Source organism: Nothobranchius furzeri, chromosome 2, assembly GCF_043380555.1.
Source record: "Nothobranchius furzeri strain GRZ-AD chromosome 2, NfurGRZ-RIMD1, whole genome shotgun sequence".
Lineage (NCBI taxonomy): Eukaryota > Metazoa > Chordata > Actinopteri > Cyprinodontiformes > Nothobranchiidae > Nothobranchius > Nothobranchius furzeri.
Window position 1 is genome coordinate 91,791,395 of NC_091742.1, and position 60,948 is coordinate 91,852,342.

Here is a 60,948-nt window from a genome sequence, read left to right on the forward strand (position 1 = left end):
GGACTGCTGATGCACGCCGCCAAGCCTCCTTCGCCGCCTGTCCTTGTTACTCCAAAACCGCTGAGGAGGGGCATGATCTCGCAGGCTCATGACTCTCCGTCCGCCGGTCACAAAGGCGTCAAGGCCACGTTCGGTGCCCTGTGCCAGGTTGCTTATTGGCCGGGGATGCGTCGTGACATCTCGGACCACGTCGAGCGTTGCTTGGGCTGTTGTCAGTTTCAGCCGTCCAACCCTACGCACAGAGCTCCCCTACAAGAAAAAGGGCCGACCACTCCATGGTCGGACTTGCAATTCGATTGGGTGGGGCCTCTGACCAAATCCACCAGAGGAAGTAAGAACATACTGACTGTCACCTGCGCATTCACCAAATGGGTTGAATGTTTGCCAGCACCTGATGACACGGCTAAGACTACAGCGATCCTCTTGCTGAATCACGTTTTTGCCCGCTTCGGTTTGCCCACAAGGGTCGACTCGGACAGGGGTACCCATTTCACCTCTGAAGTGATGAAACATCTTTGGGAACTGTTGGGTGTCAAGGCTAAGTTCCACATTAGCCACCGGCCCCAGTCCTCTGGACAGGTCGAAAGGGTGAACCGCACGGTTATCAGCATGCTAAAAAAATACGTGAAAGCTAACCACCGAGATTGGGATGTGAAACTTCCGTTGGTCCTTATGGCCATACGCGCTACCCCTCACGAGTCTACAGGTGTCTCCCCGTTTGAAATGATGACGGGCAGACAGATGACCCTACCGCTTCACCTGCTGTATCAACAACCGGTTCGGTCCGACACAGCCCCGGCGTGTACGAGCGGCCAATACTTGCAGGACCTGAGAACTCACCTGCTTGCAGCATTCTCGTTCGCACAGGCATCTCTGGAAAAGTCAGCTGAAGGCAGAAAAACTTATTACGATAAGAAAGCCTCACATTCCGAACTCGATATAGGTGATCAGGCCTGGTACTACATTTTCGCTCCCAAAACGGGTAACAATAATGCGACCTCGGGGAAGCTGGCTAAGAAACTTTTGCCCAGATGGTCGGGTCCATACCTGATTACAGATAAGATCTCTCCGGTCGTGTATCAGATCAAGATCGCTGACAAAAACAAGGCGCCCGTCTACAAATGGGTACACAAGGACCATATCAAACTGCACAAGGGTCCCACAGATTTGGCCGATACCAACAACAACAATCCACTGACTTCAAAAGGGGGGTGATAAATACGTCCCGTTGGTTCCACAGATTTCTATCTCTGATAACACAAATTTGTTTGTTTGTGAGAGTGCACGGTTGTCTTCCATGTTATACGTCACGTGCAGACTTAAGGTGTGTTGAGACGGACGTGCTGTGGGCTCCTGGAGTCAGGTAAACGGCCAGGTAACAGTGAGTGGGTTAGGCCACATAGTACTGTTGTCCAAAATTTTGTTTTTTTCATCTTTACTAATCACAATTCCTTAGGGGTACATTAACATGAACATGATTACTAACCACTGATTTACATTTTAGTACTGATTTACATTTCAGTTTTTTATAGTACCTTTGACCAGTTGATTTTTACAGTGAATATTATGTTTGTGATTATCAATTCTTTGGTTTATCCTACGGGGCTATAACCAATTTTGCCCCTGTCCTGACAGCGTGTGTTTACAGTGAGGATTCACTGATACCAGTTAGGGTTCTTTCATTTTTCTGCTTCTCGCATCATCCCTTTTTGCATCTAACACAGACAGGGCTGCATCCATTTCTTCACTTAATGGGTAATTACACTTAAAACTAACACATAGTACATAAGGCACTCATAGAGTTAGGTTTTTATTATTTTTTATTTCTTTGATGACATGAAATGCACTTTTGTCGTGTCTACATTGAAGTGCCTACACTGTGCTCTCTCTCCTCTGCTGAGCTTGTGAGGATCCTGCTTCCTGGGGGTGGATCCATGACTCGTCATCTGCATCGACTACTCCTGGGTGGTGCTCCGGCTCGTTGGCCTTGGACGACTGTGGTTCCGGCATGGCTGATGGGACACCTCATTCGTTGGGATTACTGTCAACTGCTCTTCCCTTTTTGTGGATTACGATAAGTACTCTTTCAAAGTTCGATTTTTATTTGGAATATTACCCTGCCTGCGGATACAACAATCGATTTTTAATTGGAATACTACCCTGTTCGTGGATACGTACAAGACTTGCTCCTGCTTTGCTTTATTGCCCGTGAGGATATAAAGTTGCTGTTGCTTCGTTTATGGCTTCCATGGGGAATAATTATTAACCTGCTGACTTGTGTTCTTCCTGAGGAGTATGCGAGACTGTTCTCCGGCGTGGGGTTCGTACCTCACCACAGATGGCTGTTCCCTTGGGATCGCATCCGGTTCTGTTGTCAAGATTCTTCATAACTTGGGTTTGTTCAATGACCAAGTGGTCTCTTGAAGGACCACATTGACCTTGAAAAGGGGGGATATGTAAGGTTATGAAGTTCATCGTTTTCAGCTCCACACAGCTGCCCCCTGTGCACAGTAACACCCGTGTATAAAAGCCAAGGTCGGGTGTTCCTCAGACTGTTTACATTCCAGGAGAAGAGTCCGAAGGAGAAGAAGAACACTTTTACTTAATCAAAATACTTTATTTGTGATTAAAAGAATTAAGCAAAACAGATGTTGATCAATAATAATCAAGTGAATGAACTGTGAAATAAATATGTCATGATTTATGTTTAATGAGAAACAGGACTATTGCACAGACAGACTGATCCTCATCTCCATAGAAACGCATGACACATTGCTCTAACCAATCAGAGCCTTCGGCTGCCGCAAGAGAATCTGGTGTTGACTTAAAGTGTCCGAATCCCGTTAACTGAAACTTAAAACAATTCAGAGATATAAAACAAGGCAACGCCATTTTAAAGTCAGTTCCATTTTGACTTCAGTTCTATTCACCGTCATCCTAAAGAAAAGCACAGCCTGGCCAGATGTGTTTTCTTCTTTAAACTAAGAACTGTGAAGTTGGAGATTTTCGTCATTTAACAACCAGACGACATCCTTTCAAAATAAGAGCACCTGCTGACGCCGCCGATTGGTACCGGGGTCGACCCTTCAGACGGGCTTTGAAACGCTGCGACCGCTGCTCCGACAGCTCCAGCGCACATCCGAGGTCTCCAGACCTGGCATTTTCTGATCTACCTGGGAGGCCCCCCACTGGGTACGTACACGGCAAAATAGCGGCTCATGTCATCACTTTATAAGCCTCGTGATATCTAGTCATAACAAACACTACCAGATTCAATGACGTCAGCCTAGAGAGTCTGAACCAGACACACACACACACACACACAACATCCAAATCCATTTTCATCCATCACAGAGTTAGTCCTGGTAGATTGTTTAGAATTTATAATTAAGAAATTAAAGATTCTCAAACGATCCCATCTCTCTCTCTTTTCTTGTCTCAAAGTCAATACAGAGTGTTTAATTAAACTCCCTGATGATAAAAACAGCCTATTCTTCTGATTATAAAAAGTGATCTACTTCCAGTGTATTAAAATACAACTCTAGATAGTTACATCACTCTATTCCGTTACACATATTTAGAAGAGACTAAATCACTGAAGTCTATTAATTCCTGCATCAATGACCTTTCTCTCTGTCTCTGTCCAGCAGCTTATTATTTGACTGGCAATATGCATGGCTGCATGGTGGCGCAGTGGTTAGCACTGTCGCCTTGCAGCACGAAGGTTGCAGGTTGGAAACTCGGCTGCGGCCTTTCTGCATGGAGTTGCGTGTTCTCCCCATGCATGCGTGGGTTTCCTCCGGGTACTCGGGTTTCCCCCACAGATCACAACATGCCCTATAGGTTATAAATTGTAAGTCGCTTTGGATAAAAGCGTCTGCCAAATAAATAAACATAAACATAAACATGTGTCTGAGGCAATGTTTGTTTGCTTGTTCATTGTCTTTTTTGTATGTTATAAGGCAGGGATTCCCAAAGTGTGGTGCGCGCACCCTTGGGGGTGCGTGAGCTGCCACTAGGGGGTGCGCGAGGTGAAAAGTGTAATGGCTGCAGAGCTCAGAGAAGTCTGTCATATGTCACCATTAGCGTAGCCAGAAACTCATTTGTGGGTGGGCCACAGAAAAAGTAAGTGGGCCCAATAAATGTAATTGAAAACAAGTATATTTTTGCGCGCGCGGGTGTCCTCCACATGTGCCCTAGCGTCATAATAACAATGCGCCGAGCTTCAGCACTCTGGCCTGCGCACGCCGATATGTTCTGTATTTGATCATTTTTAACGGTGCTGGAGGAATCTGAAGGTGGCGAGTCATTCTGGCAGATTGTAATTAACACCTGTCTCATGCAGGTGTTCTGACATTGTAAACCTCACACACAGAACATTATAGATGTAACAAAATAACAAGAAATGATTCCCATTCAGGCTATTGACAGCGCGCTGAAGATCTGAAGTTCAGAGTGCGTCTGTCAGAGGTCAGACGCGTTCCGGCTGAACCACGGCTCACGGGTGCACAAGTGAGCACATCTGGGCTGGGCAGAAGTCATTTTACAACATTGGTTTAAATAGCGCGAGACGCGGTGACTTGAGCGGCAGTGCCGCGCGCGCGCACACACACACACACACACACACAGATTCAATAAGCGCACACGCTGCTTTAACTCCGGCCCGCTGTCAGACTGAAGGCAGAAATGAACGCTGCCTCCACCGTGATAAAAACTTTTAAGAGGTTATTTTTCATTCAAGGTCAAATTAAGATATTAGCTTCTGGGATGAGTCGGGTCCGCTCCAGCCAGTGACTCCTCATGAACCTGACCACAAGTCCTGTTACTGCAGCATTTGTTATTCCAGTCCGCGTGGCAGCGGATCACAGATTCAGCCACACCATAAAACAGCAATAAGTCGGTCTGAGGTAAAAGTGAACATCATGGCTATATCTTGTCCCCTATAGACATTTGATTACGCACAAGTAGGTGACCAGCTCAGGTTTACGCAGAGCAGAAGGAAGGAGAGCGCTCTGGCCGCACAGGTTAAACGTTCCTACTTTAAGAAAACCGTTAAATTGCATTGTTGATGTGCTACCTGGACACTCTAAATATTTATTTAAAATGAAATCAAAGGAAATTGTAATGGTATATATATATATATATAGAGAGAGAGAGAGAGCCATGCCCCGATGTGGGGGCTGGGGGGGGGGGGGTGCGTCGACATGGTCGGGACATAGAAGGGGGTGCGCGGCTAAATAAGTTTGGGAACCACTGTTATAAGGAAAATCCTAAGTAAATAAAATATTTAAAAAAAATACAAATTGGACTGCCCATGTGCCTGAAATGTGCTGCTTTAAAAGTCCCTGTATCACAATAAGGTAACATAACACAGGACCCCCCCCTCCACACACACACACACCCTCACCTGTGGACCCTGGAGCAGCAGCAGCTCTGAACTCGGCCTCAGGAAACGGTGACAAAAGGAGCTGGTGTCTGTCTGGTTCTGGTCCATGGTGGTCTCTGTCCTCATCAGCAGGAGTCACAAGGGAGGTAACCGTCTCCTGCTTCAGTACAAGCTGCTCTTCATCCTGACTCATGCAGAGCTCCTCTTGTTCTAGAACCTGCAAAGGTTCTGACTCATCCTGCTCCACTTTCATCTGTGGAGGTTCTGGTCCCTCCTGTAAAGGTTCTGGTTGTTCCTGGTCCAAACTGGAGGTCCTCTCCTGGTTCCAGAGCTGCTGGTCAGTCAGAACCTCCTCATCTTTGCTGACATCATGCAGCGGGAGTTCTGGACAGACAGACCAAACAAAAAGATGAATCATGTGACAATAAGAGAGCACACTTCACTTTAATCATCTGATGCATCTGAAGATGTTTTAGAACATAATGAACTCTTAACCTGACAAACAACCACACACAGTTCTACAGTCAGAGATGAGAACAGCAGGTGTGTGTGTGTGTGTGTGTGTGTGTGTGTGTGTGTGTGTGTGTGTGTGTGTGTGTGTGTGTGTGTGTGTGTGTGTGTGTGTGTGTGTGTGACTGACCCACAGCAGAACTGGACTCAGTATCTCTCAGATTCATTGATTTAGATTCTTACTGACTTCTGGGATGGACACACAGGTACTACAGGTGAGTTTATAGAGACATAAACATCCAGATGTTCCTCAGATGCATCAGTCTCTGATGAAAACGGGACTGAGATGTTTTCATGGAATCATCTCCACTTTGAAGCTGCTGACAGCTTTACTTGGTAATGTCCACAAACAGATCAGACTAACAGAAACTTCTAAACAAGTCTCTGATTGTAGAACATCAGCTGGAAACGTTCACCAAGTCTTTAAAGTTTGTCTCTTTTAAACGGATTTAGTGGAGTTCCTGAAAATGAAAAAACTTCCTAAAACCCCTGAAATGTTATTGATTTATTTCTCTAAAGTGGAACAAAGTTTACCACCTGATTTCAGCTCAGTTGTGTCAAAAAGCTTCAGAACAGCAAACGGACCCAAGCAGACTGTCCTGAGATTGTGTCCTCAGTAAAACCTCATGAGTCCCGCTGCTGTTTCATACCTATTCTGTGTAAGTTGATCTGTGGTTTCCAGCTGATCTCCAGCAGTCTGCGCTGACGATCGATCTCTTCCTCGTAGCGGACGATGGTTTGTTCAAACTCGGAGAATATTTCTGCTGCAGCAGCAGTTAGCCGCTCTCTGATAAACTCTCTCAGAGACCGAGCTGAAGACATTGTTGCTGCAGAGCCTCAGAGGTTCACCTCACACACCCACACAACAAGCTAACGCTGCTAACCAGCAACAAGCTAACGCTGCTAGCAACTTCCGGATAATGTGCCGGCTGGTGACCAGCGTAAAATGACATTACCGCCACCTGCTGGACTGGAGTTGGAACAGCATGAACAGCAACACTAAGAAAGAGATGCAGGTGAGGACCACAGCTTCAGTTCAAAAGGTGACAGAATGAGACTATTAATAGTGGAAAGAGACACAGTTGAAGATCTAGAAATGATCGACAGAGTAGATTTTACTGGAATCACACAGTTGAAGGTTTTTGAGGAACAAGAGGAAACTGATTTTCTTAGTTTGCTAGAAATGAAAAGAAATTATCACAAGCTTTTATGCTGCTTTCATCTGAATGGAGAAAAACTAAAATCATCTAGAAGTCCAGAAGTCAAAGTTTAGCTGTTTGATACTGATGAATCATCTGAACATTGTCTAGTTAGTAATAAGTAATATTGATTTTCTCCAGATCATTCTATTTTAATTTTAAAATTACACGCACAATACTATCAAAGTGGTTACGTAGCTATTAATAACAGACAACATTATGTACAGTTTGCTGGTAAGATATCTGATTGTATGAAGACTGAATGTGGAGTCCCACAACAAGGGTCTGTGTTGGGACCAAAACATTTTGGTTTGTATATTAAATATATTGTGAATGTGTCAAAGTTATTACAGTTTTTTTTAATTTGCTGATGATATAGAAGTTTTCATTTTGGGAGATGATTTAAAAGCTTCATCAGAAAGTATAACGAATTAAATAGCTGAAGTTAAAACATGGTTTGATACAAACAGATTATCAATAAATTTAAATTTTCTATCTGCTCCCTTTCATTCAAATATATATTGTGTTTTTATGAACATTGTTTAGTATCTGTTGTGTTATTTTTTTATTAAATGAAATAAAGATAATAAAAAAAAGAAAACTACGTTTATGGGTTTCACGAAAAGGAAAAGAGATATAAAAGTTCATTTGTATATCGATGTGGTAAATATTGAAAGTTTCTTAGATTTTTGAGAGTAGTAATAGATGAAAAACTGACATGGAAATCTCATATTTGAAGAAGCCTCACAGTAGAAGAAGTAGAAGAAGAAGAAGAAGAAGAAGAAGAAGAAGAAAAGAGCTTTTCTATAGCGCCTCTCAAGATAAAAATCACAAGGCACTTCACAAAAACAAAAAATGTAAAAATATAAAAAACAGTACAGGCTGGAAGACCAGTTAGAAGGGCATTGCAGTAGTCGAGGCGGGAGATGAATGTAGATTGGTTGAGTGTGTATAAAAATAGAATACTACAAATTAATGAACTTGCTGAATAATGGACATCATATACGTTCTCATGACACCTCTGTTGTGCCTATGGTGCAATACCCGTTTTTAAGACAGACCATTACCACAAAAGTACTACCAAACGGCGGAATGAATTCCACAATTGTTAGCCTGAGCTGCCAACAGTCTTGCTGAATGAGAGGAAAAGAAACAATCACATTCCAGGATGTACTTTTTATCTATTGGCTCAAGCATTGAGAAATGCAGGAATGTCCTAGAACAGCTTACATTTCCAGTTTTTGCCTCCTGGGTAGATGTAACACAGGTGAATGATTCCAAGTCAAAATACAGCTGCTGGAGCTGATGGTCACCAATCAATACACACATGAACACATTTCCCACAGGTTCTGTAATGTTATATTTTATGATGACGCAGCAAACCACTAATAATAAACACCAATATTGGTACTCTGAAATTCACAGTGATGATACTTTCTTAGAAATTCCTCAACCTTACAAAGCCTGGTTAGACGGCTGCTGTCTTAATATGCCTAAAACATAACAGAGAATCCATAACACCACTTCAGTTGAGGTGGATGTTACAACCAAAGGTTGTAAGTTGTTTTGTATTCGTAATGTTTCTTAGTGCAGGTGCCCACATCTGATTGGTGAACCAGTGGCCTGGAAAGAGTCCTGATTGGATAATTGATGGGAGCAGACCTTTAAGAGGGATGTCAACACCACCTGCAGCTGATCCTCATTCTCTGCTCATCCCAACCTGCCACCATCCAGCTGTGTTAAGACCTGTCGTTAACCTGGGGAAAGTAGGGGTGAACCTGCCATTTTATTTGTTCATTCAGTTTTCCCTTGTTTTTGTATTCAGGGAGGTAAGTTTGGTTGTATTTCTTTTTCTATTTTATTTTGTAGGTAAGATGATTATTTAAGTTAGGGGTGTTTTGTTTGTTGTTTTGGCCTTTGGTTCACCCTGAGTTATAGTTATGCTCCCTCGCTTTCAGTTATTTTAAAACTTGTAAATAAAAATCCTTGTATACAAGTCGAACTGTGGTGTGGTACTTGGGATCTGTGGAAAATGGGAATCCACCTTCATGTTGTGGCCTGGCCCCTCCTAGACAGGCTGTAACAGTGGAGAAAAATATTCAGACCAAAATAATATCCACCTGTGTGCATGCAAGTCCGGTCTACTAAAAACAAAAAGGAGATGTCACTGTTTTCTTACATCATTGTTACTCTGTGACAAAGATGGTCTTAAAGGGACACTCCATCATTACGTCTGTTACAGTAGCATGTATTAAAAGAACAAGAGTAGAAAAATTACACTGCAGCAGCAGTCCACACAAGTAAGATTCACTACATAGTCTTATCAGAGTTCATAGACTTGTATAAGTTCGGGACAAGCTATCACCATCATCATCATCAAAAAACACCTGAATCACGCTCAAATGTCCATGTGGTTCTTGAGTAGACGAGCTGTCGATGCAACGTGAATGTCCAACAGAAACATGAAATTAATTATGTGTGTGTCAGAGTGCTTGATGGTGATAATGAACAGTGGTGAAGGAGTGAGGAAGAGGCATGCTGGCCTCGTCAACTCCCTAACCAACCAGTAGTAAGCCTGTGTGCTACACCCACTCTTGTCATTGGCTCGACCATCCTGTCAGGGTGTCATGGTCTGCGTCCCCCTCATGTGTTCTCCAGCCCCCCCCTCTAGGTTCCCCTTATGTGTCTCCTTGTGTTCCTCATGTGCCTCCTTGTGTTTCCCAGCCCACTCCAGGTTCTCCCCTTAGGTTTCTGTGCCCCTTGAGGTCTCCAACCCCTCCAGGTGTCCCTCTAGGATCCCCCCTCATGTGTACCTAAGCTTCCCGTGCCCCTTCTTGTCTCCAGCTCCCACCAGGTTTCCCAGGTTCACTTATTCTTTAGTTTTCTTTGTAATTATATAGCTAGTTTTTCCCTGTAGTTTTCATTGGTTCAGGTTCCTTCCTTGGTCCTTCCCCACCAGTTTATTAGTTCTCCTTTCCTCCTTAGATCATTAGTTGTCTTGTTTTTCTAGTCTTTAGGTTTGGTTGTTATTCATAGGTCATGTTTTATTTCCCTCTCCTCAGCTTAGTTTCCTCTCCCTGATTAGTAGATTGATTTCACCAGGTTTCTCTCTCCCCACACACCTGCAGCTCATCTCCCAATCATCCTGCCCCTGTGTACATAACCCTGTCTTTGTCTCAATGTTTTCTTGGTCCATTGTCCTTGTCAGCTTTGCTTTGTCGAACTCGCCTCTATCTGCGGAAGGGGATGTGTTCCTAATAATCCTTTAGGTGAGTGTATGTTTATCTATTCAAAATAAGGGTAAAATCAGACAGAGGAACTTATTTGACTCCTAATGGAGCTAATTTATTAACAATGAAATGTAAAACAGAATTTTCGAACAAATCTATAATACTATAACAATCATCATAAATAAATAACATTTGAACAGGAGGAAACAGCTGTGTTAAAAATGCAAAAAAAAAAAAAAAAAAAAAAAAAAAACAATACCAAAGACCTATTCTCTATTATTTAAACAATACCAATAACACTGTTGCTCTAATTTAAATTCATTAATTAATATTTATATTAAATTAATACTTAATGACATATTGTTGGAATTTAGTGTTTTTTGAGGTAGAAAACATCCATCATTATTTAAACAAGCTTCTTCTCATTATGTACATGTGCAGTTCGCAATTCATAATTATTAGTAATTATTAAGCATATATGTGGAACGACTTTGTTGCTGGAAGTGCTAGCGTACCTGGTACCAGGAACCCTCAGATTCAAGATGTTAATGTTTTGGAAGATTACAAAAACTGCCTTTCAAGTTACTGTCCAAATGAAAAACTGGGAGTCCACAGTTGTTACATATGTCTTTGAGGCTGTTTCTTTATTTTGCCAGTGCTTATCCCGAAAATATTGTTTGTGTCAAACTAGGCAAGTGTACTCTTAAAGAAACAATGGCAAATCTGTAAAACAAGTTAGCTTTAAACCTTTTTCCAAGCTTTTTTTTTTCTTTTTTTTCTACAATGTTCTAACATAATGTAGCTACAAATATGTTGTGGATATTAAAAAGAAAATAAACAAACCAGTTGTTCTCTTGCATTTGTCTAAAAACCTCAGCCAATAGCATGGCTTCATCCAAAACCAGTTTTCTAGTTTCGCCTTAACTGCATGAGTTCTCATTTTTTTGTGTCAGGTTAATTATGTGAGGAAAAACACTAAACAAAAATATTGAAGAATAAAATATCAAGTGTGAACTTTTACATGAGAAGTAAAAAAAATGTTTGGTTGAGTGGCTCTCTCTACAGATCAAACACGGAAAAGACTTCTCACCCGTGTTGAGTTTTCATGTGTTTAGTCAAGTTACCTTTCTGAGAGAAACATTTACCACAAACTTTACATGCATGTGGTTTTTCACCTGTGTGAGTTTTTATATGTTTAGCCAAAACACTAGTCTGAGAGAAACATTTACCACAAGTTTTACATGCATATGGTTTCTCACCTGTGTGAATTCTGATATGATTTGTCAAGTTACTACTGTTAGTAAAACATTTACCACATGCCTCGCATATAAATGGTTTCTCACCTGTGTGGGTTCTCATGTGTTTAGTCAAGTTACTATTGTCTGTAAAACATTTATCACAAGACTCACAGGCAAATGGTTTCTCACCTGTGTGAGTTCTTATATGTTTAGTCAAAGCACTAGTCTGAGAGAAACATTTACCACAAGTTTGACATGCATATGGTTTCTCGCCTGTGTGAATTCTCATGTGACTACTCAATATACTACTATTAGTAAAGCATTTACCACAAGACTCACATATAAATGGTTTATCACCTGTGTGAGTTCTTATATGTTTAGTCAAATCATTAGGCTGAGAGAAACATTTCCCACAAGTTTTACAGGCATATGGTTTCTCGCCTGTGTGAGTCCTCATGTGAGTAGTCAAGATACTACTGTTAGTAAAACATTTACCACAACACTCACATGTAAATGGTTTCTCACCTGTGTGAGTTCTTATATGTTTAGTCAAATCACTAGCCTTGTAAAAGTATTTGCCACAAGTTTTACATGTAAACTGTTTCTCATCTGTGTGAGTTCTCATTTGAACAGTTATAAAAGACTTGTTACTGAAAGAATTTCCATAGAGTTGATACGAAAATTGTCTTTCATATCTGTGAGCCCTCTTGGGCCTTTTTAGTTTCTGACTGTCTACACTGCCTCTGTGATCTTTGGTTTGTTGACGTCTTTTACTTTGTGTCAGTTCTTCATTGGTGCTTGGTTCGGAGGTTTCATTCCTGCATCCATCCTGATTTTGGTTCTCAGCTTCAGTAGAATTCTGACAAAAGGGCCGGCTCCTGTCTGTTTCTTCACAAGGTGAAGTCCCCATGACGGTAACATTCTCCTGCTTCAGAAAGAACTGCCCTTCATGCTGATGGATACAGAGTTCCTGCTGTTCCTCCTGGTCCAAACTAGAGGTGGTCTTTGGGTTAGAGAGCTTGTCGTAAGTCAGAACCTCCTCTTTTTTCCAAACATGATGATGTGGACGTTCTGGACAGGATAAAAGACAAAAGAAAGCATTGATTAATGTAACAATTAGGACCATCAATCGACAAAACTTTTTTTATCCATTATTAATCGCACAAATTTATTAGTTAACTATTGATTAACCAAAATTTAATTTCTAATTATAAATGTACTGTAGCATGACGTTTGTCATGTTTCTAATGCGTTTAAACTACAGGAGCAGGAAATTATACCTCCTTTATGCAAATGTAGAAGCCTGTTGTGATCATTTGGATCAAAGATGTAAGAGAGAGAACAAGGCATAATTTAAATGGCTATTTGTGTTTCGTCAACATGTTCTCCCTCCCGATATGTTCTAAATGGACACTTGGTCAGACTCCCTCTGCATCACATAACAACATGCCGGGTACATCCTCCTCATCACTAATCAACGCACAGTGCTCTCTCATTTAAAAGCCTCCTTTAGAAAACAATTTCGACAATTTGCCGCAATGCCGAGCTGGCAGTTTGGAGCTTTAGGTCATTGAAAAAGTGCTCATACCATGGCGGTAATGTGGCATAATCGTGTTCTTTTTACAAAAGATTATGCAATGGCGGTATAAAGGGGGTATGGGGGCAGTCCCTGCGCAGCTGTGGACTTTATTTAATTTGGACACAATTAGCTTTTTACCCCGGTTTCACACTGAAAGCATCCGCGGGCGGAACAGCAGCGGAACGTCACTGCTTCAAATAGAATCCATTAAAGTCTATGGAGTGTTTCATACCAGCCACGCTGCAGGAATTTCCAAATGTGTCCCAGAAGTGGCACGCCTTGCCGCGTCGCACCGCACCGTGAAAGATGGGATCGGGTTCTAGTTTTGCAATGAGCTTCTTCTGGAATACGTCAATTTCTGAAGTTAACATAGGGCTAGACAGGAAATCACATATGGTTTTGGTGTAAAATCCCCAGTAATTTTCAAAATAATGTACTGCAGCAATGCCATTTCCTTATTTTTGGTTTAATGGCGAATTGCATAAATAAGCCGTGACCTTTGGAGTCTTGAGGGATCTTGTGATTCTGCGAGTCAAACGAAGAGGACGGCGGAAGTCAGGCTAGCCGAATGTAATATGTAGCCTCCAGAAATGGTCAGTTTTCCACCTACAGTCTGACCTCTTCAGTATCTGGTCATATGGAGACATATGTCTTAACTGGTGCCTTTAATCTCCAAGAAAGATACTGTTGTTTGCCCAAGTTCCTCGCAAGCTCCCTCTTATCTAAAACTGCTTTGCTTCACAGAACAAGAAGGATGAGCTTGCATAATTAAATCATATAATGAAATGAACAATATGAGTTAAGGGGACCCTAAGGAAGTTTGACAGTCAAAACATGTATAGGAATAATAAATTTCTTCTTCATACATTCTACTGCAAGGCCCTGGTACTGTAGAATGAGCCCTGGCATTTTTACTGTGATTGCCTTTTTTTCTGTAAAATCACAGAAAAAGAGATGCTCGGGTCGAGCAGGCTGCTTCATGCGCGTTCACGCTCAGGCATAGCCCGTAGCATTTGCTATCCGTAGCTTTAGAAGCAGAGAGAGAGGCAGTGCCAACTCAGCGACTTTGTTGCTGTTCCTAACGCCTAGTGACAAACCTAGCAACATTTCTAAGGACCCTTAGCTACTTTCTGTCGAACTTTCTTCTAGATCTTTCCTGCAAATTAGCTACAAAATAGCCATTTTTGCTACAAACCGTTCTTTGGATTCACGTTGTTTCACCTGTCATCAAGGATATAAATGTTACAGATAGAATGTCACTGGCCCTTTACACTGGCCCTTTAGCTCACCTAGTAAGATGTCTGACTTTCATGCAGAAGACCTGGGTTTGATTCCAGGTGTGCACATAATTTGTTATTTGGAATTTCTTTCTTACATTAATGATATATATTTTTTACAATAAACGCCCAAATTTTTATGAGACTCACCGAAAGGCATTGAATTCACGGATGAAAAAGATGTTTGGTTCATCTTTCATTTTGGAACTATTTTTCAAGCAAGGGAAGGGAATGATCTGAGCATGCAGGAGGACTGACCCAGCATTAACCTTTGTCGGCTGTGCTGAAGAGAAAGGTACAGACCCAAATTATTTAATTAATTAGTTGCGTGTTCTCCTGTCCTCTGTCCTCCAGGCCACACACACACACACACACACACACACTGCACGTTCGGCCGGCCGACAAGAAAGTGCAGCTGCAGAGACAGAGGCACATTATTTTTAGCAATTTGCTGTGTTCTTCTGTCCTCCGGGCCACACACACACACACACACACACACACACACACACACACACACACACACACACACACACACACACACACACACGGGACTGTCTCAGCTGTTATTTTCGTTAAGGTGCGTGCACGTACAGCATGTGCACCTCATGCACGAGCTTACTTTTGAAGCTGCAGTGACGCGTTAGGCCTGAGTGGCAATCTCGGGCATAAAATCTTCAAACTTCCTTAGAGTCCCTTTAATTAAATCATATAATGAAATGGACAATATGGTTAAATGAAATGTTTTGATTAATCTGTGCTTAAATTACTGAAGTTGAAATGAATGTTATTATTACATTGAAAGATTAATAAGGACGAAATGAAATATATGACCCATACATTTAATCAGCACACTGACTGGACAAGACACACTCACCATATCTCCATGACGCAAGTTAAAGTTAACGTCACTGCACATAGATTTTTCTTATCCACAAAATCAGCATCTTCATATCTGAGGGAGGTGTATCTGAGTTTGTTGACAAAACCCCTTTACAGGGCAAGTTCTGATTTGTCATTAAACCAAAATATGGCCATTATTAAAACAGCATCACTTCCTGAGTGATTCAGTTGAGCCCAACTCTGACTGGCCATCAGAGGAAGCCTCTGCTCACATTGCATCTTTGGCAAGCTGTCAAACCTGTTGTACGCTACAGATGATACAGTGAACGGTTAATTCAGAACAAAGCTGACACAGCTCCTACTCCCAAAGAGTCCTTCCATAGACGCACACAAGTCCACCTGTTTGTCATGACCTGGAGATTACTCTGGTCTGACCTGATCATACTGCGGTTTCTCAACAGACTTCGGTACCGTGGGGTCCACGGACTCCCCGACATCTCGGATCCAAAAGAGAGTCTCCGATAAGGGTACGTAGACTCGACAGATTGCGTCTGATGGGGTTATATAAACTATCAACTATAGTTTATAGCAGACCAAATTCACTCCCACTCAGAACTCAGTTTTCTCCAGATACGAAGACGGCACGGCTTTGGCTACGTCTGCCTCTGCATCTCCATCTCCTATCTCTTGCTCTCGGTGTCAGATGCTTAGTTACTCCTCTGCCTCCTTTAGTGATAATGGTACATGTAGTAAATGTAGCATTTTTGTAGCTTTGGAGGCAAGGGTGTCAGAATTGGAGGCCCGGCTCACCGCTGTTGAAAAGCCTGTAAACAGCCGTAGCTACTTAGCTAGCGCGGGGCTAACGAGCTCAGAACCACCCCGTAGCAATCCTCCAGCAGAACCCAAACAGCTGGGACCTCAGGCCAGCTGGGTGACCATACGCAGGAAGCATAGAACCCAGCCCGTGGGCCACCACCAACCTGTCCACGTTTCAAACAGATTTTCCCCACTCAGTGATGCACCCACTGACAAGCAAACTGTGATCATTGGCAGCTCCATAGTCAGAAACGTGGCATTAGAGACTCCAGCCCCCATAGTTAAATGTTTACCTGGGGCCAGAACGGGCAACATTAAATCTTATCTGAAACTGCTGGCTAAGGGTAAGCATGAATACAGTAAAATTGTTATTCACGCTGGTGGTAACGACACCCGGTTACGCCAATCGGAGGTCACTAAAATTAATGTTGCTTCAGTGTGTAAGTTTGCCAAAACAATGTCGGACTCCGTAATTTTCTCTGGCCCCCTGCTTGATCGGACCAGTGACAACATGTTTAGCCGCATGCTGTCCTTCAACTGCTGGTTGTCTAGTTGGTGTCCCGAAAACAACATGGGCTACATTGATAATTGGGAAACGTTTTGGGGAAAACCTGGTCTGATGCGAAGAGACGGCATCCATCCCTCTTTGGATGGAGCAGCTCTTCTTTCTAGGAACATGGCCAGTTTTATTAGTCCTCCATGACAACCCAGAGTCCAGACCAGGAAGCAGAGTCGTAGTTTAACACACCCCTCTGCAGCTTCTGTACTGTTACCCACCCACTACCCCATACAGACAGTGTCCTGCCACAGCCAAAATCACACAGATTAAATATCAGGCTTAATAAAGCAAATCATGGAAATCTCATAAATATTAGAACAAGTTCAACTGAGCAGAAAACTAGAAAAATTAAATGTGGGTTGTTGAACATTAGATCCATTTTTCTAAGACTTTGTTAGTTAATGACTTGATTTGTGATAATCAGATCTCTTTGCTCTCTCTCACAGAATCCTGGCTGCAGCAAGAGGACTATGTTAGCTTAAACGAGTCGACTTCTTCAAATGATTTAAATCATCATATTGCTCGAAGTACAGGGCGAGGAGGAGGAGTAGCAACCATTTTTCATTCGGACTTATTAATCAGTCCCTTACAGATTAATAGTTACAGTTCGTTTGAACATCTTATTCTTAGTTTTCCTAATCCAGATTGCAAAACTGTAAAACCACTCTTGTTTATAGTTTTATATCATCCACCAGGCCCTTACTCAGAGTTTTTGGATCAGATCTCTGATTTTTTATCTGATTTGGTGCTAAATGCTGATAAGGTCATTGTAGTGGGGGATTTCAACATTCATGTGGACATTGAAAATGATAGCCTCAATGTAGCCTTTAGTAATATCTAGAGCTGCAACTAACGATTATTTTCATAATCGATTTAATCTGTCGATTATTTTTTCGATTAATCGATTAATCGGTTTGTTATTGTTTAGCTATTTAACCTATACAAGTGATGAATACATTTCAGTTAAGAAAAAGAAAAACATACAATAATTGTGCAGTTGGCTGCAATCTATTTTATTGCACTTGAACACAGTATAAAATGAGGTAAACAGTGCAAAATAGTGCTTACTAACAATTGTGCATTTCACATTTTTATGACTAAACCTGAACACAAACACAGTGTAACAGTGCAAACTTAGGTTAAGTGCAAATGTTCTTCAAAACAACTTGGTTAAAGTGCAATTTTTAATTCCCCTTATCCACGGTCTACTTAAGTGTGAAGCTTTTAAACAAAATAAATTTGCAATAGAGAACCTACTAGGGATGAACAGGCAAAAAAAAAACATCTAGTAGAAAGAATAATGCAGGTTCATGCTTATTCAAGAAAGAACTTGGCATTACAGTGCAAAAATGTCAACATGTCAAGATGCTCAGGGCTTAGGCTTGCTCTTTTTTTAGTGCATATGTTGCCTGCTGCAGAAAACAGTCGCTCAGATGGTGTTGAAGTGCTTGGAATGCATAGATATGATTTAGCTAATCTTGACAAAGAGGGAAATCTTGGCTCATTTTTCTTCCACCACTGTAAAGGATTTTCTTTTTTGGGGATGGGCTTCTCTCCAAAGTAAGCAAGTATTTCCTTCCTGATTTTCACACCAGGTTCCTCTGCATCCCTGTCCTCATCTTCACTGCTGGTGTCAGAGTCTATAAGGGAGTGAACGCGAAGTTGTGAAGCACCAGGTTTGTCGCTAGGAGAAGGGCTTTCAGTTGTCTCACGCTCAGCAACAAGAGGCTTCAGCTGTAGTGCTTCAACTGCTTTCATCCTCAACTTTACTTGCACAGCTGTCCTCAGCAGACAGAAACTTGAGCTTTTTGAAACGCGGATCCAGGGATGAACTAACTATGACAGTGTTTTGTGAAGTCTCAGAAAAACTGGTCGCATTGCTCCACCGCTGTTCGAGTTGCTCTTTAGCTGTTTTTTGGAAGACTTGTGCACCAACTGTTTCAAAATCCATATTTTCGACTGACTTAACTAACCCTTTAATTAAAGGTGGCACTGAGGAAATTGTGGTGTATTTCTCACCGCTCATGTATTCAGTTGCAGCATCAAAGGGCTCTAGAGCTGTGGAAAGCTCTCCTAACAAGCTCCATTGTTCTGGTTTAAGGTCCAAGTACTGTTTGGAGGATTTTGTCACATGTGGATCTGACAGCGTTGCCGTTACAGGCCACCGTTGTTCCAGCAGACGACTAATCATGTGATATGTACTGTTCCATCTAGTACTTACGTCCTGGATAAGTGTGTGTGCAGGTGTCCCCATTTGTTGTTGTTTTTCTTTCAGTTTGGTTGATGCAAGTTCACTTTTTTTTAAATGTTCTACAAGGCATCTTGCAGCTCCAACTGCTTTGGCAATGACTGGATGACTGAGAGCTGGGATGAGAACTAGCTGCAGCGTGTGGCCTGTGCATCTAATGGAGGCCCAGCCGAATTGCGCCTCCAGTAGTTTTGCAGCAGCTACAATGTTTGCACCATTATCATGAACAATTGCAGATACTTTTTCTGGATTAATTTCAAATTTTTCTAGTGTTTCTTGAAGCCACATTGCTATGTTTTGTGCTGTATGTCTGTCCTCCAGCGGCATTGTAGAAAGGCAGATGGATTCCATTTGCCACTCAGTTCCAATATAGTGACACGTGATGCCCAGGTATGCCTCATTAGCCACACTTGTCCAGATATCTGCTGTTATGGCAATTTGGCTGTCCAAGGCTGATAGAGTATCTTTAACTTGATTCATGTTGTCTTGGTATTTCTTTTCCAGCAATTTACCAAAGTGTGTTCTGGAGGGGATGGAGTAACCTGGGTTAAACTGCTTTAGCATTAGTTGGAAGCCTGCTCCTTCCACCATGCATAGTGGCCTCATGTCTTTTATCAGCATGTTTAGAATAGAGTTGGTTAGTGGAATGCATTGCTGGGGGGTGAGTGTCTTGTTCCCCAGGTAACTGTCCATCGTTGCTTGTTTTTTTCTGCATGAGAAACACAAATAGACTGAAATAAGTACACATATAAAATAAAGCAGCACACACACTACAACACTAAATCAATATTATATTATTTGAATTAATTAACAATATACAGTGATAATTTATTTTGATAAAAATTTGTTGTGAGGCGTTTTACAGCTCGTCTGTATATTTTTCTCTGGGGAGTTGTCCTTTTTGAATGAGGAACATTCAATGTTTAACATCCACTATAACGAACTCAGCTAAAACACTAAGTCCCAAATTTGACCTGCGTGTAGTGATGGACCACTTAGCTTGTTTATTTTCTGTTACTTACCGGGCCGGCTCTTCCTCTGCTGCATCAGCCCCCACATGTTTCCGTCTCAGGTGCTCGCTTAGGGACGTCGCGCTTCCGTGCCATGCTAGGTGGTTTTGGCATATTCTGCAGGTCGCCCGTTTTTTGGTGGCATCTAAAGTGAAGTGCTCCCATACCCGTGATGTTTTAGTCCGGGGTTTCTCTTCAGATTTGTCGCTTTTCTTCTGTCTTACTTCATGTTCCGCCATCTTTCACAGCCATGCACGTCAGTAACGTGTTAACATCATGAAAACCGAGGGTACTTATTGGCTCGTTTCTTCTTCTACGGCTCCACTGGTAGATCAGTGGCTCATTACTGCCACACACTGGCGGCAAATTGAACAGATTGTAACCGATGTCAGATTGTGGTAAAAATAGATTTTATGCGGTAAAATGTGATTATTAAACAACTAATCGATGACTAAAAAAGTTGTTAACTATTTTAATAATCGATTATAATCGATTAAATCGATTAGTTGTTTCAGCTCTAGTAATATCTTAGACTCAATTGGTTTTACCCAAAGAATACATAGCTCCACCCACTCCTGCCATCATACATTAGACCTTGTGCTGACTTATGGCACAGAGTGTGAGGAAATAACGATCTTTCCACATAATCCAGTCCTCTCAGACCACTTTCTGATAACTTTAGAGTTTTTTATAACTGAGTTCTCGAGACATGACAGTAAATTTCACTATAGTCGGTCTCTATCTGACAACGCTGTTGCATCTTTTAAATCAACTGTTCCATCTTTACTGTCCTCAGCATCTCAGAGGAATTTTGCAGAGGGCAATATTTTCATTTCTAGCCCCTCACAAATTGATGCCTTAGTTCATCATGTTACTTCCTCTTTACATGTGGCATTAGATTATGTTGCCCCTTTAAAAAAGAAGGTAATTAGGGACAGGAAGTTGGCTCCCTGGTTTAATTCTCATTTACGAGCCTTAAAACAAAACTCTAGGAAATTGGAGAGAACATGGCGCTCTACGCACCATGAGGAGGCATACCTATCCTGGAAAAATAGTCTTGTGCTTTATAAAAATAAGCTTCGACAAACTAGAACTGCTTATTTCAATTCAATTCAATTCAATTTTATTTATATAGCACCAAATCACGACAAGAGTCATCTCAAGGCACTTCACATAATAAACATTCCAATTCAGGTCAGTTCATTAAGCCAATCAGAAAAAATGTTTCCTATATAAGGAACCCAGCAAATTGCATCAAGTCACTGACTTGATTTCTCTACGTTAATTGAGGAGAATAAGCATAATCCTAAATTTATTTTCAGTAAAGTTGCCAAACTTACACAGAATCATAGCTCTGAGCCATCTATTCCCTTAGCCCTCAGCAGTAACGACTTTATGGGATTTTTCACAAGTAAAATTAATTCTATTAGAAACAAAATCTTTAGCATCCTCCCTAATGCGATTTCTTCTTCCTCAGTAAGTGAGGCAGCTTCAGAGGTAACTGTAGAACCTCATCTGTGTTTGAACCATTTTGATCCAGTTGAGCTTTCAGAGTTATCAAAAATATTAGCTTCATCTAAACCTTCAACTTGCATTTTAGATCCAATCCCAACCAAATTATTTAAAGATGCATTTCCTTTGGTCACTGCCCCCATTCTAGATATAATCAATCTATCCTTAGTAAATGGGTATGTACCACAAGATTTTAAGGTTGCTGTAATCAAACCTTCACTTAAGAAGCCTTCTCTGGATCCAGATGACCCAATAAATTACAGACCAATATCTAACCTTCCATTTTTATCCAAAGTCCTGGAGAAAATAGTGGCCATCCAAGTATGTCAGCATTTAAACACTAATGCTCTGTTTGAGGAATTTCAGTCTGGTTTTAGAGAGTATCACAGCACTGAAACTGCATTAGTGAGAGTTACAAATAATATTCTCATGGCCTCAGATAAGAATCTTGTGTCTGTTCTAGTCTTGTTAGATCTCAGTGCTGCCTTTGACACAGTAGATCACAATGTTCTTTTAGAAAGACTCGAACAGGTTGTAGGGATCAAAGGAACAGCACTAGGCAGGTTTAAATCCTACCTGTCTGACAGATTTCATTTTGTAAATGTACATGACAAATCGTCTTCATCCTCCAGGGTTACTTGCGGAGTACCACAGGGTTCAGTGCTTTGACCAATTCTTTTTACTATATATATGCTCCCAATTGGTAAAATCATTAGACAGCATGGGATAAACTTCCACTGTTATGCTGACGATACTCAGTTATATTTATCCATTAACCCTGATGAACCTAATCGGTTGGGTAGATAACAGGCTTGTCTTGAGGACAAAAAAAACTTGGATGACTCTAAACATTTTGCTTTTAAATCAAGACAAGACGGAAGTTCTCATCTTTGAACCAGAAATCCAGAAAAGGAAATTGCTTAGCCAACCACCTGACCTGAATGGCATTACATTAATCTCCGAGAACAAAGTAAGGAACCTTGGTGTTGTCTTCGACCAGGACATGTAATTCAAATCCCAAGTTAAACAGGTTTGTAGGATTTCCTTTTTCCACCTTCGAAATATTGCTAAGATTAGAAGCAACCTTTCCAGAAGTGATGCTGAAAAACTAGTTCATGCATTTATTATACATCAAGACTGGATTACTGTAATTCATTACTCTCAGGAAGTCCACAGAATGTAGTTAAAAGTCTTCAGCTTGTCCAAAATGCTGCAGCTAGAGTTCTGATGAGAATTAAAAAGAGAGATCATATCTCTCCTGTCTTAGCTTCCCTACATTGGTTACCTGTTAAATTCAGAATAGATTTTAAGATCCCCATTCTCACATATAAAGCTCTTAATAATCAAACTCCATCATACATCAGTGATCTGATTGTTCCATATGTTCCTAACCGATAACTTCGCTCTCAGACTGCAGGTCTACTGGTGGTTCCCAGAACATCTAAAAATAGGATGGGAGGCAGATCTTTTAGCTATCAGGCTCCTCTCCTGTGGAACCAGCTCCCAACTTTAGTCCGTGAGGCAGGCACCTTGTCTATTTTTAAGACTAGGCTTAAAACATTTTGATTTGATAGTCATCCTATGGTTAAAATCTGATGTTAGCCTAGATCTGGACAAGTGGGGGAGTAGAGGGAGGTGGAGTGTACAGTCGGTAAAGACGGCTCTCCCTTGCCTTGCCTCCAACATGCCTACATCTAAAAAGGCTACGTTATCCAGAGTTATCTCTGTAGTTATGTTGCTAAAGGCTTAGACTGCTGGAGGATACACTGACCACTTTTCACACTCTACTACTTTCTTCTACAGTCTGCTCTTTAACTGTATTATTTTCTGCAATTTCAGCTGTTAACTTTATTTTTTCTCTGCTTTTTCTCCCCAGAAGAAGCTACAATGATGTTCTGCTGAGCTGTGGTGGCCTCATGGAGGGGCCATCGTCTAGCACACTGCTGCTAACCACAAACATTCTCCCTCTCCTGATAATAACTTTTTGCTTTCCTTGACGTTGGATGTGCTAATACTAATTTACCAGTTTAATTATAGATCCACTAGGATAAATACAATAAAGTTTATCTCTCACCAAATAGAATATTTACTAAGAAATCACAATGTAACCATAGACACATTGCGTGTGTGTGTGTGTGTGTGTGTGTGTGTGTGTGTGTGTGTGTGTGTGTGTGTGTGTGTGTGTGTGTGTGTGTGTGTGTGTGTGTGTGTGTGTGTGTGTGTGTGTCGTGGTGGATGGCTGCTTATACTGAGCTAGGATCCTCTGGAGGTTTCTTCCTGTTAAAAGGGAGTTTTCCTCTCCACTGTCGCTAAATGCTTACTTAGTATGAGGATTTGCTGGGTTCCTTATAGAGGAAACATTATTTCTGATTGGCTTAATGAACTGACCTGTATTGGAATGTTTATTATGTGAAGTGCCTTGAGACGACTCTTGTCGTGATTTGGCGCTATATAAATAAACTTGAATTGAATTGAAGTTTCTGATAATATGACATTCACACATCATCACACCTCACATTCCATCCACTTAGATTCATTCATCACATAAAGTGTACCTAGTTGTCATGTTTTTAATTGTTTAGAAAATAAATGTCTTACTTTTTATAAACGTGACTCCGTCTGAATTGATACAAAGAGTCTTACAATCCCAGAAAAAACAAAGAATTCTAATTCTTCTGGTTAAACATTCAAAGACCAATCAGACTGGATTTCCATATTTATATAGAAATTCACATCTTATTGGCCAAATGTAGTGTAGCATATTGAGCTTAAAAAGCACCCAAAATAAAAATGTATGCTAACCCTACAAATATTTATAAAAAAAAGGAGGAGCCTGTTTTGTCTTTTGGAACAGGATATAAAATGTTCAAAAATGCTTGTACAGCTGATGTATTGCACTTTTTTTTCCCATTGAAATTCGAATCCAATTATGAAAGCGAGCATTTAAGGGAGCCAATTATAAGTTTACCTCCTGTCTGAATATTTTCTGAAGAGTAGCAACATGGAGATCAAGACAACTCACACATGACCTGAAAACAAAGACTGTTCACCATCAAGGTTTAGGGGAAGGATCAGAAAGTTGTTTCAGAGATTTCTGTCTGTTCTCTGACCACTTGTGGTCAAATTGTTTTACCACACTCAGGACAGCTGAAGAACTTGTTGACAGACTTACCATCTGACTCAGAAGACCTGCTCTCGTTCCAGTCATCATCTTCATCTCCAGTTTCAGACCCAGAGTCTGACAGCTCAGAGTCCCGAATCACACCATCATCATCATCATCTCCACTAACTTCAGTCTCTGAAGAATCAGATGTTTGTTCATGAGGGTTCAGATCTGGGTTCCTGCTAGTTCCTGCTCCTCCACCAGTTTCTGCTGCCATCTGGTCAGCTGAGCTGCTGGTTGGAACATCTCTGTCTTCTATTTGCTGCTGATGAAGCTGTGAGACCAGAGGTTTCTCTTCATCATCCTCACTCTTTATAGAAACAGCAGTAACAGGAAACCCGACAGCTTCAGTCTCCTCCTTCAAACAGAGATGCTCTCCCTCCAGACTGGTCCAGAGCTCCTCCTGTTCCTCCTTTATGTGGAGGTGTTCTGGGTCCTGCTGGTCCACACCAGCACTCTGTTCTTCAGGAGCTTCTTCTTTAACCAGCACCAGCTGTGGAACATCTGTAGGAAACACAGACACATGATGTTACAGACCACCATACCTTTATATTCATATGTGTCAATCAATCAATCAATCAATCGATCGATCAAACTTTATTTGTATAGCACGTTTCATTGAAAAGAAAATGCAGCTCAAAGTGGTTAACAGATTAAAATGACCACCATAACACAACCCATTTCCCAGACACACACACACACACGCAAAACCTAAAAACAGCATAAGTAAACACTAGGCTGAGTTCAGATGGGTTAGGTAATGAATGACACGCCATCAGGTGAGCCATCTGCCTCGACAGTAGTTGATGGACGGCAGCAGCCAAGGCACCAACCCAGGGCGCCCGGGGAGGCAGGGCAGAAACTCCCACCGCCGCCTAAGCACACCCTTAGGAGCGCCCAGGCCGCCACAGTCGACCACCACCCCCGAGGCAGAGGGCCCCACCAGGAAACACTGGTATGATTAAAATAAGTTAAATGAAATTAAATAAATAAATAATAATATTAATAATAATAGCTAAAAGAGATAGTAAACCAACTAATAAAAACTGATTAAAGAGATAGTAAAACACTAGAACATAAATGTCTAATACCACTAAAATGAAAATAATTTTATAAATAAGTTAATTAAGAAAACAGGAAATGCGACTAAAAACAGATGTCGGGTAAAAGCTAAGCTGAAAAGGTGAGTCTTGGGCCTGCTCTTGTTGACAGAATTCCTGACGGAAGGTTTGGTGTGAGAAGCAAGCTGACCAAGAGAGTCTCTGACTTTGGGAACCAGCTAGTCTGGGGCACAGATGAGGATCTCAGTCTTATCTTCATTCAGCTGAAGAAAGCTCCCACCCTTCGCTCTGTCGCTCGCACCGCGCACATTTACAAAATGTGTGGAGATGGTGTTAGCCCCTCTCGGAGAGAGGGGCGAATTGGCAGCCTAACATATCTGGACAACTGGGTGCTGACACCCAGCTCTAGAGAATGAGCAACAGAACCGCTACAACAGTTCCTGTCTCTGGGTTTTCTGGTGAATCTGCAGATTTATTCCGTGGCTGGCTAAGCGTGTCTCTCAGAGCTCAAAATAACAGCGTTCTGCGGGCGTCTGGCTCTATTTCAGTTGGGACGCAAACTGCGTTTCCAAACTATCTTGCGACTGTTGGCCATGATGGCATCAATGACATGTGTGGTGCCGCTCAAAGCGCTCATGATGCAAACATTTCAATGCTGGAACCATGCTCACCAGCTATGCACAATACCACACCTGCACAGAAACTAACAATAACAGCCGCTTGCATGTTGGCACTTTGCCTGTGTGTATGTGTGTGTGTGTGTGTGTGTGTGTGGGGGGGGGGCTTGTTGCCAATAGGCAGAGTGTTCTTCCACAAGGTGGTGTCCATGGATGCCTCCATAAGGGTTGGGGAGCCATTTGCAATGGCGTGATGGTGAGAGGGGTCTGGACTTTAGCCCAGTCCAAGCGCCACATTAACTGTTTGTAACTATTAGCAGACTGGCTAGCCTTGAAACATTTTCAGATGATCCTAAACAATCAGCATGTCCTGACATGAACAGACAACACTACAGTGCTGTTATACATAAACAGACGGGGGGGCACTTGTTCGCTTCCTCTGTTGGACCTGTCCCGCAAACTCCTCTAGTGGTGCAGCGTAGGGCTTCTTTCTCTCACAGTGACTCATGTTCTAGGGTGCTTGAATCTGGGAGCAGACTTGCTATTCAGGGGTGGCCCAGTGGTGAAGGAGGAGTGGAGCCTGCACCTACTGGCGGTGGCTCAAATCTGGCAACGGTTTGGGAAAGGAACTGTAGACCAATTTGGGACCAAGGACAACACTCACTGCCCCCTGTGTATCCCACTACACGCTTTACCTTTATAAAGTAATAATTTACAAGCATGTAATATTTATATATTTAATACAATTTAGATCGCCTTGAAAACTCAGTCCCCCACCCAGGGCCGTATCAAGGCATTTTGGGGGCCAAGGAAAAAAAGGCCCCCTCTCACTGGGCTCCCCTGGAAGCCTCTGTGTAATTTGTACCTTTGCGACACAGATCCCCACTTTTAACTGTTTCTTCCGTTTTAATATTAAGCGACAACAGGGCTCAGGAATAAAACACGAGTCTGAACCTTCCCTGTGCTGCACAGTCGTCAGACCCACTGGTCAGCTGATCAAGAGGCAGAGAGAAAGCATCATCTTCAACCTTATTTTAATATAGTCAGCAATAAAACACACAAAATCATCATATATTATCTGCAGTAATTCGCTAGTTAATCTTAACTTGTTTAGGCAAGAAAATAAATCAATCAAAAACATGGAAAATGGTTAGAGAAGTGTGTCACTCTTTCCTGTGGGACACTCAGTTTCTGGCTAATGCCCTGCAGACCATTAACCTCATGAGAGAGGTACTCAAAATGTCACTTCAATGTCCCACCATAATGAATGAATGAATGAATGAATGAATGAGTACCTGTGTCCATGCTGTCCAGGTGGTGAAGAACACACGATGAATCAGTCCCAGATCCTGAAGTGGTAGCAGGTTTTCTTTAGCCGTGTTTAGCTAACAGCTGCAATAGAAACAAAGCAGGAGAGCTGATTAAGATGCTGCTTCAGAACAACGCAGGAGATTAAAGATCCAACGCTTTGGTTCTGATCAGCTGAGGACAGATCCAGTCTGGAAAAGAGGACCTTTGCTCACCAGAGTTCACGGAGTAGAGCTAACCGCTTTTTCCTCCAGAGTCACATTCAGATTCGGGGCTTTTCCGTCGGAGAGTGTGAGCAGGATGGATCAGAGAGCGAGCAGCGATCCTGCACCATGACCAACTCAGATGAGCGAGTCTGATAGAGGGAACCTCTTCAATCTGATGAAAGCAGCAAAACGAGCGCGTTTCTCAGAGAGGCCAAAGGAACAGCAGCAGATCCAGAGGGCAGGAAGTCTAGAGAAAAGCTTTTCTCACCCACAACCTGATTCTGGAGCTCCGATTGTCACGAAGACCGCAGAATATCTTCTCCGGTTCTGGAAAAAACTCCACCAAGTTGTTGAGGAGGAGAAGAAAGTTTCCACAGCCTGGTGAGAAGATTTCTGCAGCAGCAGCAGTTAGTCGCTTTAGCTGATCAACTCTCCCAGAGACTGAAGTGAAGACATTTTTACTGCAGAGCCTCAAATATTCTCCTCACACACCAGAACAACAAGCTAGCTCTGCTAGCAGCTTCCGGTTTCTGCTTCTTCCGGTGGTCGGTGACCAGCGTAAAGGTGCACTACCGCCACCTGCAGGTTTGTGTGATGTATTGAAGTCTGTGTGTTCAGGGGTGAAGGGTACGGCTGCAGACCCGGAGACCGCAGATTCAGGCCGACTGTATATCAACATCATCATCACTTACTAATAAAACACTTTCTTACACATTTCGTATACATGATACAGTAAAAACACACCAACTTTGTACAATTGAGCACAACTTTATTAAAAGAATGACAAATAAAATAATAAAAACAATCTCCCAAACAGTAGCAGTAAGAGATAACAAAATAAAACAAAACTCACTCCACCTCCTTTATTAAAGCCAAAGAATAAAAACGAGACTTTAATCTACAGTGACAGATCTTGCCTGACCACTATCAAGACATTGTTCTATGATTTAGGTCCAAGAAATAAAAAGGCCCGCTCTCCTCTGGTGACCTGATTTACCTTTGGAACTACCAATGAATCCACTGTAGACTTAAGCGGCCATGATGGAACATACCGGGATAGAAGGTCAGACAGATACGGTGGGGCAGTTCCCAGCAGTGATATAAAAACAAAAATCTGAATCTTAAAAATAAATTCTAAAATGAATAGGCAGCCTGTCATGACTCGAGGGAGGTGTTTAATTCAAGACATGCAGAATCAACACGACTTCCATGGGTGAGTAAAAGAAAAGTTATTTTATTTTTAAAACAGGAACAAAAGGCGCACTGGAAAGTCCAGTGAGGATGTGCCGTTCGGCTTTAGTCCATGTAATAGTCCAATATGTGCGGGAAAAGTGGGTTGCCAAGGTGAGTGCTGGTGGAGCTTCAGCAGACTGAGGCGGGTGAGGCAGCGGAGATGAACAGGCAGGAGTTGTAGAGGAGGATGGGACGTGGTTCAGGAAATCCGGGGTTTGAGCGGCGAGAGAATTGTGCAGAGTGATGTTTCCTGAACAGAGAAACAAACAGGGTTCAGAGGAGAATCCAAAAGCTTAATCCAGAAAATACAGTCCAAGGTTCAGAGCCAAAAAATCCAATATCAAGTTCAAACAAGCGAAACGGAAAGGCAATGTCAAGAGGCTGGGGCTACCTAACAGGTGCGATCATCCGGCGTAGTGTGGCGTCTCCATCCTCCCTTTATACCCGACCTCCAGACTGGAGATTTGGCGCACCTGCAGCTCCCTCCGCTCCTCACCTGTGGAAGATTGCCTCAGAGATGGTTAGTGAGGACAGAGTGCTCACCTCAGCTCAGGAACATGACACAGCCAATGCAAGGATGCCTATATGGGAGGGATATGATCCCCTCTTCTGGTCCCCATCAGCTACCTAGCCACTGAATTTTGGACCAGGGGTAGTCTAAACACTGAGGCTTGGTTAATTCCAGCATAGAGAGAATTACAGTAATCCAGACAGAAGTAATAAAAAAACTGGACCGGAGATTCGATTTTACAGCAGCCTGATAATCATTTATAAACTTTCACCTCTGTCTAATATTGTCTTCGATTCAGTCCATTGAAGTGTGTGTGTGTGTCATAATGTTAATGTGTGAATGCAAAGTTCTGCCCATTGTCTTCTGTGTTTCACCTCATTTCTTGATCTGTTACAGAAGGTTATAACTGCTTTTAAGTTACTGATTATAAACGTTTTGTAGTGAACATCACAAGAATATTCCAGCCATTCTATAACCGTGTTCACAAGAAGTTTCCAGTTATCTGCTGTCTCATCCTGCTCCAGTGCCAGAAGACCTTTGTCCACAGTTCCAGGGGATGTCTAAATGGGTTGAAGGGAGGCCGAAACTCACCAGTATGCCAAAACCCGATGTAGCGCCCATCAGGATCTGGAAACTCCAGGTGGATCCAAAGAACAGCTCACACTGGAATGATCACATGTATCTTTGATCTAAGTAGCTCCAGCTGCAGCTCACAAAGCTACGATCAGCTATAGAGCTCCGGGAGTTGACGTCACTTCTCCCGGTATGCAACAGTTCAAATCGAAACAGCGCCATCTTGGCAGGCAGAAGCCCGCAGCTGGACTATTTGTTACTGTCAGAAAACTCAGTCAAACGGGAAATATGGTAGATTCCTGTTGTGCCCCAGGATGCCAGAACAGACGGGGACGACAAAAGGAAAGAGCCTTCTACAGGATTCCCCAAGATCCGCAACGCCGCAAACGTTGGATCATTGCAATGAAACGCGCTAGCGACCGGGCAAAAATGAAGCTGTGGGATCCCGAGAGTAAAAGTTTTCACTTATGCAGCGACCACTTCATATCAGGTACTTAAACCAACGTTTCCTCAACTGTGTATTGTATTTATTGTTGCCTGCCAACATGGCGTCTGCTCTCTGAGTCACGTGACGTCCGGAGCTTTATAAATGAAAAACGGCTAAAAAGGGAGGGTCAAGCTCTGTACTCAGCAACCAAAGCTGGCCAAGGGTGCTCAACCCCAGTGTTACAAGCCGTCTTCCACAACTAGCTCACTCTTTAACAGATGTTACGTCTCAGGGTTGACTTGTATTTCTATTTATGCGTGGGCGTGATATTCAGCCGCTTTTTAAAACTGCCTGCACGCTATAGGAGCTGATTAGCAATCAGCGATAACCTAGACTATGATCCTGGCAGCACAAACTGCTTGCAGCTCAAAGAAAGACTCGGTTCAAACCCAAACACATCTTAGTCATCTGTGGCATATCTATGACATGCCTAAACCTCTTGGAGCGGGATAACAAGTAACCAGCATCTCATCTTTTCGGTTACACGACACCAACGGAGACCCCAGGCACGGAAATCCTTTTTAGTTTCTTACAATAAGAAACCAAGGTTTTTATTTAACAGGATGAAAAAAGATTAATCCAAACAGAATCACACCGACGCAGCGGGTAGGACAAAAAACACCGAGCTCCACCAAACTCGTACAGAACTTTCCCAGACCCCAGAACTCTCATGCCCCCCCCCCCTTTTTATTACTTCACTCCCCCCTGCTTCTTGTCTCCTCTTCGTCTCCATGACAACTCCCGTTTCATGAAGCACTCTGCCCGGTCCACTTGTGACTCCTCCCAGCGTCTCTTGCTTGGTGTTCTTCAGGCATTACCTCATTCCTTTCTTGTGGTCATTAGTCAACAGGGGGAGGCGTGCCCCCATTCCTTGTCTTCTCCACTCCAGGGGTCTGCTTAAGCCAATCATAAACATATCCCAGACGCAGTGTCTCCCCTGAAACTTTATTGCATCCTGGACTAACCCCACAGAGGTCAGTAAAAGGCTAAAGCCACAACATATATTTACCAAAAACAGCAGAGTAGTGAAGCACATCCATTATTTACAACATTAGGAGACCAGGAGTCAAATCACACACAGGCCTTTCTTTGGCCTCTCAGCCTGGTTTTATCAACACACAGATTGAGAGGTAATCCAGAACTGCTTTCTTATAATACATAGGTCTGGAATCGAAATCTTTGACCCACCACCCCAGACCCCAACCAGACAGCCAGCTCCCACTCCTAGCCTCCAGTTCCGGTCAGCAAACAAAGAACAGAAGTGTGAGAAGACTGAGTCTCTCTCCGCCTGCTCCAGTGTGGTGTTGAGGCCTGTTGTTAAGAGTGCATTTTACAGATTGGAAGGGGGGCAGCACAGGCATCGTCTGGCCTACACATGACCCCAATTCCCCCCGCCCCCCAGAACTCAGTATCTAGGTGCAGCTTAAAATTGGAAGAAGGCACAGGCACCCAAGGTGAGGCTGAGTGAAGAGATCCCTCGGATCAGCAGTTTCTGAAAAACTCAGACAAGCCCATCTGGCACCAACAACCATGCCACCTTCAAAGTCACTTAAATCACCTTTCGTCTCCATTCTGAAGCTTGGTTTGAACTGCAGCAGATCGTTTGGACCATGTGGTGGGTTTGATTGCGCGCGAGGTCCTGCGTCTCCCATCTGGAGTGGCTTCATCAGGTGGCTACCTGGAGGGATTGGTAGCCTCCACACCCATCAGGTTTGGACTGGTGAATGCCAGATCTGTCAATAACAAAACTTTTATTCTGAATTAATTTTACACTTCTAACAACTTGGTATTTTTATGCATCAGGGAAAGCTGGGTCCCAGCCGGAAATCCCAGCAACCTTAGTGAGTTTCTGCCGAATAACTTTTTTTTTTATGCCCCTAGGGCTTCCGGGAGGAGTGGGGGACTCTTGACTATTTTTAAATCTTGTCTCAGCAACTCACATCTCTACCCTGGGATACAGTCCACATGTTTTGAAGTCTGCATGTGGGATTTTGGTCAGTCTTTTGTGTTGTTGGTGGTATTACTTTATCACCCTCCTAAGTACAATCATTCACTTTTAAATGAATTTGCTGAGTTACTGGGAGAGATTAAACCATTCTATGATCATGTTCTATTAGTAGGGGATTTTAATATTCATGTTTGTTGTCCTGAAAAAACACTGGTTAAGGACTTTATACATCTACTGGACTCTTTTAATCTGCACCAACATGTTGGTGGGCCCACTCAGGAAAGTGGGCACACCTAGGTCCTAGTGCTGTTGTTTGACTTACTCATTTTGGACCTAACCATCGAGGATGCTATTTTCTCTGATCATTTGCCTGTTTTATTTCATTTTGAAGCGCTGTGCCCACCTGTAAAGACATACACTCTTGCAATCTGGCTACAGGGTATTAACCCATCTACAGCAACATAATTCTCAGCTGTGTTCAATGCTGGTGTCCGCTGTCAGTCCTCTGTGCCTCTCAGCACAGACAATCTCATCTTCCAGTTTGATGCCATGCTCAGGACTTCTTCGGACATAGTTGCACCTGCTTGCAATTAAACCACGAAGGCCCAGGGGTGAGCCTAAGCTAAATCTTGGGACAAGGGCTCTCAGGCGCGAGTGCAGGAGGGCAGAGCGAAAATGGAGGAAGGACAGGCTACAGGTGTCTTGGGAAACCCTGAAACAAAGCTGGTCTGACTACCAAGAAAGAGTGAAGTTAGCAGAGTCTAGCTTCCTCACCGATATCATTGCACCTAATCCTCGGAACACTTGCATTGCGTTCAAAACTCTTGACGCTGTGTTGTCAGTGTTTGATACTAGGATCTCTGAGCCTTCGGTTGCTAGACGTAATGATTTTATACACTTCTTTGTGGGCAAAGTAGCAGACACAAGAACCAGGATTAAACCCCTGGCTTATGGTTCAACAGTTATATTTGCTCATTCCTGCAGCCTGCCACGTCTCCCAACGCACTCCAGCGCTTGTCCGCTAGCCAGTGGCTAAATCAGCATGGTTTACTTGATCTCCACAAACACTTTACTAACGGTGATGTTTTTTTCATGTGTTACAGAGAGGACGTGCTTCCCTGAAGACTTCTTCTCAAATGTTAACTGTGGACACGGGTCTCTTTCAGCTGGTAATCCATGTGGCAAGGTGGAGAAACGAGGGCCCAGGCGGGATTTGATCCCCAGACTCCTGGGTGAGAGTCATGCGTGCTAACCAGTCAGCCAAAGGGACATCCCCGTGGTCAAGTAGCCAGGGCGCATGATCAATCAGGGTACAGTGACAGGATGCTCACCTTGTCACACGTGTTTACGCACAGCGTGTCCCCGGCTCGCCAGCCATGGCTCACGATTAGCTGGTGGTCAGCAATGTTTATTAGATCTCCACGGCGTGTTCACGGCTCGCTAGCCCTCCTTTGCCAGCCATGGCGCTGCCAGTGATCACTCCATAAAAGATTGTTTTCTATCTTTTTCCAGATCCATTAGCTGGTAGCAAGCTTGTTTACAAAGCTGCTCTTATCCACGTGAAACGGGTGTTGTGGGAAATTATGTTCCTCTGAAATATTCTGCTTCTCTTAGGCAATCAAGAGCAAATATTTCCAAATTCACAGAATTTATTGTCCATTATGAGGACTAAACAACCTAAAAAATGGTTAAACTGAGTGATATTACATCCTTTTACATAACTTTCAAAAACGATAAATAAGCTTGTAAAGAGCGAACAGGAATGTTTTTACAATACTTTTTTCTTTTTTTATTGTTTTTAAGACATTTAGATATAAAACATCACAAGCATGTGTAACGTGATGAAGGAGCTATTCCTCCAAAGGTATTTGACTTTTTCCACAGTTCCTTTTGACACAGCGCCAGAGTGCATGAAACAGCCTCAAGGTCATGCATTCGCTTCTAAACTGTTTACGTTCCAGCAATGAAGACAGAAGATGAAGACTCTTTTCTTTTCTTTTACTAAAATCAAAGAACTCTATTTTCAATAAAGCTAATCAAAACAACTGTTAGTCAATAATACAATGTGACCGATCTGTGAAATCACAATATTATGATTGATATGTTTTTAACAAGTAAATGACTTATTCTAGTCACTAGACACGCTGATGCACTAAGGTAAATAATCACATGACACAATGCTGTTGCTGATCCAATCAGAACCTTCCTAGTCTGAAGCATGGCAGTCTCTTTGGTGTTTAAAAATCTGTCAGCTTTGATTGTTCAGAACAAGCCCCCACAATGCGGCTCTAAAATTGGGCCCAACCCGGAAGTACCAAAAATGCAGTTCCACCCTCATCCACTAGGGGCTGGTGTCAGAAGCGAGCAAATCCTCATTGACTCCCATGTTAAAAATACCAATTTCACAGCAGAAATAAACATGTTTACAGCCTGGTACTAAAACATGTTTTTTGTTTAAATGATCTAGTTTACACTCATGACAACTCTGAGGGGGGTGAATTTTTTCTCTCACTCTTCTGTTTAAGTGTATTAAAAGCCTAAAATTCTGTATAATTAATGAGCATCAGACCCACGTGACCGCAGAGCTAGCTCTGTGGAAAGGCCTCAGTAGAGCCTCGGTCTGGCCTGGAAACTGTTCCGGGATTTTGAGTCTCTGTGCTTGTGAATTGTGTTTTGGATATTTTTTGTGCAATTGTTGGATAAAATTATTTGCTGTGGCATTAATTGCACTAATAGAGCGTCCAAGGAGTCTCCACTTCATTTTTTTTCGGTAAGTAAAATTATATTTATGTATTTTAGGTCACTGCCGAGCTGAGCTTAGATTTTAACATGTACTGTTTAACCATGAAATTTAAATGTAATAGGGTAAAACCCAGTGCATTTAACACAATGCTGCACTTTAGAAAATGGGTTGAAATATAACACACACACCATTCACCTCACACTTCATTCCAACAGAACATCCATCATTAGAGAGCTAGTCTTGTTAAATTGTTTAAAATCATTTAGTAATAAATTTCCTTAAACGTTTGAAAGTCTCGCTCTCTTCTCTTGTCTCTCAGTTATTACAAAGTGTTATTAGGAAATCCTTGTAATAAAAAGACCCAATCTTCTGATTTAAATAACCCAGTGTCTGTAAGATGGAATTCATACTAGATATGAATTTTTTAGTGTCTTATGGTCCTTAATTAAATGTAATTAAAATCTATCATTACACATGACATTATTACATTACATCATTTTCCCGTAAAACCTCACCAAGTTGGCATCTAGGAGGCATCCTAATCAGATGCCTGAGCCACCTCAACTGGTTCCTCTCGATGTGGAGGAGCAGCGAATCTACTCCGAGCCCCTCCCAGATGACCGAGCTTCTCACCCTACCTCTAAGGGAGAGCCCAGCCACCCTGCGGAGAAAACTCAATTCGGCCGTTTGCATCTGCAATCTCGGTCTTTTGATCACTACCCAAAGCTCATGACCATAGCTAAAGGTAGGAACATAGATCGCCCAGTAAATCGAGAACTTCACCTTCTGGCTCAGCTCTCTCTTCAGCACGACAGACCGGTACAACGCCCACATCACTGCAGACGCCGCACCAATCTGCCTATCAAAGTTAAAGTTAAAGTCCCATTAATTCATCCCACACTGGTGAAATTCATCTCTGCATCCGACCCATCCCCGCGGGATGAACTGCAGCTGTGGCCGCGCTTGGCAACTATTTGGTGGTTTAGATTGGAGGTAGAGATTTAGAGGAGCTGATTCTCGTCCCAGCTGTGAACCACTCTAGTGAAAGCCGGAGATCACGTTCTAATGAAGCCAAGGTCAACATCATCTGCGAAAAGCAGAGATCTGATCCTTAGGCCACCAAAATGCATCCCTTCAACATCTTGGCTGCACCTAGAAATCTTGTCCATAAGTATTATGAACAATTGGTGACTAAACAGAACCCTTTGTCACCGATTGTTTTGGCATTAATACACCAGATTACTTTCAATGTGTACACACACACACACACACACACACCAGGGCTATCAACTCTCAGGTATTAAGCTTGAGAAACATGCAACTGATCCCCTTCACATGCTCTCACACCACAACTTCAATATCATGAAAATGCAATCCCCCTCCCACCCATGCATCTCTCTCTCTCTCTCTCTCTCTCTCACACACACACACACACACACACACACACACACACACACACACACACACACACACACACACACACACACACACACACACACACACACACACACACACACACACACACACACACACACACACACACACACACACACACGCTTTGCATCAACTGGGTCTTTATTTAAAATATTAAAAATATTAACACGATTACAAAAACAGAATTCATTGTTCTCAAAATGCATCAATCGAAACCTTTCATTTCTGTTTAAAACACATTAAGCAAAAAATACCTCAAAACATCTGGAACAAATGATAAAAATGTTAGCGAAATAAAAATTCCTTGTTATCATTTTAATTTTGAGTTTTAAAGTAACTCTGATTAGCTATTTTTTATTTTATTAGTGTAAGCTCAATGTAAGTGCTAGCTTTAGTAGGCTGCAGCAGGGTTGTTTATAATTCCACTTTCAACCAGTAGGGTGAACGGGCAGAAAACTGCTTTCTGTTACTTTAATATATTTTGGATAATTACACAAACTGCCTTTCAAGTTATTGTTTAAAAGAAAACCAGGGAGTTCACAGTTGTAAAACATGTCTTTTAGGCTGTTCCCTTACTTTGTCAGTGCTCATCCCAAAACGTTCGTTTCAGTGTCAAACTAGGCTAGTGTACTCTTAAAGAAACAATAGCAAAACAAGCTAGCTTTAATCTTTTTTTTTCAAGCATTGTAACAATGTTCTAACATATTATAACTACAAATATTTTGTTAATATTAACTCATTCACTGCCACTGATGACCAAAGTCGTCATTTTAAATCCAACCGTTCACTGCCAATGACGGCTAATGTCGTCATTTGCATTTTTTTTTTACTGTGTGGGCATCGGAACGAGCCCCCGCACTGTGAGAACAAACATCTCAGCTCTAAAGCCGATCTTCATCCACACACATCACACGTCACGTGACCAGGAAGCAGAAAATCCATGTGTTAGGGGATCACTTTGGGCCGCTGCTGTAAAAAGTGAGGCGCGAACCGGAAAAGCTTCTGCCAATCACAATTCAAAGACGAATTATGAAAGAACGGATAAAGCTCGAAATATGCAGACTTTTCCTGATGTAAGAGGTGAGTCTCTGCTTTGTTTTGGCGTCGACATCATCCTAGCGCGCAACGTTCTGTGACTCTTAAAAAAACAGTAACAACGGTGAGAAACGCTGGCAGCAAAGGGCTTTACCAATCAGGAAACGGCTGGCAGTGAATGAGTTAAGAAGAAAATGAAAAAAAAAATTTTATGTGGTTCTCTCACATCTTTCTAAAAACCTCAGCCAATAACACGGCTTGGTCTGAAACCAACGTTTAGACCATCTGGTTTTCTGTCTCAATGGACCACCACATTTACCTGTGTCCTCCACTCATTATGCACTTGCACATTTTGCAACAGGTCACAAAAGTTCTCCACTCAAACTCTTAAGAGTCCGAAATAGAAAAACAAAACAAAAGATGTTTGAACTTAAGATTAAGCAACCAGGGTTTAGCATTCTATTGTTTACCGTGGCAATGCCTGTTCTGGTATCAGACGGATGTAGCCTAGGAATGACAGGAGACACGAGGGGTGAGAGTTCTGCTTTAAGGCATCAAGGATGAAAATTTTTCAAAATCTAAATTCTTAACTTCTAAATAGATATCAAGTGTGAATTTTCACATGAGTAGTTAAAAACTGTTTGGTTGAATCTCGCTCTAAAGATCAAACATGGAAAAGACTTCTCACCTGTGCTGAGTTTTCATGTGTTTAGTCAAGCTACCACTTCGAGCAAAATATTTACCACAAACTTTACATGCATGCGGTTTTTCACCCGTGTGAGTTCTCATGTGGCTAGTCAAGTTACTATTGTCAGTAAAACACTTACCACAAGACTCACATGTAAATGGTTTTTCACCTGTGTGACGCCTTATATGTTTAGTCAAATCATTAGTCTGAGAGAAACATTTCCCACAAGTTTTACATGCAAATGGTTTCTCACCTGTGTGAGTTCTCATGTGACTAGTCACGTTACTGCTGTTAGTGAAACATTTACCACAATACTCGCATGTAAAGGGTTTCTCACCTGTGTGCGTTCTCATGTGACTAGTCAAGTTACTATTGTCTGTAAAGCATTTACCACAAGACTCGCATGTAAATGGTTTCTCACCCGTGTGAGTTCTTATATGTTTAGTCAAATCACTAGTCTGAGAGAAACACTTACCACAGGTTTTACATGCATGTGGTTTCTCACCTGTGTGAGTTCTCATGTGACTAGTCAAGTTACTACTGTTGGTGAAACATTTACCACAACACTCACATGAAAATGGCTTCTCACCTGTGTGAGTTCTTACATGCTTAGTCAAATCACTAATCTGTGAGAAACATTTACCACAAGTTTTACATGCATATGGTTTCGCACCTGTGTGAGTTTTCATGTGACTCATCAAGTTACTACTTTTGGTAAAACATTTACCACAACACTCGCATGTATATGGTTTCCCACCTGTGTGAGTTATCATGTGACTAGTCAAGTTGGCATCGTCAGTAAAACATTTACCGCAAGACTTGCATGCAAATGGATTCTCACCTGTGTGAGTTCTTGTATGTTTAGTCAAAGCACTAGTCTGAGATATGCATTTACCACATGTTTTACATGGAAACAGCTTCTCATCTCTGTGAGTTCTCATGTGAACAGTTATAAAAGACTTGTCACTGAAAGAATTTCCACAGAGTTTATATGAAAATTGCCTCTCATCTCTATAAGCCCTCTTGTGCCTTTTTATTTTCTGACTGTCTACACTGTCTCTGTGATCTTTCGTTTGTCGATGTCTTTTATTTTGTGTCAGTTCTTCATTGGTGTTTGGTTCTGATGTTTCGTTCCTGCATCCATCCTGACCTTGGTTCTCAGCTCCAGTAGAATTCTGGCAAAAGGGTTGGTTCCTCTTTGGTTCTGGTTTAAAGCTGTCTGTTCCTTCAGAAGGAGAATTCACGGTGACGGTAACATTTTCCTGCTTTAGAATGAACTGCCCTTCATGCTGACAGATGCAGAGTTCCTGCTGTTCTTCTTTAATCAGTGTAGGTTCCGGTTCCTTCTGATCCAAAGTGGTGGTTTTCTCCTGGTTCAAATGCTGCTGGTCAGTCAGAACCTCCTCTTTTTCCCAGACATGATGCTGTGGAAGTTCTGGACAAGATAAAAGACAAAAGAAAACATTGATTAATGTAACAATTACAGCCATCAACTGACACAACCTTTTTTTTATAAGTTATCAATCACACGAGTTTCATAGGTAACTCACAATTAACAACACAATTGTTATAAATTGTAAATGTATTGTAACAAGATATTTTTACCTGTAGTGGAAATCCACATTTTATATTCTCAGATTAACTTTCGTTGGATTCACACAAAGAAGAACATAACTATTTTCACAAAGTTTTGTTTCCTCTCACACTTAGCAGGAAAAAAGGGAAACTTGAAAATGGCCTGCTGCTTCAGCATTCTGGTTAACTTCTACAATTCTCTCCCAGGGTTGTAAATTGCACCAATTTGACTGGTCTCCCTTCTGCGCCAATCGGAGGCGCAGGACTGATATCAGAAACTGGCCTGTTTTACGTCAACTCCAAGACTGACCCTTTTCTCAAGATGGGGGAAGTCATAGAATTTCTCTTAGGTCCTCCTGGGAGCTTCAAGACTCGAGTCTTTATAAACCTTGTATTCCTGTTTATCTACAATCAAAGAAGGTGTTTAGGTTGTTTACCCTTAAAATTAAATTTGAGGTGTTCAAAGTAAATGGTTAATTCTTATCAGTTACAAACCTAAATGCTTGTTTGTGCTCTTCTTTCATGTTAAACATCTGCCATTTTTGTTTTTCCAGTTAAAATTCATGCTAATGGTAAAACTGTCCAGTTTTAAGACCTGAAGTTAGTTCTCCTGTTTAAAGTAATACTTTTGATGCCTCAGCTGGAATAAGTTTGGTAAATTGTGAACAGTGCCATCCAGTGGTTAATGAGTGAAATACAGGTGGGTGTGACCAAGTAAGGTTATAAGAGGCCAGAGTTCATTCTCGTGGCAGCAGAACAAAGAAAAAAGATGCCTTAAGCGTACCTCTGTTGTGGCTTTCCATCTTGGCCTAGCAGAACCTGGCACTCTACAGTTGTCAAGTAATTAGCTGTCAAGAGTTTCAGTAAAACTCAGAGGCAACTCCATTTGTTTTGTTTTGACTTTCTACGTGAAACCAGATGTTGGCGTGGTCCTGTCGAGTTCTCGCATTAAGAGTTAAAACCAATTTTGAACAGTTTTTCTGATTCGACTTCGGTTTGGATAATTCGAACCCGCGATCTGAATTCCACATTTGGTGCAGCTGGAGGAACCGAAAGTCAAGCCACGATCAAGGAATACCACATCCTCCCTCCCACGACCGACGCTGACCGACCCGGGAGCCAGCACCAATTAGTCCAAAAAGCCTCGGCACGAGCCAGGACCCCAGGCTGTTTCAGCCACTGGCAACCCTTCCGGCGATGGAAAGCAGGTCTGTGAAGCATTTTCATCTGGCTGACCTTTTCTGCTATAAGCCGATTCGTGAATTCAGATTATTCTATTTCTTTTCTGGCATGTTTTATTTAGATCCAAATTCACGTTTAGCCCTCAAGATTTCCCTTTCTTCTTCTGCCACAATGACTCCTAGTTCGCTTACACACACACACACACACACACACACACACACACACACACACACACACACACACACACACACACACACACACACACACACACACACACACACACACACACACACACACACACACACACACACACACACACACACACACTTCACCACTTCCCACAAACTCACATGAAAGTTCACGTGTTTCCCCTGTAGAAATTACTCCCCAATTTACTATATTCTTGTGTTTCACAAAGTTTCCACCTTTATTACAGGTCAGTTATTTCATATCTCTGCCATAAAGCTTTGGGTTAACAATTGTCTTAATTCCATGCATGAAACGATAAGTTGCGTTTGGTCCTTTTTGTCAATGTCTCAACTGATGTTTGTAATAAATTCACAAAATGTAAATCATGCCTGATCATTTTCTAGCGATCTCGAGAATAGTCGGCGCATTCTGACAAGAACTCAGCTTCGAGTGTCCCCAGTTCACACTAACAAAGACAGGGTGGTTCCCTGATTAATTAATATAAAATTATAAACAACGAAAACAAGCTAAGTCTACACATTTGATAAATACAGCTATAAATATATATTTATCGCTACATACCATACCATATCAGTTTATTTGTATAGCACCTTTACACACGGCATGAGAGCTAACCAAAGTGCTTCCTATAAAATACATTGCAACACAATAAAGTAAAAGCTGATAAAACAAACAATAAGACCAACAAATACAAATAATCACAGACATGGTCATAAAATCACAGGCCAACGAATAAATCACAAAAATGCGTTTTTGAACGAGATTTAAAAGAGGCAAGAGATGGAGCCTGTCTAATCAACAGCAGAAGTGATTTCCAAAGAGTAGGGGCAGCACACAAATGCCTGCTCCCCCTGTGCTTTGTATCTCATCCAGGACGTGGAGGGCAATGAGACCTGCAGTCCTCAGGGCTCGACCAGGGACATAAGGAGCAAGCAGCTAGATAGAGTAGTGCCAGGCTGTTAAGGGCTTTGAACGTGAAAATCAAAACCTTAAAACAAACTCTAGAAGAAAAGGGACGCCAGTGAAGCTGTGCAAGGACAGGAGTAATACGACTACGGCGGCTGATGCTTGTCAGAAACCTGACAGCAGCATTTTGAACAACCTGAACGCGATTCAGAGCTGAGACAGGGGTGCCGATTAGGAGAGCATTGACAAAGTCAAGGTGGGAGGTTATACAAGCATAAATCACTGATTCTAATGCCAGCTTCACATAGGAAACATCAGCAGGGCGAAACTGCAGCGGTCCTTTTCACACCGGGAGAGTCTTGGCAGAGGCACGTCTGCCTCACTGGACTCTAGGGCTGCAACTAATGACTATTATAATAGTCGACTAGTCACCGACTATTGAAACGCTGATAATTATTAAATTTTTCTTAAATTTTGCATGAGATTGCTTTAATTATGTGAAAAATGATAATGAACACAAGAAAGATGGGTACTTCAATGGAAAATGCATATTTTATTGAACTTTGCTGCTGATAGGCCAATTCATACTAAAAGTAAATAAAAACGCCCTATCTAACACCAATTAGGCACAGTGCTCAGTCAGTATAGACATAAATGCATAAATAAAATTAAAATACTTTTGTCAGGCACAGTCAGGCATAACATTAAATCTCTCTTTTTTGAAAGCGAAAATATGTTTTAAAAAAAAGTACAATGCACAGCCAAAACAAAAACGTATTGGCTTTTGTGTTATTTAAATCTTACGGAGGTGATTCAGACATTGTTTCATTCAACTGTCTAACATGCTTTCTCTTTAAGTGTTCATGCCTCACCGAGGTGCTGCCGTGATACGCAAGGACTGCTTTGCAAATAAAGCAGGTAATCTTTTTATTCCCCGAATCCAGGCTAGAATGCTCCCAAACTTACGCGTAGCTGATGTGTTGGACGTGGACGCCGCCATTTCTTTTGGTTGGCGCTCAGCAGAGAAGCTATTGCGCATGTGCGACTCTCGGCAGAGATTGTAATGAAGTGAGATGCCTCACTCGGGGAAAAAAACACATCTGGCGACAACGTCGACAATGAAATTCACTGTTTGTTTATGCAATCTACCATTAAACCAAAAAGAAGGAAATCAACTTTTATAATTGCTGTTTGATGTCATATATGACGTTCCAATCCACCGCCAGGGCAAAAGCCATGAAAAGACACCGCTGCACTTCTGAAACAATGCTGTGCGTAAATAAGTTGTTAGGTCATACGTAAGCTTCGTATGAAATTGCATTGTTGCAGTACTTTTATTTTGAAAATTCCTGGGGATTTTACACTGAAACAGTGTATGATTTCCTGTCTAGCCCTATGTTAACTGCGGAAATTGACGTGTCCTAGAAGCGGCTTGTGGCAAAAATAGAACCCGATCCTATCTTTAGTGGCGTGGTGTGTCGCTCCAGAGACATGCTTGGAAATTGCCGCATCGCTGCTGGTTTGAAACAGTTAATAGCCTATAATAGATTTTATTTGAAGCAGTGACATACTGCTGCCGTTCCGCACCACTGATACTTTCATTGTGAAACTGGGGTGAGTGCCCCTTCTTCAGTATTGGTTTCAGATGTGGTTTCAAACGCTTTTAAGCTACAGGAACAGACAATTATACCTCTTTCATGCAAATGTAGAACCCTGTTGTGATGATTTGGATCAAAGATGTAAGAGAAAACTATGCCATAAAACAATGCATTATTTAATTGGTTATTTGTGTTTTGTCAACACTTTCTCTCTCCCTACTCATAAACGGACACTTGATCAGACTCCGGCTGTATCACATACCAACCTCGTCGGATTCCACTGTCTCATTCAATGTAATACAGCTCCCAAATAGTTTGTTTGACGACATGAAATCCTGGAGTAGGAACTTGTTATGCATTTTGAAACAGCAAATAAAATGTTCAACAATGTTTTTACAGATTATGTATTTGTTCATTTTTAATATTTTCTTCACTGGACTTATTATTTTTACGCATTTTTCCTGCCTCTCTAAATAAATGCAGTGACTATCAACCGGTTTTGATAACCACGCATTTTCATTTATGTTTAAAGGCCATCTTTCATTTTAAACACGTTGAAGCCCTTATATTACAACAGGTCTAAAATTTATATTTTAAATAAAAGGTGCTACCCAGGACGTTGTGGATCAGTGGGCAGAATACTTCGAAGACCTCCTCAATCCCACCGACACGTCGTCCAGTGAGGAAGCTGAGTCTGGGGACTTTGAGTTGGCCTCTCAAATCTCTGGTGCTGAGGTCACTGAGGTGGTTAAAAAGCTCCTCTGTGGCAAGGCTCCAGGGGTGGATGAGATCCGCCCGGGTTTCCTTAAGGCTCTGGATGTTGTGGGGCTGTGTTGGCTGACACGGCTCTGAAATATCGCGTGGACATCGGGGGCAGTCCCACTGGACTGGCAGACCGGGGTGGTGGTTCCATTCCAGAACTGCGCTACTCTGGGTGGCTGCATGTTGGAATAGCTCTGTTGACTATATGTCAATTTTGCCTTTTCTTGGACATTTTTTCTTCTAGTTTCTCAAGAATTTTTTTTGGACATTTTACTTTTCGGTTTCTGGTGCTGTGAAGCTTGGAGGATTTTTACTGCTATTTTTTCAATTTTTGAGCATTTGTTATGATGCATGACCATGGCAACAAGCTGGTTTACAATTGGGATCAGCTGATTAACATTGGGAAGGCTGAAATAATACCTCAACTGAAGCCACAAATCCCAAATGAGCTAAAATGCAAGAAGCGTGGGTGCAGAGCGGGAGCAAAACGGAGACAGAGAAAGAGGAAATTCAAACCATCTCTAACATCGATCATAATGGGCAATGTGAGATCACTGGCCAACAAGATGGATGAACTCCAAGCCCTTTCAAGGACTCAGCCAGAGTATCGGCAATGTAGTGTTATGTGTTTCACTGAGACGTGGCTGCAGGACCATTCCAGCATCTCTCTGCCAGGATTCCTGACTGTACGAGCAGAAAAAGATCTGAAGAGGAGCGGGAAAAGAAAAGGAGGTGGAGTGGCAGTGCTTGTCAACAACAGATGGTGCCATCCAGGTCATGTTTCAGTGAAATGTCATTTGCAGCCCAGATGTTGAACTCTTGGCAGTAAGTTGTCCTCCATATTTGCCAAGAGAGTTCACCAGTGTTGTCTTGGCAACCATTTATATTCCACCTTCAGCCATTGCTGAAAATGCCATCAGTTCCTTTGTCGCTAAGCTACAAATCCAGCACCCCAATGCATTTGTGGCTATATCTGGTGACTTTACTCTCTGCTACACTTCCAACATTTCAACAGTTTGTCAGCTGCTCCACCAGAGAAAACAACACATTGGATTTGTGTTATGCAAATATAAAGAATGCATACGTGTCCAAAACAAGACCTCCCCTGAGACAATCAGATCACAACCTTGTTTTTCTCTGCTCAGAATACAAACCACTTGTTCAGAGGCAACCTGTGACAAGAAGAACTGTGAGAAAATGGTCACAGGATGCTGAAGAAGTCCTGCAGAGTTGTTTTGAGACCACTGATTGGATGACTCTCTGCCAAGGATATGAAGAGGACATCAATGCCATGACTGGATGTGTCACTGACTATATAAACTTCTGTGTGGACAATATCATACCCACCAGAACAGTGAGATGCTTCGCTAATAACAAACCCTGGATCACCAGTGAACTGAAGAATCTGCTAAATGAGAAAAAAAGAGCCTTCAATGAGGGAGACAGGGAATTACTGAATAGTATACAGAAGCAAATAAAGACCAAGATCAGAGACAGCAAGGAGGCATACAGGAAGAAGCTGGAGAATTAACTACAGAGGAACAATATCAGAGATGTCTGGTCAGGGATGAAGAAGATCACAGGCTTCAAGCAGAGAAAGGATTGCAAAAATGGCAGCCTGGACACAGTCAATGAACTGAACATGTTCTTCAATAGATTCAGTTCAGGAACAAACCCAGCATCCTCCTCGCCTGTCCCCAGCCAATCAGACATCCCATCCTCCAGCTCTTTTGCCCTCTAACGCAGTCATGGAGTCTTCTGGTTCAATAAATCTGTCTTCAACCAAGTCAGGAGATGCTGTTGCCCCATTTACCTCCCCCTCCCACCTATCTGTTTCTAGAAGTCAGGTGAAGAGGCAGCTGGAGAGACTGAACAGGAACAAGGCTGCAGGTCCAGATGGTGTCAGCCCCAGAGTACTGAAGGCCTGTGCAGAGCAGCTCTGTGGGATTCTGCAGCACCTCTTCAACCTCAGCCTGGCCCAGGAGAAGGTTCCAGTCCTGTGGAAGACATCCTGCCTTGTTCCAGTTCCAAAGAAAACTCGCCCATCAGTCAATGACGACTACAGACCGGATGCCCTGACATCCCACATCATGAAGGTCCTGGAGAGACTCCTGTTGGTCCACCTGAATAAGCAAACTAGAACATATCAGGACCCGCTGCAGTTTGCTTATTGCCATGGAGTTGGAGTTGAAGATGCCATCATCCAGCTGCTTCAACCAATCCCCTGTCATCTGGACAAGGCAGGCAGCACTGTCAGGGTCATGTTCTTTGATTTCTCCAGTGCATTTAACACAATCCAGCCTGATGTACTTTGCCAGAAACTCCAGAAGACACAGGTGGGGGCCTCAACTATCGCCTGGATTAAAGACTACCTGACAAACAGACCACAGTTTGTGAGGCTGAAGAACTGCACATTAAACCAGGCGAACAGTAACATTGGAGCACCACAGGGGACTGTACTCTCACCATTTCTGTTCAGCCCGTACACCTCAGACTTCCAGTACAAATCAGAGACCTGTCATCTACAGAAATACTCAAATGACTCTGTGGTCGTTGGGTGTATCAGAGATGGACAGGAAGCTGAGTACAGAGAGCTGATGGAGCGCTTTGTGGCATGGTGAGGAAACAATCATCTGACCTTGAACGTGAACAAAACAAAGGAGATGATTTTAGACTTCAGAAGAAACTGGGTGGAGTCAAACACTGTTTCCATCATGGGAGAAGAAGTGGAGGTGGTTGAAGAATACAAATACCTTGGAGTTCACCTGGACAACAGACTGGACTGGAGAAAGAACAGCCAAGCCATTTACAAGAAGGGGCACAGCAGACTGCACTTCTTGAGGACGCTTAGGTCCTTCAATGTCTGTATTAAGATGCTGCAGATCTTCTACAAGTCTGTTGTTGAGAGTGTAATCTTTTCGGCCATCGTCTGTTGGGGTAGCAGCATCAAAGGCAGGGACCTGAAAAGGCTCAACAGCCTAATAAAAAAGGCTGGTTCTGTTCTGGGGACGACTGTGGAACCACTGGAGGAGATCATGCAAAGAAGGATTATCCAGAGAATCAAGAAAATTATGGACAACCCTGAGCATTCTCTTCACAAGACTGTCCGACAACGGAAGAGTGTCTTCAGTCAGAGGCTTCTTCAGTTTCGCTGCAACACTGACCGCTACTGGAGATCCTTTCTGCCAACAGCCATTGTAATATAAAACAACTCTTTGATTACTTGATTATTTTATTTATTTATTTATTTATTTATTTATTTATTTATTTATTTATTTATTTTTACTGTGTCCTGTCTGGCTGTGAAGCAAGCAGAATTGATGTCTGAATGCTGGTAACAAGCCTTACAGATTTATTCTCAGGTGGAGCATCAAAGCGTCTGCTTTTAATGTCACGCCTGATACTTAAAACTTCATTGTTATTGTTTTTGAATGCTTTGAAATTCCGACCAGACACGGAGACAGAGGTGAAAGAGAAAGGAAAAGACAAAAGGTGGGGAGGGGGGGAGGGGGCTTCCACAAAAATAAACAATAATGAACAAGAGTCTGCTTCTAGACCTGCAGAAAAAGACAAAGAAAGCAAAAGAACACAAAAAAATGGGACACAACAACAATACAACAAGATCAAGCTATCACTGCGTCAACTTGATGAAGAAATATATAATCAACATTGCTTAACTGAAGAATCACACGATAATAAATCACGGTGCATTAAGTGCCAACCACAGCCTTAAGCTATGTGTTGAAAATGCCGAAGTTCATATTTATGAGAGCATCATGTGAGCATCTGTGTGTGTACACGCGCTTTTATATGTAAGGTTTCTCTATACGAGCATCCAATAGAGTGTGAGGAGCCACAGATCAGCCCCCCAAAGATGTGTAGGAGATGGAAGGAGCTCCAAGCCCCAGAGATCCAGGAGCTGCCCCAGAGCACAGGGACCCCAGGGAGACTGCAACCAGAAAAGTCCCTGCCCCTCTTGAGAGGCGCAAAGGATTGCCCCCGGGGGCCACAACCAGCAGCTGGCATAGTCCCGGGAGATATCTGCAACAAGCCCACAGGCCCGCCCGCAGCCTCCCACCACCTAGCCGGCCAAGCACGGAACCCAGCAACCCGGGACCCAGGGGCGACCGGCCCCGACGGCGACCCAGCAGAGCCCAGGGACTCAGACCCCACCAGGCAGCCACCGGGATTAATCAGGCAGACACCAAATATATTAAATCCCCTGACCCGAGAACAGCGAACACTCAGGCAGACTAAGGCGCCACACTCCACACCTAGTGTTGCAGGGGGAGGTTTTAGGTTTTAAGGTTTGGTGATCTTCTCCGTTCCTTGACGTGTCCTCCCCCACTAACTGACCTGCACTTCCAAACACGATTAAATATGGAATGACCAATCATTTCTCACAATACGTTCCAGGTGAGTTCACAATGACAGCTCCGCTCAGAAAGCTGTTGTGAAAAGATATTTTGTGGAAATGTGAGCATGAGCCTGAAGAAGCTGTAAAGAAACTAAAGATGGCGCTCAAGTTCTTTGACCCACTGAAAGCTGTAAGGATGGATTAGAAGGGCACTTCATTTAAGATGGACACTAGGGTTGGATAATGAGCACGGATTATCACTAGGACTAGGTGTCAGTTGTTCCCGGAATCGTTTATTTATTTATTTTTATTTCCATTTGTAGTCTTGATTGCCATGTCCGCTTACCAGAAGAAGAATCCAGTAAAAAAGTTAGCTTTACAGTGAAATTGTGGAAAATAAGCGGACCGCAAGGGCAGTGTGGCTTCAGCTGCCGTTCCAAATCGGACGATCTTCGTGAAAAATATGTGATTTGTGATTCCGGTAACACCTTGCAGAGAGCCAGTGTGCAGCATCGCGTCTACCTCCCCCCCTCCCTCACACTGCAGGTGTGCAGTGGTCGAAATGTAAACAAACATGTCTGTCGAACGTTTACTTCATGAAAGTGATGTAATCGTTGCATCCTGCTATGAAAAATACTGTATGGAGGTGTAACGTACCAAGTGGTCAAATTTTCACCAACAAATTGACCAGAAAGTAACCTTACATTTATAGACACAAACACACCATCTGTCTGGCCTCCAAATCCAGAAAGCTCTGCCCCAGTCCTTGTTACCACACAAAAAGACATAACATCTTTGATCAAGGCCTCATGCAGAAGCAAAACTCCTGCATCCTCACAATGAATAAAGTTCAAACTCCTCAAAGTGCCTACGTGACTTTACATCTCATAAGTTGAAATAATCAAATGTGTTGAATTAATAAGGTGTTTAAATCAAATGTTGAATAATCTGTGCTTTAATCTATCTGTACTCATACACATTATAATAAGATCATTTTTTCCAGCTTCGCCGGCTATCAAAGATGAAGACCATCCTGACTAGAAGTGACCTGCACACAATGATCCATGCATTTGTGATCTCTCGCTTGGATTACATGAATTCCCTTTTTTATGGATCCACATCTTCCTTGGTTGCACGCCTACAGCTGGGGCAGAATGCGGTGGCCCACTTTATGACGAACACCAGAAGGAGGGAGCACATTACTCCTGTTCTGGCCCGGCTGCACCGGCTCCCAGTGCGCTACCGTATCCAGTTAAAAATTTTACTTCTTGTTTTTAAGTCACTCTATCTTTATGCACCTCTGTACTTGACTCAGCTGGTTCAGCCTTCCGTACATGGTTACGTACGCCTGTTACAGGTCCCAAGTGTTCGGGTAAGGACGCGAGGAGAACGAGCATTCTCAATCTGTGCGCCTCGTCTCTGGGACCAACTCCCTCTAGCAGTGACAATGGCCCCCTCTCTCTCTGATTTTAAATCACGCCTGAAGGCTCATTTTTATTCCTTGGCTTTTACTTCAGCCTAGCTGGCATTTTACGATGTTTTTGTTTTATTTTTATTGTTTTTATAGTAGTTACTGTACTACTTTTATTACTTCTTCCCGTATGTTGATTTTTATGCTCTTTTACTGTGCAGCACTTTGGTTGGCCTCGGCCGTGTAAAAATGTGCTTTATAAATAAAATGAAAATGGAAATCATTATTTATGTTTAACATAAACTTCACATAAGTGTTTAAAACATTCTCAGATCCTCCGAGTTAACCTCTCTGAGGATCTGACTGAAGGAGTGACGTTCTGAGGTATTTCGGTAATGCCCTCAGATGCGTCACATTTTGATTAGCCAAATTTGCAAACAATGGGTTTTAATAAAACAGGAATTACTTCCCGATTAATTCAGTTTCCAGCTGACTTCAGTGGAAAAGCATGTTGAAACCATCTTTTCTTTTTATATCAAGTCAAAGCCTCTCTGCATCGCTGAGAGTGATTACAGACACAACGGCTCTTTTAAGAGCCTCTCCTCACCTCAGACAGACATCTATCCTGCAGGCCCTGGTTGCATCTCATGGCCGGTTAAAGCTGAATTCAAGTGGGCTATGACTCTTTGAGTTCTCGTGGTCTCGACGTCCGGTGACTCACCACTCGCGCCGCCCTTCCTCCGGACCGCAGGGAGCAACACATACAAAGGGTATTGTAGGCTCCACACTGGTGTCGGATGGTTTTATAAACAAATCTCTAGTTTACCAAACAAACAGCCACATGGATTTTTACATCCCAGACTCCACAAACTCTCTCAGATACTTAAGAAATGTTTTGCTAAAACATCTAGCTTCCATTTCAGCATTCCACACATTACATTAAATCCTTTCATCCATTACATTACATCATCATCATAACTTGTCTTGTATAATCATTAGTTTAGGGAATTAGAAATAAATTCATTTTTACAAACTATACACTTGACTCTGTCTCAAATAATCTGAAGTGTGTTTATGGTCCCTGAATAAGTAAAAGTAACTAGAATCTTCTGATTAAACATTCACGGATCAATCAGGTTTATATTCCACATTTATATGGACTTATCACATCTTATTGATCATTTGTTACATATGTAGCCACTCCTTAAAGCTTGGTTTATGCTTGACGCATTCACTTTCCACGCGGTGATGCGGCTCGCGGATGGAACGCGCTTCACAACTTGCAGCGTTTATGGTTTGTGCGGCTTGTCTCTGCGGTGAGCCAATATTCTCCCAAACTGTAGGGGGCAGCATGGAGCTCTACGGCATGCATCCAACACTACACCATAGTAGAAGTAGAAATGACTGTTGTTTACAACATGGCATTTCAGCATTTTTAACAGCGTTCTCGTCTTTTCCGACAGTGCGAGCTATTTCTCTCCAAGAATTATTAACAACAAGTTGATCACGGTGATCTCTGAGAGCTGAATCATACAAATGTCTGTATTTACGAACCTCTGCCATACTAGTTCTTGCCGGTCCGCCATGTTTTTCCGCGTCCGTCCGTCCGTCCGCGTGGTTAGGAAATTTCCGAGGTGCGCGTTGTGGAAATTCTGGGCCGTGCAGAGACGCGGTGGAGGGGCGTGGTTGTTAAGATGACGCAAAATGACGCAACTTTTCCGCGCGGAGCCGTGCGGACCTCGCGGACGCGTCAAGCATAAACCAACCTTTACACTACAGAGGAAACTCGTTAAAATGCGTCAACACATCAGTCTTAAGCTCAGGTTATAGCTCATCGTTGTGTAATGATGAGCGACACCTCTCGGTGGACACGGAGGTTAAGTGAAACACACAGCTTGAGGGAAAAATATGTGGCTTTCAAGGCAGGAAGGAGTGGCTCATGGGCCGGATGAAGCCCTGAGAGTAAAGGATCACTGCCAGGGGTCCAGGACTGATATCGAAAATTTGAAAAACTAAAAGGATCATTTTTGTAAACTTGTAGTTGAATGAGTTCCTCCTGTCCTGTGTCGACTCTCATGTCTGTTTAAAGTTGATTTTGTACCAAATATTTTTCCACAGTTGTCACAACTAAATCATTTTGGTTCTGTCTGGACTTCTCTGCATGAGTCTACAAGTTGCTTCACTCTAACACATTCAAGAACTTATAGCTGAATGACCGTTCTCCCTCACGTTTCTGGAGACCACTTGTGGAGAAATTGTTTTACCACACTCAGGACAGCTAGAGAACTTGTTGACAGACTTACCATCTGACTCAGAAGACCTGCTCTCATTCCAGTCACGTTCTTCATCTCCAGTTTCAGACCCAGACTCTGAAAGCTCAGAGTCTAGAGTCACACCATCACCTTCTTCATCATCTCCACTAACTTCAGTCTCTGAAGAATCAGATGTTTGTTCATGAGGGTTCAGATCTGGGGTCCTGCTAGTTCCTGCTCCTCCACCAGTTTCTGCTGCCATCTGGTCAGCTGAGCTGCTGGTTGGAACATCTCTGTCTTCTATTTGCTGCTGATGAAGCTGTGAGACCAGAGGTTTCTCTTCATTATCCTCACTCTTTATAGAAACAGCAGTAACAGGAAACCCGACAGCTTCAGTCTCCTCCTTCAAACAGAGATGCTCTCCCTCCAGACTGGTCCAGAGCTCCTCCTGTTCCTCCTTTATGTGGAGGTGTTCTGGGTCCTGCTGGTCCACACCAGCACTCTGTTCTTCAGGAGCTTCTTCTTTAACCAGCGCCAGCTGTGGAACATCTGTAGGAAACACAGACACATGATGTTACAGACCACCATACCTTTATATTTACATGTGTAACAGTTCTATGTAATTATGATTAGTGATACTGGCTACATGATCTGGGAAAAAGGAACAAGAACATTAACTTAGTTTAGACAAAAATGTGTTTCTATTTGCTTTAAGAGCAAAACTAAAAATGACTTGCATCACAATCCGCATGTTTGTTTCCGACTAGGAATGCACTGAAATGAAATTTCTCAGCCAGAACACCAAAAGAAATTACTATGTATCTGGAGTTGCTACCACTGAGAGGTGCCGAGCAGGGGTGGGCATACTAGTTGCCCCCCATCTTGGTGCCTGTGTGTTGGCAACGACAGTGAGACTTGGAGAGGTGTGGTTGGGAGGATTGGCCCCCCTGATCTGAATTTGAGTGGTGTTTTGTTATTGGACTTCTGTGCTAGTCATGGATTGTCCATAAGGAACACCATATTCAGACATAAAGGTGTCCATACTGTATGTGCTCTTGGCACCAGGATACCTTAGGCTGCAGCTCGATGATCGACTTTATTGTCGTTTCATCTGATTTGCGGCCGCATGTCTTGGACACTCAGGTGATGGGGGAGGATGCCGGCCAGACCTGGCAGGCCGAAACGTATTGTGTGGGTCTTCTGGGAACGTCTGGCAGAGTCTCCTGTCAGAAGGAGCTTCAAGTCCCACATCCAACAGAACTTCCAAAATGTTCTGGGAAGGCGGGGAACATTGAGTCCGAATGGGCAGTTCCATGGCTCCATTGTTGAGGAGGTCGACCGGAGCTGTGGCTGCAAGGTCGTCGATGCCTGTCGTGGCAGCCACCCCCGAACCCACTGGTGGTTAGGGATGCTGTCAAACTGAAGAAAGAGTCCTATCAGGTCTTTTTGGCCTGTGGGACTCCAGAGGCAGCTGATAGGTACCAGTAGTCCAAGCGGAATGCAGCTCGGGTGGTCGCGGAGGCAGAAACCCGGGCGTTGGAGGAGTTTAGTGAGACCACGGAGCAAGACAACAGTACAGCTTCAAGGAGATTCTGGTCCACCAGGAGGGGAAAGCAGTGCTCTACCAACACTATTTATAGTCGGGACGGTGTGCTGCTGGCCTTTACTCGGGACATTGTGGATCGATGGGCAGAATACATAAACTGTTTTTGAAGCAGATTAAGTCTGGAGAGTGTAATCCTCCCTTTAAAGCTGCAGCTTTTGGGTAGGTTTGTTAGGACTGGCTCTTGATTAATTGTAACCTCCTGGAAGCCGCTGGTGTTTTTTGGAATGATGGCAGAATCACAACCTGGCTTCTCAGATGGATTAATGATATTATATTGATCAGAGATATGATTGGAATGTAGAGAATTTGATTTTTCTAGAACATAATTTTTCTGTCAGGATTAGAAGCTTGGCCTCCACGTGAGTTGACCCAAAACCAAGTTCATGCATATTGGAGACGAACCAGATCCACCCCCAATATACCTTGGTAACGACCTGTGAAGAATTTAGTGTATCTGGGCTCCTTAGTGACGGACAACGGAAACCTGAAACTAGCGATCAATCGCAGAAGAGCCCTGGCTGCATCAGCTCTACAGTCGCTCTGGAAACCATTCTGGCAGCACCAAACCATCTCTCGCAAGATGAAGCTCCGTTTTTACAACTCTGCCATAATCTCCATTCTGCTCTATGGCTCGGAGACCTGGCCCTTAAACAAGACTTTGGCTGAAAGAATCGATGGCTTTGATAGTAGGACTTCATGAAACATTGTGAACATCAGGTGGCCCCAGTGGACCTCCAACAGAGTGCTAAGAGAACGCACGCGCCAGCCAAGAGCACCACGCCTGGCAGTGCAAAGCTGCACCCGCTGGCTCGGACATGTTTTTTGTCTTCCCTTTGACCATCCGACCAGAGCCATTCTGCAGTTTGACCCCTGGCTTTCTCGCCACCGTTGTTGACATTCAACAATTTGGAGTTGCTGTGGCGAATGCAGAACAGCTGGCACTAGACCGCCAGCAATGGAGAGCGCGCCGGGTCATCTCTACGTCCCGCACCTCCGTCCCCCGAAGCCCCGGTCCCGCCGGACGTCCACTGCCCAGTCGCTACGACCCCCCCTGTCTAGGGTGGGGGTTGCTATATAGGCGCGGGCAGTTTCGGACCGATGAGGCGCACAGGGCAACAGGGGGCAGAGAGCTACGGGCGCACGGAGTTTGGCCCGGCGCGGAGCACGCCGGGCCTCTCCGCGTCCCACACCTCCCCCTAATGCTCTCACCACCGCCTGTGGGGGGGGGGGGGGGGAGGCCGAGCAGGTCAAGGGCGTATCAGAAGTGAAAACTTTCATGTGTTCGTCAGCCTTTGAATGACTTTCTTGTGCTGCACCCTCTGCGCTGTAGCTGCTCAGCCTTTAACTTTGTCTTATTGTTGATTCTTACATCTGAAATTAGTTGTACAATGTAAGAAAAAGAAGTAGAAAAGGAGCCAGGATGGAGCGTGACTATTCTGGCCCATACACAATCCAGCAACTCTTGGGCAAGACTGCTATGCTGACAACTATGACAGGGAAACACTTGAAAACAAAGCACAGCATCACTCACCTAAAGCCCTACAAAAGAGGCAATGTGGGACACAAGGAAGCTGGGCCAGATGAACCACTAACAAAAATTCAAAAACTTGAATCAAGTGAGAAGCAAGAGAGGGAGTCAGTTATTAAGTATGTGGGCAAAACACATCTGGTGGGGAAAACTCAAAATCAGGACTCCGACAAGGTGATCCCTCCCTTTTCCAAGTTGTCTCCCTTGCCCCCTCCCAGGATGTCTCCCTCACACCCTCACATAATGTCTCCCTCGCCCCCTCCTGAGACATCACCCTCACCCCCTTCAAACATGTCTCCCTCGCTCTCTCCCTGGAGGTTTCCTTCACCCCCTCCCAAGACATCTCCCTCACCCCCTCTGAGCATGTCTCCCTCGCCCCCTCACATGATGTCTCCCTCACCCCCTCCCAAGACATCTCCCTCACCCTCTCTGAGCATGTCTCCCTCACACCCTCACATAATGTCTCCCTCGCCCCCTCCTGAGACATCACCCTCACCCCCTTCAAACATGTCTCCCTCGCTCTCTCCCTGGAGGTTTCCTTCACCCCCTCCCAAGACATCTCCCTCACCCCCTTCAAACATGTCTCCCTCGCTCTCTCCCTGGAGGTTTCCTTCACCCCCTCCCAAGACACCTCCCTCGCCCCCTCCCAAGACATCTCCCTCACCCCCTCTGAGCATGTCTCCCTCACACCCTCACATAATGTCTCCCTCGCCCCCTCCTGAGACATCACCCTCACCCCCTTCAAACATGTCTCCCTCGCTCTCTCCCTGGAGGTTTCCTTCACCCCCTCCCAAGACATCTCCCTCACCCCCTCTGAGCATGTCTCCCTCGCCCCCTCACATGATGTCTCCCTCACCCCCTCCCAAGACATCTCCCTCACCCTCTCTGAGCATGTCTCCCTCACACCCTCACATAATGTCTCCCTCGCCCCCTCCTGAGACATCACCCTCACCCCCTTCAAACATGTCTCCCTCGCTCTCTCCCTGGAGGTTTCCTTCACCCCCTCCCAAGACATCTCCCTCACCCCCTCTGAGCATGTCTCCCTCGCCCCCTCCCAGGATGTCTCCCTCACACCCTCACATGATGTCTCCCTCGCCCCCTCCTGAGACATCACCCTCACCCCCTTCAAACATGTCTCCCTCGCTCTCTCCCTGGAGGTTTCCTTCACCCCCTCCCAAGACACCTCCCTCGCCCCCTCCCAAGACATCTCCCTCACCCCCTCTGAGCATGTCTCCCTCACACCCTCACATAATGTCTCCCTCGCCCCCTCCTGAGACATCACCCTCACCCCCTTCAAACATGTCTCCCTCGCTCTCTCCCTGGAGGTTTCCTTCACCCCCTCCCAAGACATCTCCCTCACCCCTTCTGAGCATGTCTCCCTCGCCCCCTCACATGATGTCTCCCTCACCCCCTCCCAAGACATCTCCCTCACCCTCTCTGAGCATGTCTCCCTCACACCCTCACATAATGTCTCCCTCGCCCCCTCCTGAGACATCACCCTCACCCCCTTCAAACATGTCTCCCTCGCTCTCTCCCTGGAGGTTCCCTTCACCCCCTCTTTGCACGTCTCCCTCACCCCGTCCCAAGACTTCTCCCTCACTCCCTTTCAAGACATCTCCTTTGCCCCCTCCCATGATGTCCCAGAAAACATTGCAGCGGCAAGGCGCAGTAGTACCGCAAACCAAAAAAAGTTTTTGGCCCTGTTGGCCATTGGTTCAGACCGGTTGGTCAGTTATTTGCATGTTAGTTCACTGCATGTTTGTTTACTGCCTGCTACTGCTGATGTATGCACAAATTCCCATTGTTCCTAAAAATGTCGGTTGTACTTTACTTAGCTTTAAAATATTAATTTATTTATATATTTACCTTTTTTTGCAGTACTTAAACTTTGGTCTTTGAAAAGACTCTGGCCAAATAGAAGCCCTGGTTGGTCCATACAAACTGTATGATACATCTTTTCGTACACTATGTGGACATGGGTGGCTGTCAGATGAAGTAAGACTACTTTCTCTTGGAAATACACATTTTTCCAATGCTGTGGATCTAGAAAATAACTCAAAGCTGCTATTTTTTTGAACGGTCCTAGATGCTTATCTCCATCTCATTGTGGTAAAAGGCAAGGTATAGATATTTTGTTCATAAAATATATATCCATTATTTGCATTTTGTAATGATTAAATCATCCACAATTATGTTTTATTTCAGATACCAATATACCGCATGGATGCTGTAATTGGATCATCTGTATTTCATCTAGGGCAGCACAGGGCTTTTCGAAAAGTAAGTATTTGCTATGCTATACTCCCGTCTAAGTAAAAATGAATCAAAACTAACAATGTTTTTTGTCATTTATAAAGATGGCGTTCCCAGAAGCCTCGATATGGTTGTGCCCTGTAGATGTCGGTGGTCATTGGATTTTAGTGGTATGTTATCTTTGTTCCCAGAACTACATCAATCAATCTTCATGTGGATACTTTTAAAAAGTAACAGATGTCATACTTAATGAACAGCTTGTCAGGATGGATCACAAGGAGGTTACTGTGATTGACCCCCTTGGCCATGAGAGGACTTACCAAAGAAAAATTCTCCGTAATTGGAGGTAGTGTGAATCATCATAAGTCGGTTCCTAAGTTGTTTTTATTGTGCTAACAATGACACTAATTTAAGTATTTACGCTACTACATAGGAATTTCTTGAGAGCCAAAGATGCCAGACAGGGCGACTGGAAGGTCAAAACTCTGCCGCATGGCCTGCAGCCCGATGCCAGCAGTTGCGGGGTCTTGATTTTGAGGGTACCAAGAATACAAATGCAATCATTTTTGTAAATAAGATTTGAAATTTAAGATAAAATTTTTGTGTAGTTTGCAGAAAGCTTCATGCAGGTGGGAGCTCTGCAGTCTGTTAGCACTGCACCTGCTCAAATGTTCCAGGACAGGATGGACATTGTGACAAAACTGCTGCAATGCAAAGGTGAAAAATACATATAGCATACACTTTCAGTCATTTACACATTCTTTTTTTTTTAAATATTGTCTCTTTTACTCTCTGGGATTAAGCTAAGATGTTTGGAGATGGTGTATGGCAGACAAGACGTAGTTTGTGCATGCACAAAGGATAAATATAGAGATGTAGTAGAATAATGGATTACAGGTATGGTATATGGACGTGTTAAATGAGGACATGGTAAGTGTCACAAATCGATTATAACACATTCTTCAAAACAAGGAGCTATTATTTTAGTTAAAATTCAAGCTAGACAGTTGGGTTGAAGCAGAACAGTTTGGCACTTTTAAATCATGAAGCCCTGGTAATGGGGGGGGGGGGGGGGGGGGGACCCCAGCCTACCAGAGGCATGAACAACTTGCCCTTCATGTAGTCAGTGAAAACAGACATGAAGACTCAGCACAGTCATGGGTGACCTGGAATCAGTGGCAGCAAGAGGGAGCATGTGCCAAGGGGCAAACACAATACCCTTTGCTGATAATTAAGACAGTTCATTGAAATCAGGTGTGGGTGAGACCATCCTGCTACATTTACCTTGCTATATTTAGTCTGATTGTGTTAAAAGAAATTCTCATTTGTCTATCTTTATATTACAGATAAGGTGGAAGACTACTGTGTTTCATACATGTTGCACTATGGCGCATGCAAGGACGTCATTGAAATGGTAAAAACACAGCCATAGAATTTTATACTTCCATTGCTTTAAACATGAACTTATAACCAATTTTCTTCCATTCTGCCTCATAGATACAGTGCGACTTCTGTCCAAGAAGGACTCACAAAGAGTGTGCCACCCATTTTGTTGACCTTTTCAAATGTAAAAAGTGTGAATTGCAATAAGTGTGTGTGTGTGTGTGTGTGTTTTACTTGGAAATAAAGTTTGTATTACCTTTCTTATAACTTTTAAGTTCTTCATGTTCAGTTTTTCATTCAAATGGAGACTGATCTTTATAACAGGAATCAGTGAATAAACTATTCTGCTTTCTTTTGCCATTGCACCAACTTGATGAGCTTCACTGGAAAAACAAATGTACTGATGAATGTGTATCACAAATTTATTTTTACCACCTTATTCTAAAAAAAATTGCATTGAGCATTAAGGATGTCATACTGTTGTCAAAAACAGAAGGTATGACGATCCGACTGGTAAAATCACCCATCAGGGTGTCATACTTTTGTTTTTTAAAAAAGTATGATGATCTGACAGTGTATGCCAGACAGGCATACTGTGTACGGGTATGACAGTCTGACAAGGTATGACGACTGAACAGAATAATTCATCTATCAGTACCTGTGTCCATGCTGTCCAGGTCCAGGTGGTGAAGAACACACGATGAATCAGTCCCAGCTGATGGTTGATCCTGAAGTGGTAGCAGGTTTTCTTTAGCCGTGTTTAGCTAACAGCTGCAATAGAAACAAAGCAGGAGAGCTGATTAAGATGCTGCTTCAGAACAACGCAGGAGATTAAAGATCCAACGCTTTGGTTCTGATCAGCTGAGGACAGATCCAGTCTGGAAAAGAGGACCTTTGGTCAACTGAGTTCACGGAGTAGAGCTAACCGCCTCAAAAATTCTCCTCACACACCAGAACAACAAGCTAGCTCTGCTAGCAACTTTCGGTTTCTGCTTTTTCCGGTGGTCGGTGACCAGCGTAAAGGTGCACTACCGCCACCTGCTGGACTCTCTGAGCTCTGATAAGCTAAAGAATAAACGAATGTTGCATTTTCTACATGTAATTAATTGAATATAATACTATAATTATTATATAGCTATGCTAAAAATATTCTACATACATAAGTAATACACTATTCTAACACAACAGTTGACCTTATTTTATTTAATCTTTATTAAACCAGACGAGTCGACTGAGACTCATTCTCATTTGTTACGCTCTGGCCAAGAGGCAGCAGCAGCAGACTCATAGTTAGCTTTACACCAAAGACGTTTGTATTTTGGACAGAGAACACAAGTGGTCTGAGAGAAGCTTCTGGAAGCTTTAGAATAGAATAGACATCGTTGATCACACATAGGCAGTAGTCTAGAATTGTGACCTTCGACCACTAAAAACCACAAATAAAAAAGGAAAAATCTTTGGTTCCAACACTGCAGCATAGTGCAAGAGACACGTACATACAATGTAAATCTGGT

The 60,948-nt window shown here is 43.0% G+C and overlaps 3 protein-coding genes across 3 annotated transcripts in view; all 3 read right to left on the minus strand.

The window, feature by feature from the left end:
* LOC107373691 (zinc finger and SCAN domain-containing protein 2-like) overlaps positions 1-6,815 on the minus strand; it is a 21,315-nt gene extending 14,500 nt beyond the window's left edge. Inside the window, exons 1-2 of the mRNA XM_070548296.1 lie at positions 6,547-6,815; positions 5,408-5,770 (exon numbers count right to left, since the gene is read on the minus strand). Of these exons, the coding sequence (XP_070404397.1) occupies positions 5,408-5,770; positions 6,547-6,718 (535 nt within the window). The 5' untranslated portion in view covers positions 6,719-6,815. The remainder of the gene's footprint in view (positions 1-5,407; positions 5,771-6,546) is intronic.
* Positions 6,816-11,272: 4,457 nt separating this feature from the next.
* Positions 11,273-28,330, minus strand: LOC107373265 (zinc finger protein 121). Its single transcript, XM_070548251.1, has 4 exons — positions 27,769-28,330; positions 27,541-27,637; positions 24,577-25,071; positions 11,273-12,634 (listed from the first exon to the last, which is right to left on the minus strand). The coding sequence occupies exons 2-4, from the start codon at positions 27,548-27,550 to the stop codon at positions 11,412-11,414; spliced, it is 1,728 nt and encodes a 575-aa protein (XP_070404352.1). The 5' UTR covers positions 27,551-27,637; positions 27,769-28,330; the 3' UTR covers positions 11,273-11,411.
* An 8,487-nt stretch (positions 28,331-36,817) lies between these two features.
* Positions 36,818-60,570, minus strand: LOC139066152 (zinc finger protein ZFP2-like). The gene is made up of 3 exons (XM_070548218.1): positions 60,093-60,570; positions 52,716-53,213; positions 36,818-39,846 (listed from the first exon to the last, which is right to left on the minus strand). The coding sequence occupies exons 1-3, from the start codon at positions 60,100-60,102 to the stop codon at positions 38,408-38,410; spliced, it is 1,947 nt and encodes a 648-aa protein (XP_070404319.1). The 5' UTR covers positions 60,103-60,570; the 3' UTR covers positions 36,818-38,407.
* Between the last annotated feature and the right edge of the window lie 378 nt (positions 60,571-60,948).

Excerpts from the sequence above, each read along its gene's own strand:
- LOC107373265 (XM_070548251.1), bottom strand. Across the intron at positions 12,635-24,576 it reads CAGGTCTTCTGAGTCAGATG|AACGTCCACATCATCATGTT; the intron begins GTAAGTCTGTCA and ends TATCCTGTCCAG.
- LOC139066152 (XM_070548218.1), bottom strand. Across the intron at positions 39,847-52,715 it reads CAGGTCTTCTGAGTCAGATG|AACTTCCACAGCATCATGTC; the intron begins GTAAGTCTGTCA and ends TATCTTGTCCAG.